At 45.1% G+C, this 72089-nt stretch overlaps 3 protein-coding genes and 2 long non-coding RNA genes across 5 annotated transcripts; 2 read left to right on the forward strand and 3 right to left on the reverse strand.

Annotated features, from left to right (window-relative positions):
• Positions 1–10322: 10322 nt before the first annotated feature.
• LOC120712301 (translation initiation factor IF-2-like) lies at positions 10323–12009 on the forward strand. Its single transcript, XM_039998061.1, has one exon. The coding sequence runs from the start codon at positions 10732–10734 to the stop codon at positions 11890–11892; it is 1161 nt and encodes a 386-aa protein (XP_039853995.1). The 5' UTR covers positions 10323–10731; the 3' UTR covers positions 11893–12009.
• Positions 12010–21843: 9834 nt separating this feature from the next.
• LOC120712302 lies at positions 21844–35124 on the forward strand. The gene is made up of 4 exons (XR_005690840.1): positions 21844–22195; positions 22435–22520; positions 22594–22616; positions 35114–35124. It is a non-coding gene; the product is annotated as an uncharacterized LOC120712302 (long non-coding RNA).
• Positions 25603–25854, reverse strand: LOC120712303. Its single transcript, XR_005690841.1, has 3 exons — positions 25815–25854; positions 25695–25742; positions 25603–25624 (listed from the first exon to the last, which is right to left on the reverse strand). It is a non-coding gene; the product is annotated as an uncharacterized LOC120712303 (long non-coding RNA).
• Positions 35125–45765: 10641 nt separating the features above from the next.
• On the reverse strand, positions 45766–56400 carry LOC120639177 (tryptophan--tRNA ligase, cytoplasmic-like). Its single transcript, XM_039915187.1, has 12 exons — positions 56331–56400; positions 49862–49997; positions 49465–49584; positions 48755–48943; positions 48566–48617; positions 48310–48462; positions 47096–47188; positions 46829–46909; positions 46602–46673; positions 46224–46292; positions 46035–46145; positions 45766–45868 (listed from the first exon to the last, which is right to left on the reverse strand). The coding sequence occupies exons 1-12, from the start codon at positions 56398–56400 to the stop codon at positions 45818–45820; spliced, it is 1197 nt and encodes a 398-aa protein (XP_039771121.1). The 3' UTR covers positions 45766–45817.
• A 2046-nt stretch (positions 56401–58446) lies between these two features.
• On the reverse strand, positions 58447–62375 carry LOC120712304 (probable L-gulonolactone oxidase 6). The gene is made up of 3 exons (XM_039998062.1): positions 61710–62375; positions 59611–59860; positions 58447–59525 (listed from the first exon to the last, which is right to left on the reverse strand). The coding sequence occupies exons 1-3, from the start codon at positions 62373–62375 to the stop codon at positions 58705–58707; spliced, it is 1737 nt and encodes a 578-aa protein (XP_039853996.1). The 3' UTR covers positions 58447–58704.
• Positions 62376–72089: the final 9714 nt, after the last annotated feature.

The following is a 72089-nucleotide window of genomic DNA, read 5'->3' on the forward strand; positions in this document are numbered from 1 at the left end:
CCTACATACATCGATCCAAATGTAGGCGGCGGCCTGGACCTTGTACTGCTTTTCGGCTGGAGCTGGACATCCATTCCATTCCCATCCAGGATGTCCCTGCTGGACCACCCCACATACATGCTAGCAGCAAGCAGCTACTGGTGTGCAATGTATGTTATCTGCTCAAAAGGCTCTCCTGCTTTCGTTCTTGGAAAAAAAAAGTCGCCTGCTTTCTTGTCAGCATTTGTTTTTCGTTTTTCAGAGCGCCTTGAGAGAGCACGATCGATCTGTCCGTTTGGCTAAGATATGATTCCTAAAAGGGTTATTCTAGAAACTAGGTCAAGGTAGGGCGTTAGCTAGCCAGAGGAGAACTCGACAGGTGATGCGCAAGTACGAAGGACCCCTCCAACTGATGACAAGCCACCTTTGCCCAACTACTCTTACTCGACGATATTGGTTGCATAATCCCTCCATCCAGATCGTGGTCATTACTGTATACTTAACGAAATTCTTAGCCAGATTTTGGTTCAATATATATGGTATATGCAGCGGCGGATCTAAAGGGGGGGCTGGGGGCTCCAGCCCAGCAGTTAATTACACTTAAATCAATGTAGCAAGAGCCTCAAATCACCATTAAATTTTCACACAAATCAACATCTCCATTGTTTCAGCCCCCTTATCTCCCATCCTGCATCCGCCATTGGGTATATGCAATCACGGTCGCATTCTAATGAACACCCCAATGTCATGGTTTTCTAGTTGCATGAAGTCTTAGGTCGAAGCAGAGCTTTTCTTTTTTAGATTAAGGAAAAAGAGTTCCAGCCTCAGCTAGGGGCATTTAGTTCCCAAACCAAAAATTTTTGGTTGTCAAATCAACGGTTTGACCAGATGTCGGGAGGATTTTTCGGACACTAATTAAAAAACTAATTTCAGAACTCACCTGGAAACCGCGAGACGAATCTTTTGAGGCCTTTGACCGCATCATTAGCACATGTGGGTTACTGTAGCACTTATGGCTAATCATGCACTAATTAGGCTCAAAAGATTCATCTCGCCGTGTACATCCAAACTGTGTAATTAGTTTTGTTGTTTAACTACATTTAATACTCCATACATGTGTCCAAAAAATACACAAATTTCGAGGTGAAAATTTGTGTGAACTAAACGCGCCCAAAAAGAATGAAAGCGTGCAGCCAACAAGTACACAGCATACAGAACTAGGTCGAAGCAGAGCTAGCGTTTTCTTTTGTGAAGTACGAGGGGTGGATGTTCTTCGCAACTGCATGCTGGTCTCACGTATCAGGCTACTTTTTTTCCCCCTTGTAGCGTATGACAAACAGACAACGAAGCCACCTAGTCGAGTGGCTAGCTAGCTGTTGCTACCATATAGGCCGTGCAGGACTTCGCTTCAACCGCTGCGGCTGTCATTCTCTGCAGGTCGATCTACTCGTCCTGGTCGACGCATCAAAGCCTTCTCTGTTATGATTGAAACGGACGCATAACAAGGCGAAAAAGAAAAACATACAGGACAATTGTCCCTGTCCGGGAGAAGGTCAATTTGGCCTTTTGTAATTCAACAAAAGCCAAAATATGCACATATAGTCAGACTCGACTTGAACAGTTTTCACGCTTCACCATGCAAATGCATCTTTAATAAATTTTTGCTAACACACACACACACAGTGACACAGTTCGATTGTTTTCTTGGCAGCCGACACTTCAATTTTCTAGCCCTCGGACGATCCCAATCGTGATTGGTGCACGTGTTGCTGCCGAAAATATTCAGATCTTTATTAGAACCTGTCGATTTTGTTTTCATTCATATTCGTTTTAGCCTCTCATCAGCAGTCATAATCAGTTGATAGTATTTGTAAAAGGCATTGTTTATTTTGTTTCATGTAACTTTCACGCTCTCTCTTTTAAAATCAACAGTGATCTGATGAACACCCCTGTTGTCTGTTTGATTCCACAAATCAGCAGATATATAGAGTACTATGTATGTACCATAAACGCATTGATAATAGTACATCATGTTTTAGTGAATAATGGCCAAATAATCGTCTTTTTGGTCCATAAATACTCCTCTCTTTACGGCTTCGACTTTTTCGAACCATAAATACCCTCTTAACCAGTCATCATCAATCCTTTTCAATTGGGAATTTGGGAGGAACATCCATCGAATTCGACAACAGATTAACTGCTATGACAGGAAAAGAAAAGAATCCAAAGCCACCACCTCACTTCAAACAAAAACTGAAGCCACAAGTACAGCTTTCCTAGCGCTTTCAAACAAGTCTCTCTCTCTCTCTCTCTCTCTCTCTCTCTCTCTCTCTCTCTCTCTCTCTCTCTCTCTCTCATTATTCGGCTCAACATCTGGACGAATGCGTGTGATTATCAGCTCATGCCTTCCTTCCTGTCCATGGATTTTCTTTCCCCGCTCTGAAGTCTGAATATATAACTGAACATCCATCCTCATTCAGTTCCGGCGAGGTATCATATCATTGGCCGGCGAGCACCTGGGGAATAACCGGTCGACAAATCACCCCCTCCTCCACCGTCACCTACTCACCTCTGCATCGTCACCGGCAGGACTCCGGCCGTAGTTTCTTTCTACACCGTCTCCCTTTCCATTGTCCTCTGACAGCGATGCGCCTGATTTCTTGGCGCCATCAAGCCCCGGTGCATGGATCGACCGGTGTAGGTGTAGCAGGATAAGAGTAGGATAAGCCCCGGTGACCGTCGTCGTACGACCATCCATGGATTGATCTGTCGCGAAAGACTAGTCGTACAAGCCAGCGCTTGTCGGCACCGATTCTGACGAAACGTTTCGGTTCTTGATGGCGCGGCTTGTTCCTGTCGTGGTGTCATCTCAAGACGCGGGGGGGGGGGGGGGGGGGGGGGGGGGAGGAGATCTGTCAGAAGCTTCAAACAGTCACTTCGATCCCTGCTGCACACTTGCATAGTGCTCGCCCACTATCTCACCGTGATTGTGGACCGAACCACCGAAGCTCTGATCAGCAGTTGAAACTGCAAATTGCTGAAGAATTGTTACTGTCTGTTGCCCGGCCGTCAGTTACAGAAACAGCTCAGGCGTGCGTGCACCCTATAGCGTCTCAAAGAGAAAGAGGCCAGTGGCACCACCCACCCAGCCACCCACAGATGAAGCAATCATTACCAGCAGCCCAAGGGTTTTCATCTGCTCCACCTTTTCTGATGGATCCATGGCATTACATATACTAGCTAGCTGGTGATCGCATTCAGGAAATGCACACGTGTAAATGCAGAGATATATCTCCTACTGGATTCACATCTGAAAGGAAATAAAGCTTGCAATCGACGGCGAAGCGATCCGATCCGGGATCACCATTGGCCACCCTGGATCACAGTCAGCCCCACATCGAAAGGCGCCAAGTGGAATCTGGGATAATGCCAATTATTTTAGCGCCCCCCCTGGCTCGGAGGACATCCTTTTCGGAGCCAATTAGCTAGCAGCGAGAGGGACGGCGAGGTGCCTCCACTAGGCAGCCATGCCGCTGCACGGAACGGGAGGAGTCAGGTGAGGAGTTGGATTCCACTTGGGTTGTTGTTGGGTTGGTGCCTTCGCAAAAGCACACACTCGGAGATGCACCCGGTGCCGAGGGCCAAGACGGAGGAGGAGAAGGAGAGGAAGAAGAAGAAGCAGCAAGCTAAGCTTCCAGTCACTTCTCTTTCACAAGTGTGTGGGGACAGATGGAGAGAGACGGGAGAGGGAAATGGGGGTAGTGCGTGATGATTGGTGGCCAAGCTACGAGTAGGAGGCATGCACACTTGATGTGCACATAACTGGCTGGTGGTGTGTGTTCATGTGTAGATCTTTCTCTGCCATTAGCCTAAATCTAGGGCATCTCTGTGCGTAGTTTAAGGATTGTTGGTTAGGATGAAGAACATTCCCATTGAGGTCGGGCAATCATTGTGAGCCTCTCCTCATGCGCGAATATTAGGCTTGGGTACGGTGAAAAGGACGCGCGCTTTATATTCGGTGACACTTTTGTTCGATCCAAAGTAGGTACAGCGAATGAGGCGCCTCACAGAAATGTCTGTCCATTGGGGTTCATTGCAGCGTGTAGTTAGGTTTCCTCTAGTTTCAAGTTTCATATCCATCCCAAAATATAAGGACTTCTGATGAGTTTACAACAAGTCAAAATATCCTAAATTTAATTTGATCAAGTTTATAGACACGACTATTAACATCTATCACATAAAAAAATAAGAATTAATTGGATATATGCAATTACAATTTATAGATTAAAATACTCTCGTCTTCTTCGCCCCTCTCATCCTCTCTCTCCTCTCTTTCATGGTGTATGGCTCCTCCTCTGCCATGCTCGCCACCTCCGCCCGCTGCTGCTACTCCCCACGCCGCCCTCCATCGCTACCTTCTCCCTCCACTCCCGACCGGCTCCTCTCCTCTCCCTTATGTGCTGTCCTACACCGCCGCCCTTGGGTGCGGTTGGCGCCACGCGGTACCCGCCCTCCGCCATCGCACAAGGTTGGGTCAGAGCGCCACACAGATGGCCTCCCAAGTTGCTGAGCTGGATAGCGTTGCGTGGGACTAGGCTAGAGCACTGCCCGCGCAGCGGGACTGGCGTCCGAGCCATATGACGACGACAATGGCGCGCGGACGCGAGCCGGGGTGGAGCGTAGTGTGGCAGGGAAGAAAGAGGGTGGACGTCGTGCTCGGCCAGCCAGGTGGCCGAGCTGGACTACGGTGCATGGATGTGTGGGGGAACGGCCAGAGCACCCCACCCACATGACAGGATGGGCGCCCTAACCGGACAGTAGGACCGTGGTGCCCGCAGACATGCTACGCTGGGCTGGGGAGGGACGGGCGTAGGGCTGGCCGGTGGAGGGCAGGGTAGAGGACTGGCGGGGGACATGGCAGCCGTGACATGTAGAGAGAGAGAGAGAGAGAGAGAGAGAGAGAGAGAGTGGAGGGGGGGGGGGGTCGGGAGAAATGAGATAGAGGATGAAAGGAAGAAGATGAGGGTAGTTTGGTCCATATTTTTTTAAAAAAATAAACATATCCATGAGGTACTTAGTGGTATATCACCAAGAATCAGGGACGGAGCTGTCGGACGGGCAAGCAGGACTCAAGCCCTGCCTACCGATGTCAGGGGTGTACAGCCCCACCTAAGCCCCACCTTCTTTTTTTAGGCATAATTACATATATTATGGGTTATACTAGAGTTAAATCGCCGTAGACTTTTGTTCAGCCCGACCTAAATTTTTTCCTGGCTTCGTCGCTGCCAAAAATGATGAAATTGTAATGGCATATTTACATATAGTATCACAAATGGTAATGATAGATCTCTCCAACAATTATAATGGCATATATCCAATTAACCCAAAAAAATAAATTACGAAAAGAACGTGTTTCATAATGGATAACTAATTAATTATCCTCATTTGATATCCTAATATTTTTTATAAAATTGAACACCTAATTACCTAATTAGATGGCCGGTTTGGTTTAAGCCAAGATATTTAGGAGGGGGGCGGGGTGGTGGGGGGGGGGCGTAGAGGAAGTATGAGACATGATTGTTGTAGAGGAAACGGAATAAATACACCATCCATGAATCCATCGGAAACTAAAAATTCAACTCTGAAGAAGGTACGATTCGGATCCGAGGCTTGCTAACCCGTCCCTTTCGTGCGCGCTTGCTTGCTTGTAGTGTGCTTGTTGGACGTCTTTGGATGGCACATCTCGGCATCATCAGTTCGTGGGTTTAGAAGCATGTACGCATGCTTTGTTCAAGGGGGCACTCCACGTGTTGATTGGCTGTAATGCAGTATCAAACATTTTGCTACTATTAATGAAAAAGGGCAGAGCACCTGCTATTTCTCTCAAAAAGTAGCAAACATTTTGCTTCGCGTATGCTTAGGCCAGTCTTAGTGGGAGTGTCATCGGCACAGTTATCTACACTGGAATCTTAAGAACCGTGCCAGTGGAGTATCATGGTGATGACACTCCTCTCGCATTTTATGACACTCCTCTTTTCTCTCTCCTCGTATTATTGGTACATATTATCAAATTTAATATTCATAACACTCTTATGACACTCCCACTGAAATTGGCCAAACAGCTATTACATGCATGGGAATCGGATGCGTCGAAGCCTTTTGATGAAGTTTGGTGAACTTGACTGAGTAAGCATTTCATTAAGCGGGAAATGAACTGATACGACCTACGGACCAAAACAAAAATCACAGGAACAAAAACGGTGGATATTTTTTTTTCTCGCCTGGATGGGTGGTTCGGCCCAGCCACGGCGCCTTCTTTTCGTAGCGGCCTAGCGGGATTGTCGGGCCGGCCATGCGCCTGGCCCGTCCAGTCGTCCACGGCAGATCGCGCGGCCTATATATCGGGTGGGCTTGGTACCGCATGGGCCGCGCTAGGACAACAGGCCCACGAGATCGCGCGATGAAGCCGTGCGTATTCGACGGAGCTGATCGATATTTAATATTTTTGAGGCGTACATCTATTCGACGATTAAATTTAAGATGAAATATGCCGGATGGGACGGGGGTGGTTATATATCAGTGAAGGCAATAATTTTACAGCTCATCATCCGAAGAGATTGCAGAATAAATTAGCACACAATCTTCATAAAGTCTATTAACTATTAGTTTTCTCTAGGCCCAATCAGTTATATATACAGAGGAGTCAGAGCATGCATCTAAAAGTGATAAGATTGATGATGTCAACACACATGTCTTCGTGGCTAACCGAACCACGGAATAAATTCTTGCCCCCTTCATTTCTTCTTTACGTTTTCGTATTTTATATTATAATCTTTGTGCTTTTACTTTTATAGAGTAGTATCTTAATAGAATTAGCTATTGGTTGCACATGTAGACATCATGTTTTAGATTAAATTTTTGTGCAAATTAGTTGGATTTATAGATTAAAAATTTTAAATTGTCTAATTCACTCTCGCTCTCTGTTAAGCTAGAGCAAGCCATGTTGAGAAGCCGTTCGTCAGTTGCGCCATGATTAGAAAGGGGATCAGCAGAACGAGGTACGCCGTGGCTATCACCTTACGGTGTGCCATTATGGCTCGTCGTCCTCATTGTCACTGGGCACCGCGCGCACCGCTGACGTAAGCTCCGTGTCTCTCTACCTGCACGTAGTACACTACACCCCTGATGAACACACCGACCAGTGCCATAGGACCGGATAGATGTATGTAGAAGCTAAAAATGTATTCTTTGTGATACAAAATTTGAACCTTAAAGTACACTTTTATTTTGACAGAGGAATGATGAGCAAATAGGTTAGTTTTGGATCAATGAGTGCCCAACCTGCCCAACCCAAATACCAAAAGCACAAGTAATGGATTGACCCAAAATTAAGTAGTTCCTCCATCCTGAAATGCAGGGCATTCTAGAGTTCAAATTTGTACTCAAATGTAAGACATTTTAGTTTGAGAGTAGATCAAACCATCTTAATTGTGTATTGTTTTCGGATCTTTTCCAATAGAAATACCTGCATGCAGCCATATAGGGGGAGCTGTATGTGGAAGAGGTGCATGAAAAAGAGCATGCTACTTTAATTAGCACATATTTAGTTACCTAAATAGTCTCAATGCTTAATAATTAGGGGTAGAAGAGTCTTTTCTCTATCTCCATAATCTGTTGGAAAAATCCTAGAATAACCTACATTTCAGGACAAAGGGAGTATAAGATTACTCGGAAGCTAGTGGGTTACCTAAAAACACTACTCCTTCCATATGTAGTATTACTGGCAGGTCAAAGTTGCTACTTGCAGCATTATAAAAAAAAATATAAAAATGACTCCGTCATCTGATTCTATGATAGAAAATTCCCGCCACAACAGGACACAATGTTTCATGCAACATCCAATAAAATGACAATATGCAGACATATAGTTTTATATTATCGACACCTACCTTTGCAACATTTAAAGATTATAATTGTGATATTTTTGAACTACAATTGCAACATTAAAAAAATATTGAAAAAATAATGGAACAAATAGAATTAGTTGATTATATTAAAAATGTGCAACCTGGCAAATCAACTATTGAGATATCTAGAATAAGTTTAGAAAACATCCTAAAAAAGTTGTTGCAACATCACCTCACATCTCAAACATATTGAAAATGGCCACCGCAACATCACGTATCGATCCATGGGATAACCTTAATACAACTAAAATGCTCACTGCGACATTATTAATCAACTCTTGTTGCAACATCATGGTATGTCTATCGCAACAAAAAAAAAACTCACGTGAGAAGTCCACTACAACATCCATCATTGAGGCTGGAGTGGCTTATCCGCTGCAACATCAACTCATACCTATTGTAACAAATACGTGCAAAAAATTCCCACCACAACATTGGTGTGGTGAGTGAAAGCATCAGACTTTTATCTTGGCATCAGATGTCCTAATTCTAGCATTACCGATAAAAAATTATTGAGCCGGCTCTATATGGTAAATACACCATTTTTCATTTTCTGGGCATTGGATAGTTGGGTCAACCCAAGAAAACCTGCGTCCTGAGTAGTAACACACATCATATATGAACGCTTTACAAAATGGAATGAATCAATTGCCCTATCTAAACACATCATGTCAATTTAGAGACGAAGGGAGTAAAGGTATAATAAGGTATGGTGGCATTTGAGTTTGAGAAGCCTGCGAAGTTAATAAGCAATTATCAGGAGGGGACAAGGAATTTGGTAGGGAGCCACTTCATTCTTGCTGCATGCACAAAAGTTCGGTGAGGGCCACTTGCATACATCGATCCATCATCCATCTGCTGCTACTGTTGCATTGTCAACGCACCATTATTATGCGGAGCTTGCAGCATCTACAAGTTATTCCATCCAAAAAAAAAGTCATCTGTTTTCTTATTGGCAGTTTGGCGCCTTGCCGTGATTCGCTGAAATACACTTTATCACCCTCTTTGAATCGGACCTCAGATATACCTTTCAAAGTAACGATGATGTGATGATGTAGTATAATTTGGGGAATAATGAGGAAAGTAAAATCCATTATTTAGCATGCTGAAAGTTTGGTGGAGTCTGGTTTCAGGTATATGGACGACTAGCAACAATCCTAAGTATTGGATCTCGAGCAGAAGTGTTAGGCATTGGAACCGACTGTATTTAGAGTTTTAGACAAAGTCTTCAGTTGCACAAGTGAAAGAATGGAGAAAAGGGCTGTGATACAACCATCAGGGAGTGCCGACCAGTTATAACATGAGAGGTATTGTTTTTTTGAAGGTCGCCGGAAGGGGAGAGAACCCCCACCTGAATATTCATTACTACGGCCCTGAATGGCCCATCAGGATAGTTAAACTCTTACACCATTTTGTTTTAGGTTACATTGCGGATTCGAAAACATTACACCAGGACAAACTAACAGCTAGATCACACCGCGGTAGGCGGTAGCCCCAAGTGCGTGCCTCTTCCCGAGCAGTTCGCAGCATAGTACCTAGGTGATCGAGACATGAGAGGTATATTAAACCTGAGGTACCATTTTTGGACTACAAAAATAAAACTAGGCAGATACTATAAAAACAATGTTTATGCTGAAAATTAGCATCGCCATGAGCAGACACTGATGGAATTAACTTCTCAAACGTACATGGCAATTAGAATTTCCACCTCATTCATGTACATATCTACTCGTAGCTAGTGACATGGAAGAAGCAACCCAGCAGAACCATATAAGCATGGACAATACTGATCAACCGCTAACCCACCAGAACTTTTTTTTTCTTTTGCATTGAGCCATCACTAGAGATGATGCAATCTTTTTTTTATGGTACTCCTCTCAGTCAATTATGGGCGGCCGTGTTTGGTTACTACAGGAATTTTTCCGCGAATCTCACGTGCATGGAGTACTAAATGAAGTCTATTTGCAAAACCTTTTTAAAGATGGATGTAACTTTTCGAAACGAATCTAATGGCAGTAATTAAGTAATCATTTGCTACAGTGATGCTACAGTGACCACCCTCTAATCACGCGATCAAAGGCCTCATTAGATTCGTCTCGCGATTTACACGTGGGATTGTGGAGGTGGTTTTGTAATTATACTTTATTTAATACTCTAAATTAGTGGTCAAATGGCCAAAAAGTTTTCGCGAAAACTTTTAAACCCCAAGGGCAGTGTAAATCGCGCAAACCCTTTCTACTGCCGATCAGATCAGACCCCAAGGAAAACTGGGCCGGCGGGGGCAGGCGCCACCGCGCCACGCCATGATTCCCACCCCTGCCGACGGCGACGCTTTCCCGAACCGAACGAGCGCGCAGGTATAGGCGCAGGCAGGCAGGCAGCGCCCACGATGCCCCCACCCCCGACCAGAATAAACCTCTGGATCGCTGCCCGCAAGCAACTTTCGGGCAGCCGCCTCATCATGCGCTCGCCAGGCCCGGTGTTGCCTGCTCGCCATCCGCCTCCATACAAAACCACCGCGCGCGCGCCGCCCGTCGCGCAGCGCAGAGCCCCGTGCACACGGACACACGCTCCGTCGCTCCCCGGCCGTCTCCTCCCTCTCGGTCTGTCGAGACCGTAGCTATTCAGCTCCCCCGTTCACTCGCTGCTCCAACTGCCTCCGCTGGTGCAACTAGTTAATGACCCCAAGGTCGTAGCTTTGGTGTGCGGCGGCTGCGCTCGCACCGCCACGGCTCAGCGCCCCCGCCGGCCGCGGGCGCGCGCGCACGTTTCGTGCGCGGGCGGGATGGACTCCGGCAACAGCGCCAGTCTGCAGTCGTCCAGCGGCGGCGGCGGCGACGAGTACGACGCGGCGTGCGGCGGGGGACCCGCAGCCGCCGACTCCTCCTCGCCGCTCTCCGCGCTGCTCCGCCACCACCACCCGGACTTCGGCGGCGGCACGGCGTCGCTGATCTACGGCCTCGAGGAGCTCGGCGCGCCGCCGCTGTCGCACTGGTGCCCGGCGACGGCGCCCCTCCCGCAAGCCGTCGCTGGCGCCCCGGCCTCGCCGCCGTGCCATGGCGGTCCGGCAGCCTCCGCGCCTGCGGCCGACCACGCGGCCGCGGCGACGGCGGCGGCCCAGCCGGCCCAGCAGGCGCGGGGGTCGAGGAAGCGAGCCCGCGCGTCGCGCCGCGCTCCGACGACGGTGCTCACCACCGACACCTCCAACTTCCGCGCCATGGTGCAGGAGTTCACCGGCATCCCCGCCCCGCCCTTCGCCGGCGCGTCGCCCGCCGCGCGCGCCCGCCTCGACCACCTCTTCCCCTCCCGCTCCTCCTCCGCGCTCCCGCAGTACCTCATCCGCCCCTTCGCACACGGCAAGCTACACGCCCAAACGCCCCCCGCGTCCTCGCCGGCGCCGGCCTGCGCCGCCATTGCGGCTTTCACCGCCGCCCATGCAGGCGCCACGGCCGTGGCGTCCGGCGACGACAGCTACAGCCAGCAGCTCACAGCAGCCGCGCCGCCCGCTCTTCTTGGGATGCAAGGTCACGGCATCTGCGGCAGCAACAGCTACCTCTCCTTCCAGGGCGCCGTCGGCGCGCAGCTCGACGACGGCGGCGGCGCCAACAAGTACCCCTTGTTCGACGACCGCGGCAGCGTAGCGCCGTCGTCCGCCCCGAGGCCGCAGGACCCGGCGGGCTTCCTGGGCCTCGCGCGCAGCAGCATCGCGAGCTCCGAGGGGGCGCGCCCGCACCTGCACCCGCGAAACGGTGGCCGCGGCGACGAGCTGTCCGGCCTGGTCGGCGGCTGCAAGGAGACCTACTCCTCGGCGCCGCCTCCGCCGCTGGAGCGCAATGGGCGGATCTCGCCGGCCAGCGGCGTCTCCACAGCAGCGACGACGACGCCGGTGGCGGCGGCCATGCGAACTCAAGGCGCGGACTCGTGGGTGTGCGGTACATCAGAGTAGCTAGCCTACTGATTCGCTTTCTCCTCTCCAAGAATCCAATCGAGTACATGACGAGAGATCAGTCAGATTTAATTTCGCGCCGTATTTAGTTCCAAAAATCAAAATTCCAATTTTTTTTCTGACACATGCATGGAGATTTAAATCTAGACGAAATAAATGTCTGTAAATCGCGAGACGAATTTAATGAATCTAATTAAGATGTAATTAGACGCTAAATTGCTACAGTAATGCTTTAATAAATAACCTCTAATGACGGATTAATTAGGCTCATTAGATTCGTCTCGCGATTTACAGACGAGTTCTGTAATTATTTTTATGATTAGTCTATGTTTAGTACTTTAAATGTAGAAAGATGTCCTTTCAAAATTTTTACGGAAGACAACTAAACACGGCCGATCTGTTCTTGCAGCTAGCATATTCGTTACTTCCTTGATTGAAATTGAATGGCTCGCTCGATCAATTACTTGTTTGCTGCTGTCGAATTTGCATTGCATCCATGTGCTGGTGAGGTGCAGATTAGACAAAGCAAAGATCACATTTTTGCTCTAAAATACAATCTGCTCGTTGATCTTTAGCTAGTTGATCATCATCATGAATTGGATGGCTACACATGATATGAGCAAAGGAGAGAAGGGACCGGGGGACAGCGCTCTTAATTGGCATGCGCTATCAGTGGTACTATGTATTAGCAGCAGCTTAATTATCTGCTCTTAGCTGCGGCCTGTGCTTGTCCTTGTACATGCTGTTGCCTTCTCTCTCTCTAGCTTTCATCACACGCAAGCCGCGGCTGGCCGGTTGCTCTGGTAGGTACAGATAGAGATAGGTTCATGAGAGGGATGGATGCCGCGTGTGCGTGCGGGTGTTAGATGTGTGTCCAGTGTCGGAGTGTCCTCAACTGCTGCTGCTCCTCCCGTTCCATCTGACGATGAACTCACCGGCAGCTACCGCCGGCGAGCCATTAGCGGCGAGGTTTTCGTGCATAGTTAACTGTGTGAGAGAGATCTAGAAAGAGATAGAGAGATCTTGCCCCGGTCCGGTCACATGAGCTGAACAGTGCACACGAACAAAAAGGAAGGAGCTTTTTGTCAGAAAGATTTCATTTGGCCAAAGAGGGAGGATTAGATCTTTCGTGTTTGGACGGCTACCGACCTCACGTGGAGGCGACAATAAACAATGGAGGATGATGGATCGAACGGACTGTCGGATCAACGGAGATCCATGGAGCTAGGCCAACAACCGTATCTCCTCGAGCCTGCCACTATGTTTGCATCCGCTTAATAAAATAGTAAAGCGGGGAATGCAAGATATAGGCAAATTGTTTACTAGCCGGTTCATCGCCGTGTCCCGTCTGCATGCGTTTCGCAACGGCGGCCGGGCCGGCCAGAGACGTGCCTACGTGTGATGATGAAACTGCCAGGTCGACGGGTTATGGTTTGGACTTGGGTTCAGGCTGTGTTTATTAGTTTGTGAAAAATTTGGATTATGGTATTGTAGCTTATTTCGTTGTTATTTGATAATTAATGTCTAATTATGTACTAATTAGGTCTAAGAAATTCATTTTGTATGAAATAGTTATACTGTATAATTAGTTATTTTTTCAACTGCATTTAATATTTTATGCATATGTCCAAAGATTCCATATGACGGGTACTATAGAAAATTTTTTGGGAATTAAACATGGCCTCACTGCTAGAAAACATGATATCGGCACCGGTTGGAAAGAGCTTTAGGTACCAGTTTTCGAACTGGTACTACGAAACTGAGACTAAAAGCCACAGTCTTTGTCATCGGGTAAAACACCCGGTACCTAAGGCTGTTTTCACCACTGGGTGAATGTTCCACCTTGGACTAATACAGTTTTGGCCAAAAAATATATTCGATCAACCTGGAAGAGTCACAAGTCATGTGATTTTCACGCAAAATAAGCGCATGTGGCGGATTCGAACTAGGGATCTCTTATCTCACATGTACCTTTCTTACCATCTCACCTACAATCACTTATGATGAGAAGACATATTTTTCTTTTGAAGTAACCCATCCCGGTACCTAAGGCTATCCATAGGCACTGGGGGTGTTACCACCTGGTACTAATGTGGAAGTACCGGATGCTAACACACCACCCGGTACCAAAGGCTCTCTGTAGGCTTCCAACCACCACCCCAAAAGTACCGGCATGAATAAGACTCGGTACCTATGCTAGCATAGGTACTTGGTCTTCTTCGTGTTGGTACTTTTTGGATGGACCTTTGGCGTGTTTTCTAGTAGTGGTTTTGTAGACATGCATGGAAAATCCGGTGCAGAGGGTCACTGCTAATGGGCAGAGCAGTGGAAGATCCAAGGGGGTGAGCTAGCATAGGTATTTGGTCTTCTTCGTGCCGGTACTTTTGGGGTAGATCTTTGGCATGTTTTCTAGTAGTGGTTAACATGCGTGGAAAAGCCGGCGGTGGAGGATCGCTGCTAATGGGCCGAGAAGTGGCAGATCCAAGGGGGTGTTTGCACCACCTCATGATAGGCCGATCTAGTGAGGGGGCAGGGGGCTGGAGCCTCTCTACCACAATACCATGGAACCCCTCTAAAGATCCCCAACAATTTTCAACCATGATTGAAGAAGAGGAAGAGGAAAAGGAGAAGAAGTGGAAGAGGAAAATGAGGAAGAAGAGAAAGGGAGGAGGAGGAAGAAGAGAAAAATAAGACCCCTAGATATGTACATACTTGATCCGCCACTGCCCCATTCATGAAAGTTCATGTAAAGTTAGTTCGTTGATCTTGAAAATTGTTGTTCTTGAAAACACGAGTAGTTGCGTTAGGAGAGGGTGTTGGAGGCTTACCGCCACAAACAGTGGGAATCTAAATCTAGAATTTCGGGTACTATAGAATATATTTTTAATATTTTAATGAATACATCAATCTATTCGTATAAAGTATTGCAAATTCTCACTTTTCATCTTTCCAATTCAATTATCAATTTTTGAACATAAAAAATAAGTAGCTACTATTTATTATTATTATTAATATATAAGAACGGATATGAGAAAACCAATAGATGAGAGTGAGACTTTAGGCCAAATCTTAGGGTGGGCCGGGGCCCACCCAGCCCACCTTGGATCTGCCCCTGGCCGCAAACATAGAAGAAGACGAATGAGATGTAATCTCAAAAAAAAAAAAGAAGAAGAGGAATGAGATCCTCTAACATACTATTACTTCCAGATTACCGATGTGGTCCCGAGCCCATAGTCAGTGACCTCTAACGTACTCTCTCCGAAGAAGACATGGAATGCTAATGACCTGAAGAAATGAAGAATGGTCATTGGCACCATGATGGAGGTTTACCTTTGTCAGTGGTGAGGCAGATCTAGCCAAAACTAGAGATGGAGGTGGCTAGAAATTTTATATCTCATAATAAGATGTTATAGTCAACTTTCATACGTATGATTTCGCATGTTGCAAGGGGTGATTCAATGTTACCTTAGTGAATTATCAATATATTGCGACGGGGCGTTTTCATCGGACGTTCCATCGCTAACAGCGCACCAATTTAATCTGATCTTCATATACGCTATGTTAGAAATAATAGAATAGAATCGCTGCGGAACCGGCCACCAGAAACACAGGACCCGTAAGGGACTGCAACGCTGACCATAAGATGAGATCGTACCCAACCCCCGGCCCTTCCCATCAGCCTGTAGGCTGTAGCTCCTTCGGTCCCTCCTTTTCCCTCTGAAAGGTGCACCTTTTTCTGAAAAACGATCTGGACATGATTATTATCCATTCGTCTCGGTGATCGATCGATGCTAGTGATCACCATATAATGCAGAATTGAAGAAAAGCCTAAAACTCGGATCTAAAAATGGCTCGATTAACGTGCTAGCTGCTGCTGCTGACTCCTTTTGTGATGATGTGCAAATCTCCATGGACACAGCAAAAGCATGTATCCAAAAACCCGTCCTTAGTTCGGATTGCAGGCTGCAACTCGCCTGCATGAAGCATGATTATTGAAATTCTATTAGGCCCCTCACTCTATCGCCTGTGAGCCATTGGGCTGGTGGCACCGGCAGCAGCAGCAGCAAGCAGGCATCATGCATGGGTGCCCATGGGCCATAGCGGCGAATAATCTGCTGCGTCGCAATGATGCCTCTACTTCTGTGCTCGATCGATCTCCATCATTTGTCTCCTGCCTCCTTTGCCATTTCCGATCTCCAGTCATGTGAGCGGTGATCTCTCCATGGATTGATTGCCCGGGCAGGGCGTGGCTGTCCGTGCCGCCTTCGAGTGTCAGTTGCATCGATCATCTCTTGCTCTCGTGCCCCATCCTGCAGAACCTCGATCCCAATACAAAAAGATATGGTCCATTCTCTGTTCCGACGACTTGGCCTTGGTTTTCAATCTTCTCTCGATCGGTTGGGTCGATGGTTTGGTTTGGTTTTCAGAGGATGCTAGCGCTACATGCATGTGCAACCGTGGGTACAACTTTAGTAGTGCAGCTCTGGAGTCTGGATTCATCAGTTAAAAGTTTAAAACCAGACCACACGGAAATGAACCGCAGTAATGCATTAGGATGTTGTTTATCTGATGTACTTGTACATGGGCTTGAGGCATTTTCACTTGTCTCTTTCGAGCCCCATCTCGGTGAAATTATATATGCTCGTATGAAAAAAGAATTGTCATTTATGGAACCAAGCAGCACTAGAGAAAAAGTACCATAGCGGAATTTAGATTTCAGAAAGAAAAACCAGAAGTGTACTTGTGCTCATATTGATTTAAAAAATACAATTGGGAAATATTAAGAAAGATATATATTTTTTTATTTCTGACGCTGCTAGCACAAAACTTGGCATACATATTTGCTGCCAACAAGTTTGAGAGCTGAGATTGTACACTCTCGGTCGTAAAATTTTTCTTTTGCTTTTTTTTTAACCACCATTTCTCACACGCAGGCTCGGCTCGATGCAGATACTCAGCACACTCTGGTAGTGGACTAGTGGTAAGGACACTGTTGTACACATGGGGGCACTATCCATGTAAGGCAAACAGAGCCGTCCCGTCCGTGTAGATCCATGGGGGCACTAGTGGTAAGCACATACTGCTTTCTGAAAGAAGGGCGAAAGGACATGGCAGTGGCATGAGCAAACAGGACAGACTACAGAGTACTAGAGTAGCTTTTTCAGGGGGGACACAGCGGATGGACGAAGGGGCGGCCTCGAACCAAATGCCAAGCTCGCAGAACTAGGTAGGGGTAGGGATGCACCTTGCTGAAACGGGTCTGGTCCCGGCCAGTCCTCAGTGCAATGTCCTCCTCATCTGCAGTCGACGCCCGTCGGCTTCTTGCGACGGCCCGTAAGCGCCCGGCAGCATCTGGCCGGCGTTGATCGACCAGCCGAGCTAGCAACGAAAAAGCACTAGCACCTCGTCGAGACGTACAGATGCGTGGCAGACGACGGGCACGGAGGCTGGTGGCCAACAAGAGTGGTAAAAGTGAGGTTTCCCCTACACGCAGGATGATGACGCTGCAGCGCGGTGCCAGTGGGTGTGCGCGCGCGCGCGCGCCACTGTCCACAACGACACTGGCTCTAAAAACGAAAATGGCCCAACAATGCAAGCCACAAAAGGGGGGTTGGGGGGGGGGGGGGTCTTCATCAGTGGTAATTCAAAGACAAAAAGGGTTTTTGTACCATGCAAACTAGGGCAACAAAAAGGAGCAGGCAGAGGATAGGAGTGCAGGGGGCGTAGGGCCCTTCTCCCTCACTGTTACTACCTTTGAGTGCCCAACCAAGCACACAGGCTGTATCTGCCAGTGCTCCTCTCTCTCTCTTTTGAAGGAAAGTGCTCCTCTTTTTCACAGCACGAAGCATCAGATGAGCTCGGCTGGCCGCGTGATCGAGTTCACGAGGATTTGTTTGTCTGGAACAGACAGACACGAATTGACACAACTGCTTATATCCGTTCAAGCTTTTACTTTCAGGCTGCAATAATGAAAGTGATGCACAATTGCTTAGCTTCAAATTTTGTTTTGCGTGAAACGCACTGGATTTGATCAGGTTCCCGTCCAGGTGAACACTACGCCACTCATCTCCTCCGCACCGTCTATATAATTGTTCTTGAGCAATTCATTATATATTAGCTAGAAGAAATGAAGAATTAAGAAAAGTTGTTTCATTTCATAATATAAAAAATAGAAAAACCAGATATCGGCGTCTATATCCGGAGATAGTAATGTATCATGGCCCTAATATTCTCCTCACAAAAACTCAGTCCTTAGCCATTCTTAGCTAAAAGATATATTTTAGATTAAGGAAGAATTCCGATCTTGAACATTCATAGGTGAATGTCCACAACCATAAAGGAATACATCTGGCCATGAAGCCAGAAATTTACATAGGTACTTAGACTCCAAACCTTCAACCGAGAAACACAAAAGACAAGAAAGGAAGACATAAGAAAGAAAATGAAAGACTAAGCTTTGAACTTCTTCTACATCCTTTCTTCAGCCTTGCTTTGGTCCTCAAGTAGAAACAAGAATCCCACATCAACTGTCTTCTTAGAAACTCTTGATGTAAGGATCATCGACACTCCTGTGCCTTCCGGTCACCCTATGATCTAGAAATTGTACTAGAAATCACACTGAGTTGATCTCTACCACACCAATAGATCAGACACTGCCATTGCTCGAAGTCGATCACGGTGTCGCGATCAAGGACTCCAAGACGATGACTCAAGAGGAAAGCAACATCAAGATGCTCACTACTACAGAACAGAGTTTTAGTAACACCAACTTGTGTTACTGTTGCTCACACTAGGTAAAAAATGACCTATAGTGACGTGCACAAAGGTGACATGTTGTTGTATGTCACCTTTGTTATCTGGGTGACGCGCGAAGATGATGCACGTCACCTTTTACCTCTTGATAACCTCTCTAAAACATTGCCCGTCACCTTTGTTATGACATAGATGGCCCGTCACCTATAAGTTTGATATAGGTGACGGGCAACATTAAAGCACGTCACCTATAAGGTTAGTATAGTGATGGACTTTGATAAGTAAAAGTTGACGGGCAACATCAAAGCGCGTCACCTTTGTGATGACATAAGTGACGTGCAACATCAAGGCACGTCACCTTTGTAACTTTATTAATATTTGAACATACAATTTTAGAAAAAATTCAAATTGTCTCAAATAAAAAATTGTTCTATGCAAAAGTTGTAGGCCTCAACCAAATCTACAACTTTATAGTTCAAACTTTTTTCATTTGAGGTTGTTTTGGCACTCAAATATATAGTTTAAAATTTGAATTTCAAATTTTCAAAATTTTCAAATGACTTCAGATGGAAAATAAAAGTATATACGAAAGTTGTAGATCGCGACCAAATCTACAACTTTGTAGTTGAAAAGTTTTTCATTTGAGATCGTTATAGCTGTGAAACAGGTTATATAAGACATTAGAAAGTGATGATAAAAGGAAAAATATCTCATTGTTGGTCACATGTGATGTGATGGTGTAGCCCAGTGGTAGGGAAGGGTACGCGCGAGGCTGAGGTTGTGGGTTCGAATTCTGGCAACACCGGAAAAAATCGCACGCGCGCATATTCGCGCAAAAAATCACGCGACTTGCGACATGAGCGCGGTGGGAAAAACAAAATTTTTTTTAAATTTTATTCCCACTGCAAATATTTATTTTAGCACGCAAAAGAATAATGCCCGTCACCTATGTGTTGACATAGGTGACGGACTAAGAATACCATAGGTGACGGCTCATACTGATGCCCGTCACCTTTTACGTACATATGTGATAGGCTTTTGCCCATCACTTTTCTGTTCTAATCAGTGACGATGTACATGTGACGGAAGCGAAGCCCGTCACCTTAGTGAGATGACGCCCGTCATTATAGGCTTCTTCTTATATAGTGTCAATTAATGTATTACTAGATCTCCTACTAACATATCCTATTAGTGTCACAATATCCAATGTTACTACTATATCACTACTACAGAATACATCATCGCCAACGCCCCATCACCGCCGGTTTGTTTCGAACCGGCGGTGATATACTATCACCGCCGGTTCCAAATGGACCCGGCGGTGATGCTTACGTATCACCGCCGGTTCGTAATACGACCCGGCGGTGATGCTGTCGAGAGAATCACTGCCGGGTCGTATTACGAACCGGCGGTGATATGTAAGCATCACCGCCGGATTGTAATATGACCCGGCGGTGATGTGTTCTCTACCTATTTTTTTTATTCTCCCCTCCCTCTCTCTCTCTCCGGTATTTTTTCCTCCTCCCCCTAGCGTCCGCCCACAGCCCTCCCTCCCTCGTGGTGCCGCCCTCCTCCCAATTCCCATTCCACCTCCCGTGCCCTCCCATGGCGGCGGCGGCGGCCCTCCGCCCCGTCCTCCTCCCTCGTCCCGGCTCGGCTGCGGCGCAGGTACGCGCGCCCACATGCACTCCCACCCTCCTCTGTTCCGCAACGCCGTCCCTTGGAATTCCGCCGATCTCTGACCGCTCCTGACCTCCCCGCGAGTCCCGCTCTAGTCGCCGACGTGCTGCTGTGGCGGCGGAGGAACGCCTCGGCTCTCCCTCCCTCTCTCTCTCTCTCTCTCTCTCTCTCTCTCTCTCTCTCTCTCTCTCTCTCTCCGGCTGCCGCCGCCCACCGATATTATCTCCTACGTGTGCGCTAGGGCGAGGGGGGCTCGCACTGTTCGTGGCCTCCTCCAGCGCCTCGCCGGGATCTGCCGTGCTGCTCTCGCGTGCGACGCCTCCGGGCAGCCTCGCCATGCCATGCCCGCGCACGCCGTTGGGGTCCTGCCTCGCATGCTTGCCGATGCGGAACTTGCTCCACTGCCAGCCATCCTCGCTGCTCAGGTCAAGCATGTCTCTCTCCCTCCCTCTCTCCCTCTCTCTGATTTCCTCCAATTGAGGTCCTGATCTAGGGTTTAGGCCATGGAAGCTGCGGCTGGACTATGGGGCCCCGTCAATCCATGGCACCAATGTTGGTCTCAAGTTCACAAAACTTAATCCCCCAATCCCCCTTTACTACTACTACCCTACGATTGCTGCTTGTTATTGCGGTTCAGAAAGTGATAGGTTACCACCAAGGTTGCAAATTATGTGCATAATTGGTCTGCAGGTTGTGGCTTTAATATGGTAGTCATATTTCACAATTTTGTACAACTATGCAACAGTTTGATGTATTTTAGATTTGGTCGATTAATACTGGATATAGTTTTCAAGTTGTTTAGTTAAATGTTCTATCGATAACAATGGTCTGCTATTGCTTGCTTCTAGCAGCTGACATCATACATCAAGGCTTGTGCTGTTGTGTATGCCAAATCTACTTTTACATTGCCTGCTTTTGACTCATTTTAAGTTGTTGCCTTTTTGTTCTGCCATCTTCTTTTCCGTGTGAGAGTTTTGTTCCAGATCCTTATCCATCCTATGGTACAAACTGATGATGAAGATGTTGTGAGGTACTGGGCGCCGATTATTATAACTTTTTCACTCTCTTTGTGCCCTTAGGCTCCAACATCATGATCAAATGATGATAATATTTTTCTGAGACCCCTAAGACCTGCTCTTTGTCTTGTTATGTTAACAAGTCATGGTGGATATGCTCTGATGATCAAATATCTTGTGAGGTACTAGGCATGGTCCCTTTTTCCTCTTTACTAGACTTGCTACCATGCCGTGATGCTCCAAGTTTACGATCATATGATGACTCATAAAATTTCTGAAACATGATGTTCTACCTGTTGACTTAATTTCGAGCTTCCCCTGGTTATAGTATTAAAATTGAGCTTGGGCTCATGTTTGTCACTACATTATAATCTTTCTCAAGTGTCTTGCTGAGAATGAGGTAATACACACCCTTGGCGGGTGAGTTGTGAACGCAGTCGATTGTAGACAATTGGTTTCAATTTCTGTTTCTAAGCGTGTGCTATTATTGTTTTAGCATCTGATGAAAATGCAGATCAAGATAGTAGTCCTATCTTCCATGTGATGAAGCTTTCAAGCTCATTTTGATTATCAGTTGTGCTAGCACTTATGTGTACTATGTGAGTATGGCTAATTTCATTTAGCTGTTAATTGGCTATATGAATTATAACTGCCACTTCAAGATATGTCAAATAAAATAAACACAATCTATATTGATGTAGGTGATTAGAGGATGGAAGGATGCAGTTCCTTGATAAACTGAACTTGTGGAGCAACAACTGGTAGAAAGAAAAGGGCGAGAGAGTGCGTTACTGGAATTGTGTGGACATGGGTTAGGCTGCTGTCAGCCTGTCATACAAAAATAGAAGACATGGGTTAGGAACTGAAATGCTTCTGTAGAATATTTTTGTTCTAAGCTTTCTGAAATAGAAGACAGCTTGGACTTTGAAAATGTTGAGCTAAATGCCGTTGATCAAAGTAGAAAACTGGATTACTATCTTTGAAATTTTTTAACTCCAGTTGGCCTGTGGGAATTAGGAAGAACTATTGTTTTATGTGAATAAATATTATTGTTTTAACTCCCAGCTTGAACTATTGTTTTTTTTTCTTTCAGTTTATCTCACCACTTTGTGCCGAATTATGGAAGGAAGAAAGGACAAAAGAATGGCATTCAGAGCAACAATTGAGCAAGCACAACTGGTGAGCCAGATACCATTTTGAGTATAATTATGTGATGCTGCACTTAAATATGTTTAATTTTTTTAACCCGTAGCGTTAGCACGGGCCAACTTACTAGTTAGGTTGTAATGGATTATCACAAAATTGGACAATTCTCTGTAATTTGGATGTAGTACATTACTTTCTTCGCGTAGGTCACTGCCAACCAAAATAGTGTATGGGCATATGGCTTAGTGATTTCAATGATTTCAGTGTATGCTGCATTTTTAAGACTTACTCTGGAGCTAATCCTTAAGCTCAGTTCAATTGTAATTAAGGCTTGATCTATCTTCTAAGTAGGTAGGGGATTTTATTGCGCCTTTATCACATTAGTAATCATGTGTATCAATTAGTACATCATCCCTTCTCTGCAAAGGAACGACTTGGCTTTACTTCACAAGGTAACATAATCATGTTTATTCCGCTAGCATGTGATATTTTTATCCATAGCCTGTAGTTATGTTGTAAGCCTAGATGTTTCCGTCACCACTCTATACTGGGTGCTCTGTGCCTCTATTTGTATGTGGTTCATATTCTGCTTCAGGAACTCATAGCACTAAGTCATTGCACATTATCTGTTAACTTGATAAAGTTGGTTGCATTTTAAATTTTTATTAAGCAATTTAACAATTTCCTTATTGCCAGGAATCGAGTTATACTTCTTTTTTGCAATGTCCCTACTAGTACTTGATATTTAGATTTGTGTGACTTCACGTGATGTGTTGGGATAAGCAATGCACATTGTATTTCCATTGTAATTGCACTATTAATGTTGTTCGTTCATAGTGATACACTAAACAAGTTCTTTTGGCTTCTTTGCAGGCCTCTTCGACCTCTTCCTAATCTAGAGGTTTCAGATGTGGTTGTTGAGAAAGCTGCAGATCGTGCTTTTGTATGGATCAATAGAGTGCTTGCTGTATATGAAAATATATTATATATGTTGTACAAATGATGCAATATTATTATATGAAAATATTTTTTTGATGGGAAAAAGGTCTTCACCGCCGGTTCGTGTCTTCAACCGGCGGTGTTGATGTCTCCATCACCAACGGTTCTGGAACCGGCGGTGATGGCCCCGCTATCACCAACGACTTAAATCCAACGGTACCCAAAACCGTTGGTGATGCCCTTTTAGAACCGGCGGTGATAGGGGTGGCTGTAGTAGTGTATGATCTATTGGAACACAAGACATGTGTTCTTTTATATCTAAACAAGTGTTACTACTCTGTAACATGATTTTTTATCTAGTGGAACACTTGTTAGTGTTACAATAATTATGTACTGTAATATTTTTCTTTACCTCTAGTAACACTTTTCTTGTGCTAGTAGCACTTTGAGAGGATATAGTTTGGAATTTTAGGAACACATGGTTTGTAACACATGATTTACCTACTGTAACACATTTAAAATTTCAAGTAAGTAGCAATTATTAACATGGGAAACAACTATAGCCTAAATGCATATTTTGGAGGAAACATAACACATTGCACAATCACTCAAATCATGGATTTCAGTAGTCATAGAAAGTTGCATTGATTTCAGTAGTTTTTGTTCAAATAATGTAAAGTATATTTACACAATGATATATATGATTAAGAAGAGCAAATGTTTACAAATCTGCGCTACATGAAATGAAATTCAATAAAAATAAGCAGTATTCTTGAAATCTTGTCTTCATATATTCATCCATTGATCATTTCAACCTGCATAGAGAATGACTGTTGTATAAATGATCATTACAAGTTTTCTACAGAAATTATATATGTAGAAAGCTAGTTGTAACATACAAAAATCAAAGGCCAAGCAATCGGTGCTCTTTTGTCATGGGCATCACCAATATTCTTGTATCCGCTTGTGGGTGGGCCTTACTAATGGCTCATCTTGTATAACAAGATGATTGATACACACTTTATAGAATTGTTTTCCTATCTCGACTCCACCAACATTTGCTTTTGGATTAGAGCTCAAAATGTTTGCATAGGCCACAATTTCCTTATTTGGATAACTTGCAGACTTAAGTACCAATGTGGTTCCATCCTACATTGAATTAACAAAGTCACCAATAAACATTAGTTGAGTAAAGATAATCCAATCAGAATGGACGTTATGTATGTTCACCTTAATTCGCTGAGGTCGTGTAAATTTGGAACACTTTTGCCCTATAGAATTATCTTGGAGTGCTCCTTGCTGGTTCTTTATCATTTGATATTAGGTATGGAATCATGCCAAGTTTTGGATACAAATTTTGCATGGATAACTCATAAAGAAGTGTAATTCTTACATACCTTTCTTTTCCTATTTATTCTACCATCACTTGATGGATGTGTACGCACACCAACCTGAAATCAAGTGAACATTTCTGTATTTACATTGAGTTATGGAGTGCAATAATATTATTAAGCGGACGTAACATTATGTGGCAAATATAACACTTATAACTGATTTGGCCATAATAGTGTACTATACCTCTTTTTGTCTAAAATCATTAGTAGAGCATTGTGGGGATGATTGTTGTGCTTCCTAATCTGGGAACTCTATGTGATTTGCATCACCTTGACACTGAATTCAACAAAAACTCATATGATTTTAAGACACTAGATAAAAATTTCAAAATGTAATCAGCTAATTGTAGGGTGTGAAAGCCAAGAAGGCTCACATGTAGCACATAGAAGCTCACACATAAAGAACACACACGTACACACTGGTTTTGGTGCTGCAAATGCTTGCTGCCTTTTCTGACCTTTTTTTTCCTCCTATTTGATCCCAGCTGTACACTTCAATTATCCTAGGCCAATCAGCTAATAACTACAGCAATTACTACTTTGATTTGGCTATTATTGAAACTAACTAGCACCTGGAAAGCTACTAAAGACTTAGCACTTAGACTCTACAAACCTGGACAGATTCATGAACGCACAGAATTATTGCTAACAAGGTGTTGTTAAGTGACAAGCAACAACTTGATAACCATTTTGTTTTGCAGAACTGGATCACTAATTCATGTATGTACATTAGAACTGGATCACTAATTCATCCCTCCGTTGACAGGGAATATCTACATAGTTTGGTTCAGCACATTGAACTCTCTGTAGTTTGAAAAGAACAATTTAGCCCAGAGATACATTTATGTTCAAGCATGAAAATAAAAAAAAATACCTTTCTGTTGGAAGACACTACATGATTCTGAATTTTGTCATGGTCAATCTGAAGATGACCAGCCAATTCACAGAGTAAATTTGAGAGAAATTTTGAAGCATAGATTTAGTAAAAGACAACCTTTGTTCGTTCTTCACTCTCATGGTGCATTTTCTTGTTTATATGTTCATCAATAATTTTTTCTTGTCTTCTTGAATGCTCCTTGAGTTGCTTTATGTCCTCCAACATATGAGTCTCTAGATGTGTAAATGTTGCTCAAGCAAAAATTACAGGCCTAAAAAGTCATGATTGTCACATATTAATGCAGCAGCTTCTGCCTGTTGCTTTGCGAGGTCTTCTCCAGATGACGTTACATCTGTCTTATTTGATATATGCGGGTATTTTAGAGAACTAAATGCTAAAGTTCTCTACAAAGATGAACTTGAGAAGTTAGAAGATAGAATTATAATGACATTATGTAGAATGGAGATGATATTTCCACCTGGATTTTTTACTATTATGGTTCATCTTGTCCTTCACTTAGCATTAGAGGCAAAAATTGGTGGTCCTGTCTGCTATCGATCAATGTATTTTGTGGAGAGGTATTCTTTTCTTTAGAGTTATAGTGGACCATTTTTTTTAGCCTTCGTTGTGCATCATTATTTAACATTTTCTTTATAAAATGTTGGCCTATGCAGGTATCTTGGTGAGTTGAAGTCAAATGTGAGGAATAAAGCTCGTCCAGAGGGATGCATTGCTGAATCAGTTTTAGCAAAAGAGGCTATGACACTTTGTTCAGGATTTATTGATGGTTTTCAAAGCTTGCTTAATAAGGTCTCAAGGAACGATGATAATGATAAAACACTTGGATGTAATACTGGGCAAGCATCAGCTTTTTTTCCTTGTGCTGGAACGACACTTGGAAATCCACGTAGCTATGTCATAAGAGGTTTGGCAAAATTACAGGCACATAGATATGTGCTATTCAATTGTTCTGATGTCAATCCATACCTTAGGTATAATCTCAGACTCATAAATATAAATTCAATTTTTTCATGACACATGTTTCCTTACAAGGTACATTGTAGGGCTCATGTTGAACAAATCAAGGTTAACCATAATGGACGTCGAGCGAGCCATAGAGATGTCGAGAAATGCAAAATGAGAAGTTCCATCAATGGTTTAGAGGCCACATAAGTGTCATATCTCACACCCTTTACATCTAGCGCTAAAGTACATAACTAAACTTTTATGGCTGTTCAGATTATGTAGATTGAGAGGGAAAATGGCATTCATGGTATAAAAGATGACATCAGATGGCTAGCCCATGGCCCTGTTGAAGCAGCAAAAAGGTACCGCGCTTTCAATAGTCGAGGTTTTCGATTCAGGCCCAAACGGTTGGATGGGGTCACACAAAATAGTGGAGTCGTGCTGACTGCGAAAACTTCCAGTTATTCTAGTGCAAGTGATGACATACCAGTTTTAGGCGATGTGACATACTATGGGAGGATAATTGATATTATTGAGTTGAACTACTCTGGAAATATTTCGGTGGTTCTTTTCAAATATGAATGGGTTGATGTTCTATGTGGAAGAGGAATACAAAGGGATAAATATGGCTACACACTTTTCAACTTTTCACACCTAATACATACTGGAGAAAAGATTGGGCATGAACCTTTCATTTGCCCTAACCAAGCTGACCAGGTGTTTTATGTTGATGATAAATTAACCCTGGGTTGTCCGTGGTCATGAAGATGAAACCATATTTATGATGCTAGTTGTGATGAATGGGAAGATGATACCGAAACTGAGCCATTCCATGTCACACACCTTGGAGAGATGTTTAATAATGCAAAGATCAGACAACAATGGGTTAGAAGAGACATTGAGAGAACAACGGTGGATGCTAGCACTAGTGGATTGAATGACCAATCATAGTTTATTTCTTCAATGGTTTGTGATTCAAAAATTTATCCTCTTTATTCAATTATAGAAGTTATTCGCATTTTAGTGATGCCATAAAAATATACTAAGATCTGAATATAGCTGCATTATTTTAAAAATATTAGTATCTCTAGAATTTAGTTTGGTATATAAAACATATGGTAGTATCAATTCAAACATAAGAAGTTATTTGTATAAAAGAAATGTGAGATTCCTCTATAACTTTTTATGAGCTAGTTATCTCTGCCAAAATATAGAGTTTTTAAGCTAATGTCCAACCTTTACAAATTTTCCAAATTCTATAGTTCATCGGCTACAATTCATATTCCTCCATCACCAAGTTTCCTTTGTGTGTGACTCTTGGAGTTATTAATATTTATTTTTTTATTGCAGAACTATCAAACTTGGAGACAGCCATGAATTGCAGATATATCATAGTTTGTTTTGATGACAGTGCAAAAGCTACATTTGTAATAAAAACTAGTATAATACAATTTATTTATTGTTATATTTTCAATAAGTTTTGTTTGTACACATACTTGTTGCCTTATTATCATATATTGAGCTGACCCCACATTGAACATTATGTATCCTGCGGCCAATAAATGAGTCCTTTTCATCACTAATACTTCTTTTTTTATAATTTCTTGGATATTCCCAATTGTCTACTCACGATGCTATCTATGTCATCACATTCATGGCACTTAGTTAAAAGAAAAAATTGTACGGGCTTCTTTGTAACACTTAAATTGTAACATTTTTTATATGTGTTACAAAATACTACTATCTTTGTAACATTTTAGTGTAACATTAAGTTTGTGTTACAATTTTTTTCTGTAACACAATTTTACATAACAAGTGTTATGTGTTACAACACTCACCTGTAACACATATCTATGTGTTCCTGTTAAACTTCTCTGTAACACAATGATAAATGTGTTACAAGAATGTGTTACAATATCTTTGTTATGTAGTAGTGGCTCCCGCCGTCCAAACTAGTGAGTTGGTTCTTCGATTTTCACGTGGATATGTCCCGGCATGTTGAGGTCCTGACGGCAACGCCTTCAGGAAGGAAAATGATCTCAACGACACCATCATCACTGGCACAAGATAGACTTCCGCCTGAAAACCTGCACACCATGAAGCAATGTACAATGACAAGCGACCCTGACAGCTCCACCAAACTTGAGGGCGAAGTTGCCGCCCTTGATCCACCAACGCGAGGAGGCCTGTAGGGAGGCGGAGGAGCACTGCACTAGCCGGGCGAATGCCCCCACAGACCGCGCCAGTGCGAGGACTGCACGAAGGAGCTTGTCTTCTTCCTCCCTGAGCCCCAGCCAACCATTTGAGCTCGGGCTTTCTTTCCATTGCGAGTTAGAGAGGAGGTGCTGCCCCAATTTCTCATGTTCTGTGGAGATTTCACTCATCCAAGTGCAGTAAAGGTTTGCAACTTCTTTCTCTCTTGTTTGATGGTATTTATTATTTGTTTCGTGCTCTGTAGTTTGAGATATTTGTGATTTTTAGAAATATATAGAATGAGCATGTTTTCTATGATTTATGGATGGATTTGAGATATATAGAACCCATTACTTGAATTTGGAGAAGGTGTATTGGATAGTTTCAATGTGGATAATTTATAGGGATTTTTTTCATTTTTTTTCAAGTGGCATGGTTAATTAGTTTGGTATTTGTTATGCATTTAGTTGCATTATTTTGACACTCTAATGATGTATTTATTCGGGCTCATATGGAAACCATCGAGAAGTTTAAAAATATATGTTTCGGATCATGAATATATCATTAACCTTGATCCTTCGATATCCACGATGCGGTGCGGTATATATGAGGATGCGATGAAGAAGCACGATCTTGGTCCCAATAATGAAATCCACACCTTTGAGCGAGTTGAGAATGAAATTATCCGGACCAAGGCCGTACTCCTTCATTAGGTCCTATTGTACCGCACTATGTCGTGGATGTCAATACTAGCTCCGAATGTCAGTGTTATCACCGCAGGGTCAAGGTTAATGACATAGACATGTTTCAAAACAAACATTTTTTCTTCTCGATGGTTTTAGAGAAAGTGAGCCTGAAACAAAGCCGCAACATTGATTGCGCATCCCTTATGGCGTGGAACGATGTGTTCGTGTTGAACTGAAGAGTGTCAAAAAAATTATGGTTTACAATTTATATTTTCATTTTTATTCTATTAATTTGTTTAGGTTTTTACATTTATTTGATTAGTGTACTCAAATTAGTTTTGTTTCTTAGTGAGACATATAATTGACATGTTATTAATATTACTTATTAGAAATGCCGTAAATTTTATCGTGAATTTAATGTCGAGTTGCATGGTACTGATGATGATCGTGAGTTGATGGCTCAATATAATGCAAGATGTGAAGAGTCGGAGCTAGCGGAATATGACCGTTCCGTGACAAGACTTCGCGAGGCAGTTCATGAGGCATTGGTCCAAAGATCTCATGATGAGTACTTTGTATTAGGTAGCTAGCATGTTGTGTAATGTACATATTAATTTGGACTTCTATTTATCATATTGTGTAATTTAAGCATGTAATGTAATCTATATATTAATTTGGACTTATATTAATTCTGTATTTCAATATTAAATTCACAGAAATGGCTTTTGTATTTCATTATGTTATGTGCCAAATTAAATGATATGAATACAAGTAAAATAATATTGTTACTTAATAAAAAATTGTAGATCGATGGACCGACAATGGATGTACTGCGACCGGTGCACCATGACGTGGATTAATAGTCTAAAGTCTTTTCTCGATGCGGCGGAGGCCCACAAGTCATCGAAAGATTTCATGTGTTGTCCGTGCCGCGTTTGCCAAAATAAAAAGGAATACTCTAAGATAAGCACTATACACGCCCACATTTATGAAAAGGGTTTCATGGATAATTATACTCTTTGGACCAAGCACGGTGAACCTGGAGTTGTGATGCAAGATGGTGAAGAAGATGATGATCATAATATTGCAGACTGGACTCATCTATATAAAAGGGAGCTTTTGAAGATGAACCCATAGATGATGCTGAAGAAATGGATGAGGCTGGAGAAAATGCAGCAGAAGACCAACTACCTGATGAATTAGGTCAGGTTCTAGTGGATTCACAAAGAGACTGTGAAACTTTGAAAGAGTCAAAAAAGTTTGAGAAGATGTTGGAGGATCACAAAAAATTATTGTATCCAGATTGCAAGCAGGGGCTTAAAAAATTGGGTACCACACTTGAAATGCTGCAGTGGATGGCAGCTAATGGTGTCACCGATAAGGGATTTGAGGAGCTACTTGGAATCGTAAGGAACATGCTTCCAGAGGGGAAATAACTGCCCTCTACAACATACGAAGGAAAGAAGGTTGCTTGCCCTCTTGGATTGGAGGTACAGAAAATTCACGCATGTCCTAACGATTGTATTCTCTATCAAGGCGAAGAATATGAGAAACTGGATGATTGTCCTGTTTGTGATGCAAAATGGTACAAGATCAGGCAAAATGATCCTGGTGAGGTCGACGGGGAGCCCGTCAAGAAAAAAGTTTCTGCTAAGGTGATGTGGTATTTCCCCAGTAATACCACGTTTGAAGCGCTTTTTCAGAAATAAGTCCAATGCTAAATTGATGCGGTGGCACAAAGAAGAGCGTAAGCAAGATCAGATGCTGAGACACCCTGCGGGTGGGTCCCAGTGGAGAAATGTGGATAGAGAATTCTCAGATTTTGATAACGACCCAAGGAACATAAGATTCGGTTTAAGTACGGATGGAATGAATCCATTCGGCGAGTGAGCCAGCACTCACAGTATATGGCATGTGACCCTCTGTATGTTCAACCTTCCTTCTTGGCTATGCATGAAGCGGAAGTACATGACGATGCCGGTGCTTATCCAAGGCCCAAAACAACCGGGCAATGATATTGACGTGTACCTAAGACCGTTGGTTGATGAACTTTTGCTGCTGTGAAAAGAGGAAGGTGTACGTGTTTGGGCGAGTACAAACATGAGAATTTTGACCTGCGAGTATTGCTTTTCGTTGCCATCAACGATTGGCCTGCACTTAGCAATCTATCCGGACAGTCGAATAAGGGATACCAGGCATGCACTCATTGTCTAGAAAAAACTGATAGCTTGTATCTAAAAAATTATAGGAAGGTCGTGTACATGGGTCATCGTCGATTCCTTCCCCTCAACCACCCCTTAAGAAGAAAAGGAAAACATTTCAAAAGGGAACCAGAAACTCGTGCTAAGCCTATGTTCCGAAACGGGAAGCGTGTTTTCTCGATGGTGAAGGATGTCCATGTTGTGTTTGGAAAGGGCCGTGGAAGCCAACAAGTTCCGAATGATGAAAACGTCCACGCCCCAATGTGGAAGAAGAAGTCCATCCTATGGGAGCTCCCATATTGAGAAGTCCTGGAGCAGGGGCGGAGCTAGGATGGTGATTTTTTCATTGTTAGGGGGGGCCAACCATACAAATTTATATAAAAATTTAATCAAAATTTAAATTTGTAGTGTAAATTTGGGGATCATGGGGGCAGGCCCCTGCCCCCTTGTCTCCGCCCCTGTCCTGGAGGTCCGCGACGCAATCGATGTGATGCACTTGACGAAGAATCTTTGCGTGAACCTGCTAGGATTCCTTGGTACGTATGGGCAGTCAAAAGATACACTGGAAGGAAGACGTGATTTGAAAGAAACAAAACAACGAGAAGACCTACGTCCTGAGAAGAGTGAAAATGGACAGCACTACTTACGTCCTGCTAGCTACACTCGCAGCAAAGAGGAGAAGGAAAGCATGTTTGATTGCTTGAACAATATGAAGGTACCGTCCGATTACTCCTCGAATATGTAGGGAAGAATTAATATAAAAGAGAAAAAGTTCACAAACTTAAAGTCTCGTGATTGCTACGTTCTGATGACCCAATTAAGTGCTCAATCGATTTTTATGCATTTTTATAATACTTTACACACAAAAACACATTTGACACACTAACAAAACAAATTTTGAACTCAATATGATAAATTAAGTGCTCAAATAGTAAATATATACATTTTAATGTATTTGTATATTACTTTACACACAAAAATACATTTGACACACTAATAAAACAAATTTTGAACCCAATTTGATAAATTATGTGTTTCAGTTAGAAATTTATCTATTTTCTAGCCTTTTATTGAATTTTATTGTACATAAAACATATTTAAACAAATTGAAATTTAAAATTTAGTGTCAATACTTTGAACTTAGTGCAAAGACTAATACTTATTTAGATTAAAGTATGTTTAACCAAAGTAATATAATTTTGCATGGTGAAAATAATACATATATCTATTTTTTAATTGTTTATTGAATTTTATTGCACATTAAACATATTTTAGACAAATTACAATACAATTACAAAACTGAAAAAAGCAGAATAATTTTGGGCAGTTTAGTACCGGGCCATGGTTGTGGCCGATACTAAATTGCCTCCCAAAATTTTCCCACGTGTTGGGGCAGTTTAGTACCGGCTGGAGCCACGGCCCGGTACTAAACTGCATCGTTTAGTACCGGGCCATGGCTCCAGCCGGTACTAAACTGTGTGGGCGACAGTTTAGTACCGGGTGAGGAGAAGGCCCGGTACTAAACTGTCTGCAATAAAGGGGGGATCGGGGACTTAGCCGTTTTTTATCCCCCCATTCATCAGCGCCCGCTCGTCGTCGTCGTCGTCACCGCCGCGCCGTACCGCCCGTCGCGCCGCCGCCCCCGTGTGCCGCCGCTCCGGGCCGCCTCCGTCCTCTACGCCGCCGCTCCAACCCGCGCCGTCCCTCTGCGGCACTCGATCCGGGCTGCCTCTCCCGCGTCGCCGCCCCCGTGCGCCGTCCCCGCCGTCCCCCAGCTCGTCATCGATTGTCCGCGCTGCCACTGCACCGTCGCCCCCTCCACGCACCGTCATCCTCCTCGCCGTCGTTCCGCCGCGGCCGCGCGACACCACTAGCCTCCTGTGCGCCTGCCGCCGCTCCACGCCGCCGTGCGCCTCCTCCTCGCCGCCACGCCGCCGCGCGACTCCTCCTCGCCGCTCCCGGGCCCAATCGCCGTCCGCCGCTGCCGCCGGTAACAAACCCGCCGGCCACCCCCCTCCCCATACCCCAGACGCCCCCGCCGTGCGCCGGCCCGGCGTGCCCGTCGGCAGCAGGATGGCTGGTGTCAGCCCTCTTGGGGGGGTCGGCAGCAGGATGCTGGTGTCAGCCCTCTTGGGGCCTGACGTCGGCATTTTTTTCAGGCTAAATGATGGAAAATTATGGAAAATGTAGAGAAATTATGAAAAATTAGGAAAATGTAGAGAAATTATGGAAAATGTATATGAAAATTATGGAAAATGTAGAAAATTATGAAAATAGTTGAAAATAGTATTATGGTTGTAGAAAAATTATAGAAAATAGAAAATTATTGCTTAGGTATATTGTACATAAGTATGTCTTTATATCTTATAGTAATTATGGATATTGTACAAAAATCTTGTATATTGTAGAAAACTTCATGTCTTTACGGGCTTCACACATTTATTGTTTTATTTGGTATTGTTAAATTGTGTATGTTATGAAATATATATGATGTAAATTTTGTCTTGTACAACTTTATCTATTGAATTTGTAATTTTCTTTGTAAATTTTAGTTTGCTATACTATAAACAGGTGTAATTAGTAGAAAATCTTAGAAAATTCAGGGCACATTGTATATAAGATGTATATGATGTATATTTTAGAAAATTTGTCCCTATATGCGTTGAACGGCTTTATCGAAGGTGCACTTGTAATTTTTTTTATACATTATTAATTAGTACAAAATTGCATATCAAACATATGTTGATTCACATAGGAAACGAAATGGAACCCTTTCGTCGTGATGAAGACGAGGCCTTTCTTGAGGACATAATTGGTACGGACACGCACCACTACGAAGAGCTTGCTGCCCAGTACGATGGCAGCCAATACCTTAACGATACTGGCGATGGCGATGATAATCAGGCAGAAGAAACGACTGTGCAAGATGATAGCATAGAGGTATATACAATTCGTGCTTATATATATAAACATACGCATTAATTCTATATATAAGTACAATACATACTAAATACATATTTTTCTAAGCATCCGAATCGACTAGGAAACCAAAACGGAAACGAGGGTCGAAGAAAAATATGGAGGGGCACACTATTATCAGTTCATTGCATCTTGACGGCGAACCAAAGTCTCCGAAGGGTGTGAAGACGATAGTGGTGAATCAATGTGGATGTTATGTCAGGGACCACATTCCCATTAGCTTCAAGCTAAGGAAGAAAAGTAAATCCACAGATATCGATGCTGACAGCATCCCCGAGACCAAGAAAGAAATGTTATGAGCAGATGTGAAATGACACTTCAGCTTTCCGGAGGACAAAGAACAACTGTTTAAGGATTGGGTCATGAAGAAGATGGCTATTGCCTTTCAGAGGTTCAAGAAAAATTTGAACAAATATTATGTTAAAAAGGGACTCACGCCGGACTTCGAGAAAAACTTCAAGAATCAACATCCTTATTGGGAGACATTCGTGCAGTACAAGTTGTCCGAGGATAGCGAGAAGAAGACAGCCCAAACCAAATAGAATGCGAGCAAAAAGAAGCACTTCCATCGTCTTGGGCAAGGAGGATATGCGTCCGCGATTCCGAAATGGTAGAAGATGGAAGATGATCTCGTTGCTAGAGGAATCTTACTGGCGACTTTCAACTGGCCGTTGCGAGCAAAACATTACTTCTACGTTCATGGAGGCTCATTGAATATGGAAGATGGGTCATTCGTCACTAGCGATGCCATAAGGGAAGCGGCCGACAGGCTCGATGTGGCACTAAAGGTCGTGTCCGAAGGCAGCTTCAAGTCAGACAGAGAGAAAGACGAGCCGACGTACGCTCTTGGCACACCAAAACACACAGGATGTGTGCGAGGCATGAGCGTAGTTCCATGGAAGCATGTCTTCAGTGGCGACAAAGAGACGTATCAAAGCCGACAGAGAAGAAAGGCTGAAGTAGCAGAGAAGATGCGTGCCCTAGAAGAACGGGTTGCTTCGATCGAAGGTGCACTTGCAACTAGCCAGCAGCAGCCACCAGAAGCCAGATCAACAGCTCAGTTGGAGACTAGCCCCGTCGGTTCGCAGCGTCGTAGCAGCATCGCTTCAATGGAACACCCAGCCGCAGATCGAGAGGAAACGGTTGCGGAACATTACCCCGTGGACGACATCGCCGTCAGGACCCCCTGTGAGCTTCTATGTCCGCTAAGGAAAAAACTGAAGGTAGTCACTCACGGGGTTGCTGAAGTCCCTGTTCAAGGCGGGATAATCCATGGCATGATGATTCCTGAAGGATATGCTAGAGTCATGGTTGACCGTGTCGAGAAAGGATGGGAAGACCTCGACCTCGAGATCCCTGGAGGCGATGGAGAAGAGGAACTAGGACAGGCCCTCCATACTTGGATCTGTTGGAAAAAATAGTACATAAAAATTGCAGGAAGGGATCCTAGCCCGTCTCCGAGGTCACCAGCTGCTCAAGGGTACCCCAGCATGGATCCACCATCACCGGCCGCTGCCCGGGACCCAGCGTTAGTCCATCGCCGTCACCGGCCGCTTCCCGGGACCCTAGTGTTAGTCCGCCTCCGCCACCTCCTCCCCCCGCAAAGAAGAAGCAATCTGCTTGGGTGCCTTCACCGCCACCTCCAAGGCCGAAGAAGACCCAAGAATGAAAGAAGAAAGAGAAGCCCCCACCAGAGAAGTCAGGTTACGAAATGACTGATGAGGAATTGACTACTTGGGTGCAAGAAGACGTGCGCAAGTAGTTGAAGCCAAAGAAGCCTCCGCCAAAGGAACCAGTGGATCCAGCAGCAAAGAAATTCTTTCTATCCATGATGTGCCAACCAAAGACTCCACTGATGTCGGACTGTGACCGCTCGATCACAAAGTCATAGGAGAAGAAGAGTAACCGGCGAGAGAACCAGAGAGTTTCCCAGCTTGAAGAACAACCTAAAACAATGGTACCCCCTCTAGTAGTGCTTTCAAAAGAGGATGAAGCTACTGCTGAGTTTGTCAAGGAAACGAACCTCACAAAAGCTCAGCTCCTAGGTCATGAAAAATTCCCGATTCACCAAGGGGCAGGAAGAAAACCATTTGTAATGGGGGAACCTCTGATGTGGCCAGAGTTGATTGACACCCTACCAACAAGAATGCGTGAGTTCCATAAGTGGTACTTGAAAACATGTGCAGAGGGGTATATAATGCTAGCCGCTCGAATTAAACATACCCATTTCTATCGGGGGATGGATGACATTTGGATCAATTTTGATCATTTTTTGTTTCTACTCCATCAAGACACCCTTAACAAGTCCCTCCTCAGTGTATGGGCTATGTAAGTGTTTGCTATCAATTTTATACTCGAGCTCTACTAAGTCGTTTAGATTTCTCATTCTCTCCTTTTATTTGTAATCGTGCATGATGAAAATGCAAGAATGACGGAAGAGCGGGATTTACAACGTTGGCTTCTTGGATCCGAATGTTATTCATGAGGAGAGTGTGCGCCAATATTCTAATCGGATCGAGAATAATATACTCATGTCCTTGGAAGGGCAGCATGATTGCACATTCATTCTGTTTCCTTACAACTTCGAGTGAGTCCTTTGACTTTTTGAGTCACTTCAACTAGCCAATAAGTGTAAATATCTAATATTTTTTGTATCCATATTTATGTATCAACAGTTTCCACTGGATCCTACTTATGATCGAAATCAATCGGTTCCGAGTTACTGTGTGGGACTCCTTGAAGAAGCCACCAAAATTATATCAAAATCTCGTAGACATCATGGAAAGGTCATGGTCTCGGTTCCTCAAAACACAATTAGGAGTCACTTCAACACCGACTGAACTTGAATTCAACCATAACAAGCCGGTATGAATATCGCACATCTATTTTCATTTATTCAAACAACATAAATATTTTATAACATGTATATATGTATATAGTGTTTGAGACAGAACCAAGAAACCAACCTCTGCGGATACTACGTATGTGAGCACATGCAGTTTTTTTTGCAGAGATACCAAGAGGGTGACACAAGAAAACTTCGAAGTACGTATAACATTAGTAACAATTTCTTGTATCTAATTCCATGCAGGTACTAAATTAAAATATTGGTGTTTATTTGTTGTTGATAGATTTGGAATATGAAAGAGAACCTCATCGAATCAGAAAGAATCAGGGCAATTCAAGAAGCACTCTGTGGATTCCTGTTGGATGAGGTGATAAATCCAAAAGGTGAATTTTATTCCGATCCAAGGATAAGTGTGGCTAGAGCTGAACTCAAGAAACGCCGCAAGAAGGATGCTGGTGCCAATGACGATGAAGATGATTAGAATTATTGAAGAATTTGTCGGAAAAAACTTATGAGCATTCATACATGTAAATATTATTGTCTTTTATCCATGTATGTATATAATTTTTAACATTTCTTTTATCCATATATGTATATAATTTCTTTTATTTGCTTTGCTCCATATACAAATACGAATTTTAGATACGAGTACGAATACACAAACTGTTGCGAGTACGACTACTAATACTAATTAATTGAAATTAAAAGGAAAAGAGAACAAATATAAAGGATCAAAAAGAAAAAAACTTCTTTTAGTACTGGTTGGTATTACCAACCGAGACTAAACTACTCGGCCCAGCTGCTGGCGTGGCCAGCAGTTTAGTACCGGTTGGTGTTACCAACCGGTACTAAACAGACCATTTAGTACCAGGCGAGCTAACCGGTACTAAGTGCACGCGCACTTAGTACAGTGCACTTAGTACCGGAGGAGTGGTACCGGGCGGGAAACCAGTACTAACCGGGGGTTCCCGCCCAGTACTAATGAGAGTTTTTCTAACAGTGTGAACTCTTCCACATGTCACACACACACTGAGGAAATATTGAAGGCAATGGCCCCGTTTCGAAATCTTGTGATAAAGGTCTCCTTTTCATCAATCGAAATGGATATATATATTTCTCAAAATTGCACCTTTTGTTCGAAATGACCAAAATTGCTCATCACGGAGAAAAAACAAGAAACTCATTGTAGTTTTTGGTTCTGACGAAAATTATGGTTGCTTTTGTTTCGTTCTGTAGACAACAACGAATTGTCTCCAACTTTAGGACGGAATTTTGTCAAAGGTACTCTTTCAGAAACTACAAGAACCGGCAACAAACACGACACCAAACTTCAATTCGGTGCTCGTAACCAAGGCCTCGTTTTTGCCTGTACTGTCATGGATGTAAACTTCAGTACACTTTAAATAAAGATTTAGTAGTTTTCAGAGTTAGAGATTAGTTTGTTGTAAATGAATATGGAAGCACGACAAGAAAACGAAAATGACTATGGAAGAAAATGATATTGGAGAAGCAAATAAGAAAAACACAGAGTACAAGAGGTAAAATATAAAAACACCCACCGTGGGGCTCGAACCCACGACCACAAGGTAAAGATGTAACAAACATGGCACCATTTATGCCATTTCGAGTGATTTTGGTGATCGTATGACAACGCAATTAATGGGACTAATGGTTTTATTAAGTGAACATTTTTAGATCCCAGAGATGAAGTAAAAAGGCCATACAAAGAAAAACACGAAGAAAGAACTCAAAGAAACGCTAAATTGGACGAGTTCTACTAAAATCAGTAGCACCGGAAGAACCGATGTCCATAGCAACGGTGCATCCGATGGTTGTTGGAAGATCCGACGGCCTGGCTTTGGCACAAGCCTGTGCGCCTCTGGAGATCAAGTGAAGAAAGAAGTGAAGCACCGGATGAACCGACGGTGTCAAGAGAGGCATCGGTGCATTCAACGTACTATGTTCCAGAGACGATGTCAAGCGTGCAGCAGCCAAGCCTTCAGCACTGGTTGAATCGGTGGTGCGTTGGAGCAATGACGTCAGCAAAAGGCAACGGCTACATGGAGATCAAGAGGCACCAGTTGAACCGACACTAAGTCATCGGTTAAACCGGTGGTTGCCAACTCAGCTGCAGAAGCGTCAGAGAAGCCAACAGCTAGTTTCAGCTTGTGAGTGACCGGAAGAACCGATGCAGAAGTACCGGAAGTTCCGCTGCCCACGCAGAAAAGGTGTTAACGGCTAGTTTGAGTTGGTGGCTGTAAGGATCACCGGGGTGTCCAACCCTAGAGGGGGAGGGGGTGAATAGGGTCGCTAATCGCTTTTTAACCTAGGGCTCAATCTAATTACATAAGATAAACCTAACACGTCCTACACATGCTAGTTATGACTAAGGTTTATCTATGCTACCCTCTACTTACCCCAAAAGACTTGCAACCTATAGCCAATCCTAATCAAACTAACTAGGAAAGTAAATGTAAGTAAGAAATAGTAAATGTGGAAACGTAATGCGGTAAGTAAAGCGGTAAGGGAGAGGATATGCAAACTCCCGTGAAGACACCAAGACACACGATTTAACGTGGTTCGGGTAGGACACCAAAGTCCCTCCCTACGTCCACGGCCACTTGTCCAACACGAACAAGTGTGATGCTGAGTCTCTTCGCTTGATCACCGTCTTGCGTTGGCCACCAAGGCACCCGGCAAGCAAAGGCTAAGTGCCACCAAGTCACCAAGACGAGGTCACCGCCACCGTCTATCTCGAAGCGTCACCACGGCACCGTCTTCACTATCAGAGCTTCTCACCAAGAGGGGTCTCCTTCCCCGCACAAAGTGTCGTTGCCTCTCCACACCAAGTCGGAGGGTCACACGACGAGTACACAAGTTGCTTGCCGCAGCAAGACTTTCTCTCAAGCTAGTTCTCTCAAGAACTAAGCTTAAATAAGCACTAAGCACTCTCACAAGTGTGCTTAAGCCTATATGATGTACAATGAAGCTCTAAGATGGTTGGAGATGATCTTTGACTCTTGTATACTTGAATGGTCTCCAGCACCTTCAAATGACCCGGCCTTGGGGGTATATATAGGCAGCATAAACAAATATAGCCGTTGGAGAAAAGCTGCCAGAAAACTGCGTAACGCCGGTTAATCCGACGTACCCCAAAAGCCATCATCGGTTAAACCGACGTAGGGCAAAATGAACTCACCTAGGGGCGGCCTTTCGGGCCTTGCTACGCCTCTCTTCTCTTTGTCATCACTTGAACCTAAAAGCCTGAGAATGGTCATCTTAACAATCACATTAGTCCAAGTGTTGTGTGTGTCATCAATCGCCAAAACATTATATTGAAATATGGCATGAGAGGCCATTTTCGCTACAGTGGCCTATATATACGCCTCACCCCGGCCATTTGAAGTTGGTTGGAGTTGCTAGAAGTCATACACACACCCAAGAACACCTCCAAGCCATCCAACAAAGGTAGCTCAAGTGATGAGGAAGAAGAGGATGCAAGAAGCTCCTCAAGTGATGATAAAGAGCCAATGCACCCAACCTCTACAAGCAAGTAAAGAAGATGAACAAATGCTTGAAGGAAATCAATTCAATAGGGTATATGGTCTTCCTCAAAGATGGGCCTCACCATCGACTCATGAAGGTTGAGAAGAAGTTCAAGAAGAACAAGCAAAAGAAAGAGAAGAAGCCCAAGCATGAATCCTTTGCCATATTTGATGAATGAGTTAGCGGTGGTGAAGAATCAAGTGCAAGTTCAAGTGATGAATCAAACACGAAATTCACCACCCGCATGGAATCATCATCCAACACTTGCTTTATGGCCAAAGGTATGGATAGCGATGTAAGTGATGATGACTCCGATTCTCCTTCAATTGATGAACTTCTTGACCTTGTTCATGAGCACCAAAAAGTCATTAAGAAGCAATCAAAAGAAATTAAAAACCTTAATGCTTTCAATGATCTAAATGCTTCTCTTGCTACAAATTTTGAAGATTAGATGTGCAAATTCAAATTGCTTAGCAAGGAGCATGAAGAGCTCAAATTAAAATTTGAGAGCATTAATGATACTAATGACTCTTTGGAAATGAAGCAAACTATCCCTTGTGCAATTCCAATCTCTAGGATAGATGCTTCAATTTCTTGCATTGAGTTAATTGATGAATCTTGCTCTAACCCTTGCAATGAGAAATGCAATGAGAATGTTGTTGTAGAATTATGTGATGATCTCATTACCAAGGAGAATGATGAGCTCAAGAAAGAAGTGGAAAGGCTCATAAATGACTTGTATAGATTGAAGGGTAAAAGCATAGAGAGCAATGTCCAACCTTCTTAAGATAAACGTGAAGACATGGTGAAGAAGTTTGAGAAGGAGTTCACCGTGACTTGCTCAAAGTGCCACAAAGAAGGCCACAAGTCCAACAAGTGTCCTCAACCAAGGAAGAAGATTCCGGATGAGAAGAACAAGAAGAATCTCACAATCAAGAGTTCTCTCATCTACACCAAGTCCAACTGGAGGAACAAAAGCAATAGCACCTCCTATGTAATAAAAAAGAAGACAAATGGTAAGGTGGTTGCTCACAAGGTTGGGATGAAGGAAAGGAGTTGGAACCATTCCATATGGGTGCCCAAGGATATCATCACCAACTTGAAGGGGCCTCAAATGGTGTGGGTTCCAAAGGAGACTTAAAGCCAACAACGATTTCGGGAGATTTGGAGGTTTAGCTTACAAGTTAAAGTGAAGATTCAAGTCAAAACAAGCTAAGCTCACAACTTGGACATTTATTGCCCAAGTCCCCCATAAGGTAATGATAGCTAGATTTCAATTCAAACATCATGTAGCTCCATTGCTCTTGTTAGGATATTTGCATGTCTTGCATCTCCTAGTGTGATATATGGTGGGTTGCTTGTGTCATGATTCTAACTCATGAGCAACCTACATGGTTTGACAAGTGTGTAGAAAGCTACACAAAGTCACCCTTTATGGTACATGGATCTCATGAGGTATGTATTTCATATGTGTACCATGAACAGAAGGTATAGAGTAAATTTCCCAAATTGTTTCAAAATCAATGTGCATACATTTGACTGGTGATTCAAACACTAAATGTACACATTTAGGGGGAGTTCATCCTATGTCTTGTGATTTTGAAACTAACATGTTTACAAGTTTATCTTTTGTAGTCTCACGTGGAGTTAACACTCTAAGAGAATGTTTCTCACGATCAATGTGAACAAACAACTCTATAAGAGTGATTAGATAAATTGTGCTTTCATGCATATTGAGCCATGCTCTATTGAATTTAAATGCTCATATCTAAGTTCATAGGCTATGTGCTCATACATTTGCTTACCCATGGTGTACCTAGTGCTCACCTTCTAAAGACTTCATTTGTTGCAAGTCACTTTCAAATTGGTACATGCAAGGTAAACAAAGAACCCCCGGAGGTATGCAAGGTTCTAAACTCATTCAATTGGTATAATTGTCAATTTCTTATCTTTCTAGAGCTACCTCCGTGCATGATATGATCTAAGCTTTCTTGTTGAATCGTTTAGTTGTACACTTGATTTTCACATTATCATATTGTGTACACGCTTGTGGAAAGCTTAGCTCATGTCATGCTAGTTTCGTGATTTTGTGGTCCACCGTAGTGAAATTTTCAATTGGTATCTTCATTGATATCATATAATTGGATCATGAGTCATGGAACTAACTCCCTAGGCTACTAATCTTCTCTTGAGCTATATTGTTTTGCAAGACCTTTAAGGTGCAAGACCTTTTAGGTGATTTGATTCTAAAGGGGGAGAAATGTAGATAAGCAAGGCATGTTCCCAACAAAGGGGGAGAGATGTTCCCAAGAAGGAAAAGTATATTCAAATAGGGGGAGGAACAAAGGGAGATCATAGTTTTAGGGGGAGGCCAAGCCGTCATTGGATGATGGTAAGCATCCAAGCAAGTGTAAGTGGTTAAATTTGTCAATTCTTTCAAATTTTATGCTTTCTTTGATTGTGTTGTCATCAATCACCAAAAAGGGGGAGATTGTAACGAACATGGCACCATTTATGCCATTTCGAGTGATTTTGGTGATCGTATGACAACGCAATCAATTGGATTAATGGTTTTGTTAAATGAATATTTCTAGATCCCAGGGATGATGTAAAAAGGACATACAAAACAAAACACGAAGAAAGAACTCAAAGAAACGCTAAATTGGATGAGTTCTACTGAAATCAGTAGCACCGGAAGAACCGATGCCCATAGCATTGGTGCATCCGATGGTTGTCGAAAGATCTGACGGCCTGGCTTTGGCACAAGCCTATGCGCCTCTGGAGATCAAGTGAAGAAAGAAGTGAAGCACCGGATGAACCGACGGTGTCAAGAGAGGCATCGGTGCATTCAACGTACTATGTTCCAGAGACGATGTCAAGCGTGCAGCAGCCAAGCCTTCAGCACCGGTTGAACAGGTGGTGCGTCGGAGCAATGATGTCAGCAAAGGCAACGGCTACATGGAGATCAAGAGGCACCAGTTGAACCAACACTAAGTCATCGATTAAACCGGTGGTTGCCAACTTAGCTGCAGAAGCGTCAGAGAAGTCAACGGCTAGTTTCAGCTTGTGAGTGACCGGAAGAACCGATGCAGAAGTACCGGAAGTTCCGATGCCCACGCAGAAAAGCTGCTAACGGTTACAAACGGCTAGTTTGAGTTGGTGGCCTATATATACGTCTCACCGCGGCCATTTGAAGTTGGCTGGAGTTGTTAGAAACCATACACACACCCAAGAACACCTCCAAGCTATCCAAGAACATAAAGATCAAATCCTTAGTCCTTAGCACAAGCTTTGTGAGTGTTAGTGCAATGTTAGCTCTTTAGTGAATGATCAAGCAAGATTTGGATCCTTGTGCTGTGGCTCTATAGTGAACCATCCTTGTATCTTGGTGCGCCGGCCATCCTTGGAGCTTTGGTGGCTCGCCGGCAAGTCAACGACCCTCCGGCTTGGTGTGGAGCGGCGTCGACGACATTGTGCGGGGGACGGAGACCCTCCTTCGTGGGCAATCTCCCTTAGTGAAGATCGGGATCAAGGTGACCGTGATTGTGTTCACGGAAGAGACTTGATTGCCGGGAAGCGATACTCTTTGTGAGTGCTTCAACAACGTGAACGTAGGGGCGCCTTTGTGGCAATACGAACCACGGGATAAATCCCCGTGTCGAGAGTTTGTTTTCTCTCATCCCTCTTTTTTAGTTTCCGCATTTCATATTGTAACTTGTGTGCCTTTATTTTCTTAGTCTAGTATCTTGTTAGGATTGGTTATAGGTTGCAAGATTCTTTTGGGATGAGGGTTTTACACTAAGGTGAACCGTAGTTGCACATCTAGATAGCTTGTTTTAGTTTAAATTTTGTGCAAACTAGTTGGAGCCGTACGTTAAGATTTTAATAGTGCCTAATTCACCCCCTCCAATTAGACTAGAGCACCCGATCCTTTTATAAGAGCCTTGAGCTCTACCGACTGAGCTAGACGGGCTTTCAGATTAATCGTTACACCTTTATAAGATACCTATGAGCATGAACGGCACCCCATCCACAAACGATGCCCGGGTCACCGCCAACGCGGCGTGGCCGGCGAGCGCCAGAACGCCTCGCCGTCGCCCCCGTCGTCTTACATATATACCAGCCTGCACCTGCAGGGCTACAGCCCGAGCCCAACCACACTTTGTACACCACGGCCAGGCATGGCGGAGAGGGTGTTCCGCGCGCGTCGTGTGAGTCGTTCAGCAGGTGCTTCTTCGCCTCGACGGCCGACGGCATTGCCAGCGCACACCACATGCAAACAGGCCACTCGGCACGGTAGGGCTTGGGAGGATGGACACGCCAGCCGCTCTTGGATGCGAGAAGACCGCACGCCGCCACCGCCAGCTGGGCACGCAGCGGAGGGCGGAGGAGATGGCCATCGCCGGGGTTCTGCAGGGGTTCCTTCTTGGGCCGTCTGTTCTACTCCGGCAGCCCGGAACATACACTTCGTGTAGCCTCTCCATGGGGTCGGAGATGCCCGTCATGCTAGATTGCTAGGCGCGCGGAAACCTATCGGATATGTGATACTTTTCCACAATGCTAATTCATTTTGCAATACATAAATCCAAATATTCTTGAATACAAAATGACGGCTCATTATGATCACAAAGATGCAGCAAATAAGGATGTCATAGCACTTCTATTGCCGACTAACGAAAATGTCCAACCCTGTTTTGTTGTTCAGCCAAACATGTTAGGAAGAGGCCTTACTGCCATGAATGCATCAACCATCTGCAAAAGCAAGAAATTGTTGAAGTCACAATTTGTATATTGATAAAAAGACATTTTGTCCCATCGAGAATACTTGGTAGTATGTGTGCACAACAGGAACACCAGTTATAATATGAAAAAAAAATTGATTGCGCGACAGGATAGATCCGATGAAAAAATTCATTACCTCCTCAGTCACTTGAGCTCTAGCTCTCTGATGTCTAGCAACCAGCTCCGATAGAACCTCAATGAGTCGCCGCTTTACTTCGCCAGTTAGCATCCTTCCTTCCTTATACTCCTGGGTTTTGAGTAAAGAGTTTCAGCATGGAGTTTCATAATGGATTTGCAACTTAGCTTCCCAGCATGAAAAATGTACCTTCTTTATGTGGTCAAGCTCGTCATCATCTTCTAGGAAGAACTCTAGGTATTTAATTGGGACATCCACCTGAACACAAGAATTCAACAATCTTTTGTGTCTCTTAAGGCATACGGAAATAACTAGAATATTGTAGGCAAATTATAGAAATAAAGATCAAAATCTCATGTTAGCAATGAAATGTGACATAAATGGCTTCATAAAGAATTTCTAACTATATGCAATACAGTAGCAGGTAGCTTCTGCTGATTAGTCAATTTCAAGTGTCATCATGTATCTAAACCTAGACTACTTCCAAGCAAAAGTTAAAATGCACATCATAATTCTAGCTACTAGTTTGGTGTTCAATAGTGCTCATGTATAGTAAAACGTACTTACATCAAGGTTAGCACCAAGTTTCCTGTGAAGCTCCACAGAGTCCTGGCCACCCGAGAAAGCATATTTATTCACCTGGGAAATGTTTAAAATAAATTTTATAAGCCTATGAAGAATACAAAAACAAGGTACCCTTCAATCCAGTAACATTTCAGCAAAAGGTCCAATTGACTTAAATAAATTGTGATTGTTGGGTAATGTTTCTAGATTTAAACATAGCTAGGACACACCTTTGCCTTTATTTGTTCAGAACTATCTGTCACGTATATTTCGGATTTTGGGTCACTGGCCGACATTTTAGTGTTCTCTCCCTGTAAAATGAAAATAAAGGAGCCGGAAAGGTAATGAATGCCTTGAAATTTTGACATTTATAATAAAATCGAAACTGTTGATCAGGTTAATTAAAACTTAAAAGTGATCAAATTGCACCAGGTCTTACGAGTCCATATAAATATGCATGCTCTTAAAGGAAATACCTGAAGTGCAGGGAAAAATACCTGAAGTGCAGGGAAAAATCTTGATTCAATCAGTGAAGGTTTCTGAAAACCAATTTTAGGAGCAACATCACGAATGGTCCTAGAATAAGTATCCTGCAAAAATATATAATATAAAAGTTAGCGACTCAAATTTGCCAAACTAAACACAGATGTGCCAATGCAACATGCAAGTATACCATTAATGAAACTAAACACAGATCGTTAGTAAATCAAATTGTCCATAATATGAATGTGGCGGGACCCACCAAATTACACCAAGAAGCATTAATTACAAATTTACAGATGGAAGCATTAATTTTTTTCTTAGATAGCTCAAAATGATCATATTGGGAACTTGATGAAATGTACAGACAAGCAAGAAGAAAAAACACTGCTCTGCTCCTCCCCAAGCACACAAGCAGTACCTCCTGCAACCCTGGCTGGCTCCATTACAACCTACTCTGCTTGCTATTGCTGAATGGAGAAAAAAAGAAGCATGTTGTCCGATTTGAGCCAAACATAAGTACATAGATGGGGAGCCCGGATGGTGCTGCTGGGAACTGAAGGATATATGGTGTGGCGCATATGGTTCTTGAAACCTTTGGAGGGATGGAGATCTACAAACTGATTGGTGGTGAAGAACCATAGAATGTGCTTTAGATTTAATTTGGAGCAAGAAATCTTAAGTGCCAAGGCGATGGTGGTTTAATGGTTCTAATGAGAGATTGAAAAATAATGGCCCAAGGGAGGTGAGGAAATTAAATTCATCACAGTGAGTAAGGCAACTGCATGCTATATATGTAAATTAGCAAAACCAAACACAAATTTTTTTGAAAGACAAACCAAACACAATTTTCAAAACACAAAAAATCTATGCAGGAAAACCAAACACCACATAATTGCATTGTGCATGCCGCATATATAGGTTATCTATCCTGGCGGCTAGCCTTGCTTGAGGTAACACACATTCTAGCAGTATCCTAGCAAGTAGATACAACCCTAATTATGCTGAGCTGTCGAGTGTCAAGGAGATCAGACAAGATACTGTACACAGAAAATCTACGCAGGCAAACACCACGCAATTGCATTTTGCATGCTCGCATAGGTTATCTTGGCTTTGTTACAAAGCCAGGCTAGCTTTGCTTGGTAATTAATGCATCCTACCCGTATGATAGCAAGTAGATACAACCCCCAATTATGCTGTACTGTCAAGAAGATCACAAGATATATTGTACCTGGTCTACTGCACATATGATAAGGCACCGCAGTTGGTCATTGCCACGAAACAGTTGGGGAAACGAAGAAGCGAACGCTGGAGGAGCCTGCACAGGAGGATAGCTGACCTTACCAATGTGATCCTCCAGAGTAATTCCATATGTCGCTCTAAGCTGTCATACAATAGTAAGAGTGTTAGAACACAACAACGTTCGAAGACAAGCGAGCAAGCTCTGTAAAGTTCACAAATATTGATCTTAATTGAACAATTCTCACGTTGTTATATGTCACATGTTTGGCAACTTCAAGCGTATTTTTATAAAATTCCCTGCAAGATAAGGATGGAGGGTTGGATTACCATAGAACAAAGAGCAAAGAATGAAAGCACGCATTTCAATTATTTAGGGACAACCAAAAAGACCAAGTCAAACGTTTATACTTTAATAACTAAGATAAGTTAGTTACCGTCCAACATAATTGAGATTTGAAAAAATGAAAGTTCTTTCAACATCAAATCCACAGGCTATAATGTCTTTCGCATTTTCACGGGCAAGCCTTTCACATTCGGCAATAGTCAAGTTCTTCTTCCACGAAAACTTTTCATCGTCAGATAGCTGTATCACCAGGGGCACCTTGAAGACATCCTGCAAATACCTGAAAAAATGATCTTGATTGTTAAAAAGCGCTATCCATGGTATCAACACAATAATACCTCATACTACAATGCAAGATTTGTCAAAGAAGCCACTTTCAGTGTAGATGACATAAATATATATAGCACCCTATGGAATACGACTTATTTATGCCTGGGAAACTGACAGTTTCTGAAGCACAGGATGTAAAGAATATTCTTAAATCTATTTTCTTTTGAGGAGCCATGAAATAAATCAGGAAAGCTTTCACTGGACAAGACTTTGCAGCATGTCCACCTTTCATTCCCATTGCGCGCTGGGCCTGTTGAACATGCAAACTAACATAGAAAACATTTCACCAAAAACCACAAGAAATACAATAATCTTCGCTAGGGTCAATGGATAACAACAGCATCAAAACATGCACCATCTTCCAGCAATAATCAACAGATCCAACAAATAAATACCACACACCACTACCTTGAAGCCACAGCATGGAAAGAACAAATCAGAGGAGCAGTAGCCACAGTTTGGGATGCTTACTTTGTGAACATGAAGGGAATGAGGTGGCCAAGGTGCAGGGACTCTGATGAGGGTCCCCTCCCTGTGTACATGTAGAACTTCTCCCCTGCCTCGTAGAGGTCAAGTATCATGTTCAAATCCCTATCCGAGAAGGGAAAAACTCATAAGCATTTCAGTCCACGCTCCAGGGGAGCAAAAGAGAGATTCTATACTTCAAGCGCCTAAAAATATGATTTTCTTTACTCCTTTAAACATAGGGCCTTGCTAAGGTGATCTGTAGTAAAACTCTACGTTTTTATTTACTCTTTTAAACATTGGAATTGGTATAGTGATGGGTAGATGGTACGTTTGTTAAACTATAGCTGATCGACTGTAAAAATTATTTACATGGAGAAAAAAAAGGTTTTGAGGGCGTCACCAGTGAGCGAAGAAGATCCCGCGCCTGAGGAAACGATGCTGTGGGCGGCGCGTGAGGCGCGCGATGCGGTTGACGATTGCCGCGTCGATGCGCTGGCAGCCGAACCGGTCGATCAGCATGTCGTAGTGTAACGAACATGGCACCATTTATGCCATTTCGAGTGATTTTGGTGATCGTATGACAACGCAATCAATGGAACTAATGGTTTTGTTAAGTGAATATTTCTAGATCCCAGAGATGAAGTAAAAAGGCCATGCAAAACAAAACACGAAGAAAGAACACAAAGAAACGCTGAATTGGATGAGTTCTACTGAAATCAGTAGCACCGGAAGAACCGATGCCTATAGCATCGGTGCATCCGATGGTTGTTGTAAGATCCGACGCCCTGGTTTTGGCACAAGTCTGTGCGCCTCTGGAGATTAAGTGAAGAAAGAAGTGAAGCACCGGATGAACCGACGGTGTCAAGAGAGGCATCGGTGCATCCAATGTACTATGTTCCAGAGATGATGTCAAGCGCACAAGAGCCACGCCTTCAGCACCGGTTGAACCGGTGGGGCATCGGAGCATAGCACCGGTGTAATGACGTCAGCAGGAGAGAAGGATGTCCAATGGCTAGTTGAGTGCTGCGAGTGATCGGTTTAACCGACACCAAGTCATCGGTTAAACCGATGGTGCTGCAGACAGTGCGTCAGAAGCTCAACGGCTACTTCAGGTATGAGAGTGACCGGATGAACCGACGCCACCCCATGCAAAGGCATCGGTTCATCCGATGGTATGCTGATTTCTGCTGACCGTTGGAGCAACGGCTACAAGACTTGGTGGCCTATATATACACCTCACCCAGGCCATTTTGAGTTTGCTGGAGTCCTAAGACATCACACACACACCCAAGAACACCTCCAAGCCATCCAAGAGCATAGAGTTCAAATCCTTAGTCCTTAGCACAAACTTTGTGAGTGTTAGTGCTAGGTTAGCTCTTGAGTGAGTGATCAAGCAAGATTTAGATCCTTGTGCTGTGGTTCTAAAGTGAACCAAAGTTGTATCACGGTGCGCCGGCCTCCTTGGAGCTTTGGTGGCTCGCCAGCACGTCAACGACCCTCCGGCTTGGTGTGGAGTGGCGTCGACAACATTGTGCAGGGGACGAAGACCCCTCCTTCGTGGGTAATCCCCCTTAATGAAGATCGGGATCAAGGTGACCGTGATTATGTTCACGGAAGAGACTTGATTGCCGGGAAGCGATACTCTTCGTGAGTGCTTCAACAACGTGGACGTAGGGGCGCCTTTGTGGCAATCCGAACCACGGGATAAATCATCGTGTCGAGAGTTCGCTTCCTCTCATCCCTCTCCTTAAGCTTTCGCATTTCATATTGCAACTTGTGTGCCTTTACTTTCTTAGTATAGTATCTTGCTAGGATTGGCTATAGGTTGCAAAACTCTTTTGGGATGAGGGTTTCACACTAAGGTGAACTGTAGTTGCACATCTAGATAGCTTGATTTTGTTTAAGTTTTGTGCAAACTAGTTGGAGCCATAGGTTAAGGCTTTAAGAGTGCCTAATTCACCCCCTCCCCCTCTTAGGCTAGAGCACCCGATCGCTTTCAATTGGTATCAGAGCCGGGACTCACTTCTCTCACAAAGAAAGCCAATTCCATTGGCAAATTTGTGTTTACCGGCTCATTAGATCGGTAGGCTTTACCGCCTAGTGAGTTAGCTCTTAGGGGGAAAGGATGGATCCTTTTAGACCCGCTCCACAGTTCGACGGTACGGGCTTCCAACGATGGAAGATTTTAATGTAAGACCATCTCCAAGTAAACGGGTTAAATGTTTGGAGAGTGGTGAGTGAAGGTGTAAAAAATAATGGTCAACAAGAGAAGTAATATGGTGTCACCGCTAAATGCATAATTTTGTCTTCTCTTAGTGACAATGTGTTTAATCGTGTTTATTCTTGTGAAACTGCTAAAGAGCTATGGAAGACTATCATTCAGAACCATGAGGGCACGGAGGATATTGCCAACGAAAGATATCATGTTCTCATTGATAAGCTTAATACCTTTAAACAACTTGATGATGAGAATGCTGAATCTATGTACTCACGATTGAATACTCTTGTGAATGAGATTAATTTCTTAGGTGTGAAGCAAATTGAAGATTTGGAACTCATTCGCAAGATCCTTCACTCACTCTGAAGGCCGGACTATGATTTGGTGACCACAATTCTATATGAGAAAGAGCTCGATATGATGACACCAAATCAAGTCCTCAACAAGGTGATTGCCCATGAGCTACGCAATGACATCAAGGCAAAAACATCATCTTCTTCACCAACACATAGCGCATTTGCATGCAAACACCTCAAGAAGTTGAAGAAGATGGCCATCAAAGGTAGCTCAATTGTTGAGGAAGAAGAGGATGCAAGAAACTCCTCAAGTGATGATAAAGTGCCAATGCACACCAACCTCTAAAAGCAAGTAAAGAAGATGAACAAATGCTTGAAGAAAATCAACTCAATGGGGTATATGGTCTTCCTCAAAGATGGGCCTCACCATCAACTTATGAAGGTTGAGAAGAAGTTCAAGAAGAACAAGCAAAAGAAGGAGAAGAAGCCCAAGCATGAATCATATGCCGTATTTGGTGAATGGATAAGCGGTGGTGAAGAATCAAGTGCAAGTTCAAGTGATGAATCAAATAAGAAATTCACCACCCGCATGGGATCATCATCCAACACTTGCTTCATGGCCAAAGATATGGATAGCAATGTAAGTGATGATGACTCCGACTCTCCTTCAATTGATGAACTTCTCGACTTAGTTCATGAGCACTAAAAAGTCATTAAGAAGCAATCAAAAGAAATTAAAAACCTTAATGCCCTCAATGATCTAAATGCTTCTCTTGCCATAAATTTTGAAGATTTGATGTGCAAATTTAAATTGCTTAGCAAGGAGCATGAAGAGCTCAAATTAAAATTAGAGAGCATTAATGATACTAATGACTCTTTGGAATTGAAGCAAACTATCCATTGTGCAATTCCAATCTCTAGGATAGATGCTTCAACTTCTTGCATTGATTTAATTGATGAATCTTGCTCTAACACTTGCAACGAGAAATACAATGAGAATGTTGTTGTAGAATCATGTGATGATCTCATTGCCAAGGAGAATGATGAGCTCAAGCAAGAAGTAGAAAGACTCATGAAGGACTTGTATATATTGAAGGGCAAAAGCATAGAAAGCAATATTCAACCTTCTCAAGATAATCGTGAAGACATGGTGAAGAAGGTTGAGAAGGGGTCCACCGTGACTTGCTCAAAGTGCCACAAAGAAGGCCACAAGTCCAACAAGTGTCCTCCACCAAGGAAGAAGCTTCCGGATGAGAAGAACAAAAAGAAGCTCACAATCAAGAGTTCTCTCATCTACACCAAGTCCAACCAGAGGAACAAAAGCAATAGCACCTCCTATGTAATCAAAAAGAAGACAAATGGAAAGGTGGTTGCTCACAAGGATGGGAAAAATGAAAGGAGTTGGAACCACTCCATTTGGGTGCCCAAGGATATCATCACCAACTTGAAGGGGCCTCAAATGGTGTGGGTTCCAAAGGAGACTTAAAGCCAACAACGGCTACGGGGGATTTGGAGGCTTAGCTTACAAGTTGAAGTGAAGATTCAAGACAAGCTAAGCTCACAACTTGGACATTTATTGCCCAAGTCCCCCATAAGGTAATGGTAGCTAGATTTCAATTCAAGCATCATGTAGCTCCATTGCTTTTGTTAGGTTGTTTTCATACATTGCATCTCCTAGTGTTATATATGGTAGGTTGCTTGTGTCATGATTCTAACCCATGAGCAACCTACATGGTTTGATAAGTGTGTAGAAAGCTACACAAGGTTATCCTTCATGGTACATGGATCTCATGAGGTATGTATTTCATATGTGTATCATGAACACAAGTTATAGGGTAAACTTTCCAATTGTGTCAAAATCAATGTGCATACATTTGCTTGGTGATTCAAACACTAAATGCACACATTTAGGGGGAGTTCATCCTATGGCTTGTGATTTTGAGACTAACATGTTTGCAAGTTTATTTTTTGTAGTCTCACGTGGAGTTGACACTCTAAGAGAATGTTTCTCACGATCAATGTGAACAAACAACTCTATAAGAGTGATTAGATAAATTGTGCTTTCATGCATATTGAGCCATGCTCTATTGAACTTAAATGCTCATATCTAAGTTCATAGGCTATGTGCTCATACATTTGCTTAACCTTGGTGTACCTAGTGCTCATCTTCTAAAGACTTCAATTGTTGCAAGTCACTTTCAAATTGGTACATGCAAGTTAAACAAAGAACTCCCGGAGGTATGCAAGTTTCTAAACTCATTCAATTGATATCATTGACAATTCCTTATTATTTTAGAGCTACCTCCGTGCATGATATGGCCTAAGCTTTCTAGTTAAAACTTCTAGTTGTGTACTTGATTTTCACATTATCATTTTGTGCACATACTTATGGAAATCTTAGCTCATGTCATGCTAGTTTCGTGATTTTGTGATCCACCGTAGTGAAATTTTCAATTGGTATCTTCATTGATATCATACAATTGGATCTTGAGTTATGGAACTAACTCCCTAGGCTACTAACCTTCTCTTGAGCTATATTGTTTTGCAAGACCTTTTTAGGAGCAAGACTTTTTAGGTGATTTGATTCCAAAGGGGGAGAAATGTGGATCAAAGCAAGATATTTTCTCAAGGAGGAGAAGCATATCCCAAAGATGGAGAAATGCCTAAGTGAATCAAGTCAACTTATGAGGAAAGAGTAGCAAGGTAGGGGGAGGATCAAAGGGGGAATCATGATTTTAGAGGGAGGCCAAACCGTCATTAGATGGTGGTAATCATCCAAGCGAGTGTAAGTAGTTAAATTTGTCAAATTCTTGCAAATTTTATGCTTGCTTTGATTGTGTTGTCATCAATCACCAAAAAGGGGGAGATTGTAACGAACATGACATCATTTATGCCATTTCAAGTGATTTTGGTGATCGTATGACAACGCAATCAATGGGACTAATGGTTTTGTTAAGTGAATATTTCTAGATCCCAGGGATGAAGTAAAAAGGCCATGCAAAGCAAAACACGAAGAAAGAACTCAAAGAAACGCTGAATTGGACGAGTTCAACTGAAATCAGTAGCACCGAAAGAACCGATGCCTATAGCATCGGTGCATCCGATGGTTGTCGGAAGATCCGACGCCCTGTTTTTGGCACAAGTCTGTGCGCCTCTGGAGATCAAGTGAAGAAAGAAGTGAAGCACCGGATGAACCAACGGTGTCAAGAGAGGCATAGGTGAATCCAATGTACTATGTTCCAAAGACGATGTTAAGCGCACAGGAGCCACGCCTTCAGCACCGGTTGAACCGGTGGGGTATCGGAGCATAGCACCGGTGTAATGATGTCAGCAGGAGAGAAAGAGGTCCAATGGCTAGTTGAGTGCTGTGAGTGACCGGTTTAACCGACACCCAGTCATCGGTTAAACTGATGGTGCTGCAGACAGTGCGTCAGAAGCTCAACGGCTACTTCAGGTCTGAGAGTGACCGAATGAACCGACACCACCCCATGCAGAGGCATCGGTTCATCTGATGGTATGCTAATTTCTGCTGACTGTTGGAGCAATGGCTACAAGACTTGGTGGCCTATATATACGCCTCACCTAGGCCATTTTGAGTTTGTTGGAGTCCCAAGACATCACACACACACACCCAAGAACACCTCCAAGCCATCCAAGAGCATAGATTTCAAATCCTTAGTCCTTAGCACAAGCTTTGTAAGTGTTAGTGCTAGGTTAGCTCTTGAGTGAGTGATCAAGCAAGGTTTAGATCCTTGTGTTGTGGTTCTAAAGTGAACCAAAGTTGTATCACGGTGCGCCAATCTCCTTGGAGCTTTGGTGGTTCGCCGGCACGTCAACGACCCTCTGGCTTGGTGTGGAGCGGCGTCGACAACATTGTGCGGGGGACGGAGACCCCTCCTTCATGGGTAATCTCTCTTAGTGAAGATCGGGATCAAGGTGACCGTGATTGTGTACACAGAAGAGGCTTGATTGTTGGGAAGTGATAATCTTCGTGAGTGCTTCAACAACGTGGACGTAGGGGCGCCTTTGTGGCAATCCGAACCACGAGATAAATCCTCGTGTCGAGAGTTCGCTTCCTCTCATCCCTCTCCTTAAGCTTCCGCATTTCATATTGCAACTTGTGTGCCTTTACTTTCTTAGTATAGTATCTTGCTAGGATTGGCTATAAGTTGTAAAAAAATTTTAGGATGAGGGTTTCACAATAAGGTGAACCGTAGTTGCACATCTAGATAGCTTGATTTAATTTAAGTTTTGTGCAAACTAGTTGGAGCCATAGGTTAAGGCTTTAAGAGTGCCTAATTCACCCCCTCCCCCTCTTAGGCTAGAGAATCCGATTGCTTTCACGTAGTCAATGACCCCAGCCGGAGCTGACACCTCCCACGGTGTCACTACCTGCTCCGCTGCTGCCGATTCCTCAATTTCCATAGTAATTGCTGGCGCCTCTGCCGTCTCCTCTTCTATACACGCGGCCGGAATAACGCCGACCACCGGCGTCTCCTCCTGCACGATGAGCACCGGCTGCTGCGCCGCTTCACGTTGAGCACCTGCAGCTCCCATGGACGTAGGCTGATCTATCTCAGAAAAGCCTCATCTTTGTGTCTGTGAATCTCCCAGGCGCTCGTTCGTATCGGTAGGGCTCTAGATCAAGAGAATGTGCTATGCTACCTCTGGAATCAAGATGGTGGAGGCCGAGGGATCGAGTTGAGGTTCCCCTGCCGTGCTTGTGGGAGAAGACCAAAAGGGGGAACAAGAGAGGCGGCTGTTCAGCGGAAGGGTTGATGGCCGGGCGAGGTGCGTGGAGGACACAAATTAGGGCGATGCGCCGCGCGATGGGAGTAGATATGGAGGGCGAGGCAGACTAGGGCGTAAAGCTTTTCCCGACGCCCATCGTGCTGCAGAAAATTACCATCCTTTCGTCCAGCCGATATTATTCTCCCGATACCATACAATTCATCGACGCTTGTTTCGTACGAAAGACAGCCCTTCACCGCAAGATACACCGTTTCGATGAGGAACCGCCCTTCACAGCCCCATTGCATCCCAGACTGCCTTGGGGCTTGGGAGTTGGCCAGGGCATCGATGCCAATAATAACCCTGGCCACCGACGTAACACTACTTTCCATCCAATTTCCAAACTTGGTGGCTGAGTTCGGCAGGTTGGAACGTGGTAGGTCACCTGTCCAAGTGATCTTTTTGTTCATATTGTCGTTATGTCTTAATGCACCATGAATCCACTCAATTGGCGGCCTGAATATGTTGCCGCAACCCCGCCATTGAAGAGACAGAGGGAGAGATCTAGAGCTCATTATCTTCAGCTGCATTATATTAACTGACTAGTAAACGTGCCCGCAAACGTGCCCGCACGACATGCGCGTGCTATGTGTTGATATGATAATAATAACTAAAACTTTGATATAATAGAACAATGTTTATTCTATACTCATAACAAATATATACAAAAACTCAATCATCAATCAATCATCATCATTTCACTAAATCACCAATTCAAATTTCGCTATGACCACCCTCAAAATTGCACCCTGCTGAGACAACTAGAGTTTGTGTACCCAGCAATAGGTACCCAGAAAAACCAACTATGTTGAAATCAACATCTAGCAAACATCCAACAAATGATATGATGGCTACGGATCGGAGGAGCCTTCAATGCGTGCCCTCAGTTAGGCTTCAATGCGCGCTCGCACCGCCCTCGGCACCCCGCGATTGTCGCCGATGGCCACGGCTCGATTCCCAGCTGCGTCGTTTTTTCTCTTTTTTTTGTCTATTCCTCCTGACGGCGCCTAGGGTTCCCTCTTGATCCAATCGAGATCCAGCCAAGGAAGTTGGTGGATAATTATGCCCTTATGTGGTGACAGCTTGCGGGAGGAAAAAGTCAAACAATAATTACATGTCGTCGTCGATTAAGATTCTTGGTAAGTATTGCAAGAGTCGTTGCAACAGTTATTAGGAGGGAGGAGCTTCAAGTAATATATAGCACATACTCCCTCCGTTTCAAAATGTAGGTCGTTTTGGCTTTTCTAGATTCATAGTGTTTGTTATGTACCTAGATATAACATATGTTTAGCTACATAGCAAAATATATTAATCTAGAAAAGTCAAAACGACCTACATTTTGGAACGGATGGATTAGTAATTATTTGAGTTTAAAATTTTGAAACATCTTAGACATTAACGTGCACCTCGTGTGACCTCGACATTAACGCGCACCAAACTCTTTTTGTTCTGCATTTGCAAGCAATAAGTGCCCCCTTATTATTTCACTAGACAACCTACTTTAATTTTTGACCATTTTTTGATAAAACCTCCTTTTTGAGTCGAGTAGTTATGGTCCAATCCATAGATGACAAGGTCACATCAAAACACGATGAGAGGATGCTAATACGTTCGTTTGCTTCACTTTTCCAACTGATGAGATGATTTTTCAATGTTCTGCTATCAAGGGCAAATAAAGACTTTGTTTATGGAGTTACAGGAATGATGTTCCCTGTCCGCATGCTTTATTGCAACCGGACCAACCGGTTCCACAATGTAAACATTAGGTTCATCAGCAGGGAGTATCGCTCCTGCCCAAATACATACAGGTTCGTTCAGACCATAAGCCATCTTCTACTATAGAGAACCAAATTAAAGAGTAATCATAAATGCAGGCTATATATTCTCCCTGCTTCCAAAGAATCACTAAAACAATGCAGCGTTGGCTGGGACGACGTTTCAGAGAACGTCAACGAAACCCTCGCCGACGAACGCACAAACCCTCGCTTCGGGGTACACCTTCCCCGGCCGGCAGAGGTAGCCTTTCTCTGGCGCGCAGTGCGAGTCATCGGAGCAGACACAGAGCCCTTCAATGGCGCAGCCTTTCCCCACTATGCTCGGGCTTCCTTTGATGCCCAGCACCTGATCGCTCCACTCGCTCGAAAATATACCCTCTGGATCGTACCTGTCCCTCACCTTGCGGAACTCGCTGGCCCTGGGGAACTTGGCGATGGCGCCGTCGAAGGCGTAGTTGCGGCTCTTGCCCCAGTGCGGGACGCCCCCGTACTTGAGTAGCGCCATCTGCTCCAACTCGTCGATCACATCGGCGTGCGCCCGTGGCGTGCCGCTCTCGTAGCTCCGGTAGTAAAGGAGGTCGACGTCGATGCAGTCCTCCGGCTTTCCGAGGTAGGCGGTGGAGGCCTTGACGTAGCGCATGAACACGCCCAAGGTTCCGAGCACACAGAACGCCTGCGGGTTGAGGTCCCGGAGCCTCTGCACGTCGGCGACAAACTCGGGCACCCGGGAGAGCGGGACGCTGAAGCCGGAGTCGTAGTAGAAGGGCCCCCGGATGCGCGGGTCCCAGGGGCACACGTCGTCCCCGGCGCCATCGAGGCATCTCCCGCTCGCCTGGATCCGGTGCTGGTACCCTACCACCGGGTACCCCGTGAAGGAGACGCCGTCGTTGGTCAGGCCGTAGCCCAAGGCCTCCATCTGCGCCGCCGCCATCCGCACCGCCGAGCACCGGGCGGCGTCTGAGCCGTTCGCCTCCAGGCGCTCATCTGCACGCAGGCACCGCAATACCTCACTGTTATTAGTAAACGTGTGTGCACGGTGCGCGTGAGCAGTTACGTCGACGTCACGCACCTTGGACCCTTTCGGCAATGAGTTCGGCAGCTGGGTAGGGCCGCAAGCCGTCGTCGAGGCCGTTGCCCGGCACCGAAACGTCGACACGGTCGTCCTGGCGGTAGACCACCTTGCCATCGTACAGCAGCCACGAAATGTTGGCGAACTCGTGGAGGTGGCCCCACGCGGCCACTTGCTCCGCCAGGTCGGATTCATCGCAGTTCACCATCGAGACCGACCGCTTGAACAGTGGCTGCAGAGCCAGAGTAACCTGCACATGCAGAGCAGTCTTTTCGCAGCACATTTCGAAATTCATCGACACGACCTACTACAAAATTTTGAGATTTACCATTCTGCGGCTAAATAATCTATACTCAATCATCGAGCTTGGCAAAAATATTGAACTAAAAATACCTGCCAATTTTGTCCGTCAATAACCCAATATTACTGGTTGTGAGGAAATTGATCCATCTATGAAGTCTTCAAGACTCTTTGGATCGGATTGAGATTATTTTGTTAACTTAATATTTTAAAGCAGGTTGATGCAAGCTAGGGAGTTGTTTGATCCATGGATTATTTATGGAGGCACCGCACCTGTTGGGAGGAAATACAGCGATCCTAACCTAGCTAGCATTATTACCAGGGAATAGTTGGATGCAGGTAGCTTGTGGGTTATTAGTTAATAAAAAAAGTCCAAATTACTCCCGGTGGCATGGCCAAAGTCCGGATAACCACTTACCTATTTGTTGGTTCAATTTTACTTCAAAACTATGTCATTTGGTTCAATTTGCCTGCTAATACTATTTATTTTTCTTTTATTTCTCTACATACAAGTAGAACCTTGATTCAAGATTTTGTAGGGTTGTAGTGGACATCACAATATATGTTCAAAAATATATTATGAATTTTGTATTACAAGAGTTAATTTTAGACATCATGCTCTGTCAAAATAATTATGAAAAATTCTTAACATATTCTTATACATGTGTTATGATCTCCTCTATCATCTTGCAAAATTTTAACTCAAGACTTAGCTTAGCTTGCGCATGGATAAATTAAAAAATTAACCCTATGATAAGATAAATTGGACCAAATAATATACTTTAGGGGGTCAATTATTGAAGAAATAAATAGTCACTACCGGAAACCAAGAGTTTGTCATGTGCCCGGTAGTTTGCCGTGTGCTTTCTATCGGGCACACGGTAAACTACTTTTTTGCCGCATGTACACACGACAAAGATATAATACACGGCTAAGTCATACTTTCCTGTGTGCTTTATTTTGGCACATGACAAAAGCCTGGCTTTGTTGTGGGCTTTTTTTTGCACACGGCAAAGTAATAAATTGTGAAATAAATTGAATAGTACAAAATTGAAGGTAAAAAAAATTGATAAAGAAGGCTTTGCCCTGTGACAAACCAAGGCACACGGCAAATAACCAGACTTTCCCGTGTGCCCTATATTTGACACACAACAAAGTGAAATTCAAATTTTATAAATGACCTCGATGGAAAAACAGTTAAAATGAAAGTTGTAGATCTCAAAAGGTTAAGAAACTTTATAGTTGATAATTTTTTAATTTGAATTTTTTTAGACCTTAAACAAGCAATTTACACTTGGTTTAGTATAATATGTGGGGAAAGAAAACTGAGTATAGACACAAGTGAGATTGTAGTGTAGTGGTGGAAGAGGTTATACGCGAGAGGGAGGTTGCGTGTTCGAATCTCACTGCGCAAAAAATATCATAACTTGTGACTTGATGAGACGGAGACTGGAGGTCGATGACTAGTGGGCCTCCCCCCATTAAAAAAACTATTTGCTATTTTATTCGAGGTGTTTTTGCTGTTTATATAGCCTTTGTCATGGGCCAAAGCAGCACATGGCAAACAACATAGACTTTGCATGTGCCCAATAAAAACCCCACGTTTGCCGTGTGTCACACACGGCGAAGCCTTTGCTGTGTGTGAAAGGGGCTTTGAAGCAGCTGTATCCCGTAGCGAGTTTATAGGGTTATACGGACTTTGACCATACTTTGACGAAAAGCTTTCCAATATATAGTTGTTCTATTTGGATCAGCTAAAGCAAATAAACGAGATGTTGAAGAACCTATACAATTCGTACCTGAGAGATGACGCCGAGAACTCCGATCGATACCTTGGCCGCGTTGAGGTCCGGGTCGTCTATGCCGAGATCCCTCACCGTGGCGAAGCCCTGGCTCGCCGGTGCTGGCGTCACAATCCTCAGCCCCATGACGTACTCGTGCACGGCGCCCCCTTTGCCCCACAACGAGCTGCCGTGCGCGCCGGTGCCCAGGAGGCCGCCGATGGTGAGGCCGTACCAGTAGGGCGAGTGAGGCAGCGCGAGCCCTGCCCCGGCGGCGGCGTAGATGAGGTCCCTGAGCACCATGCCGCCCTCTACCGTCATGAGCTGCTTCTCGGCGTCGATCCGCACGGTCCGGTTGAGCCACTGCGTGCTGATGATGGTGCCGTCGCTGCCGCCGGGGCAGGCCAGCTTGGGGAAGCTGTGGGAGTACCTCGTGGCGACCTTCACCTTGCGCTTGGCCGCCACCGCGGCCGCCACGGCCGCCACGAGCTCCTGCTCGCTGCGGGGGTAGGCGACGCTCGCCGCGCGGCAGATGCTGCGGTCCGGGAAGGAGCCATATGCGTTGCTGATGGTGCAGTTGGAGGTGCCGTCGATGCAGGCTACCGGATCCCGCGGAGGGCTGCAGCCGGTGAGGCTTATCTGGGTAAGGACGAGGAGCACAAGAAGGATCTGCGGTCCTTCCATTGTAGCCATATGAGCTAGCTCGTGAGGGCAGGAGACGGAGAGATGTAGCGTATATATACATACAGGTCACAGGATCGGAGGCGGGAACTTTGGAGCATTTTCGTAACCCGTTTGGCTACTTGCCCACGCGGTTCACGAACGAGACCGACCGCTTCAACAGTGGATGCAGAGCAGTAACATGCACAAGTAGGGCAACCACGTGTTCCGTGAGTGAAAGCTGCGTAGTTTTTTTTTTTTAAAAAAAAGAGCTGCGTAGTTGGTTATCTGTGTGCGTAGCCTTTTCGCAGCACGTTTCGAATTCATCCACACGACCTACTACGGAATTTTGAGCTCTACCATTCTGCCGCTAAATCTACTCGATCGTCTAGCTCACCAAAAACATTGAACTAAAAATACCTGCCAATTTTGGCCGCCAATATTACAATATGGCTAGTGAGGAACATTATAAAGAACTATTCATAGAGACGTACGCTCCGTTTTTTATAGGGGTGGCCCAAAGAGCAGAATTACTGTAGTATCTAATCCATCTCTGGACATGCACAGGTAAGGTAATATCTAATCCTTTTTTATAGGGGCGGCCCAAAGAGCAGAATTACTGTAATATCTAATCCGTTTTTTTTATAATGGCTACAATCAAGAAGAATAAGGTAACAGAGGCACGGGTAAGGAAGGAAAAAGGCTGCATAGAAGCAGCTCTTGAACAAGTTGGGAAGGTTGAGGCTGTACAGAATAGGGTAACAGTTTTTGAGGCAAAAGGATTGCAGCTGAAGGGAGAAGCATTAACGATTGCAAAATAAGAAGAAAAAGCAGATGCCGACGCTCATGCAAGGAAGAAAGACAAGCAGCCAAGAAAGCAAAGGAAAACTAATCTGCTTGTCTTTCGAAATTTTTTTCAAAATAATATTGTTATTCACAATTGAACTTTGATTGATGTAAAAATGATACATATTGATACATTTAGTCGGACTGGAGCTCTAATTGTTAAGTAGAGGTTAAACCTGCTAATTCTGACTGCCAAGGGATGCAGAGTTGAGCAATTCATCGTCGAGCTACATTTAAATCAATATTTCTGGAAACAATAAGATTCAGAGCTTTATGAAACAATATGTTCGTACGTGCAAAAATCAAGCTTGTGTATGCATAAATTATTGAAGTGCTCTCAAATCAAACTCAGCACCCCACGAAATTGGAGCATTGCAGCGGCAACAGCAGCAGCGCAGGTCAGTACTTGATTTTGGATATAGCAAGGTCTATTCTCAGGATGACATTTAGATGCTTTTTGGTTCGGCTTAGGTGCCTCAAATAACTCAAATGAGAGGGGGCAATTTGTAAAAAAAAAGAACTCCATGTTGGACGCCACATGATCCAAATACATATCGTTGTAGAGCTAGCGACTGTGTTGATAGAGTCAAACGACTTTAGTGGCCGCGATTTGCACTTTTCGAAGTACGATGGCCAATTTGAAACACGCTAACAAGTATAATGGCTATTTATGCATTTTACTCTTTTAAAATCTTGAAGTTTTGTTTTTTTTTTCAAACAACATCGGATCTAGAGTAGCTCCATATCAAAGTAGTTGTGGTGGTAAGATCTAAGGTTGCATTTGGATGTTTGCATTGAAGCTTTGGAATTAGAATTGGCATTGGATTGCACCAAATGCTGCAGTTTGGATGGCCAGACTTTAGAATTGGAAATCATCCACAATGCCAAAGCGGTATTCACTACACCTACAACCCCTCGCCCTCAATACAGAGCCATGACCCTCTATTGGGCGGAACTGGAGATGAGGCAGGCGACAATGCGAGACGAGTGTTGGCGGCCATTATACGCCCATTTTGGCCACCAACCATTGCCATTAATGAGGGAACTTGAAGTAGTTTGGACATAAAGTTTTATTTAAACTAATGAGTTCCACGAGTTTTGTATCCCAACATGTTTTCCAAGGAATACAGGTAATATGGAACATAAATACCATTATTTGGTGAAGTAGCAATTGAGGTCATACAAATGAAGGTTCATTCAGACGTCTCGGTACAAATGACACCTGGGCATGGTACAAAAGTTACTCAAATCACATATCTGACTGCACCATGTTGAAGAGCTCTCCGAGATGATCAAAATGGACACTTGAATGACCCAATTTGGAGTCCGAACGGAAAAGTTATGCCTCCGAAAAGATCACTGGCACGGCCCTGTCAGGCCGGCCGCCCTGGCACCTCCCTCAAAACACTCTCCACTCAGTGTCATGGCCTTGGGGACTCACCAATAGTCCCCTAACACATGGGAGGCAAGCCAGAAGTGAAACTAAGACCGAAAGGCCTCATATGTCCCTCCAATGGGCTTCCAAAGTGACCAAACTAAGTATCAAGACCCAAACCAACTGGAGAAGGAACATACAACCATCAATAGACATGTCGGTGCAACGGAGGCCTGAGAGGAGCCAACTGTAGGCCGGCCAGCCTAGGAGAGGCCGGCCGGCCTACTAACTGCCATGCTTCAAACCGACGCAACCACTACCGACCTCCAGGAGTGATCAGGAGCGTCCACGAAAAGGCGGTGCAGATTTGGTGGAGATCCCAGGCCGGCCAGCCTAAGGGAGGCCGGCCGGCCTCACTTTGTCACGCCATGTGCCCATCTTTCGCGTGAGAGCTAAGCAGCCGACCTACTTGCGTAAAGTGCACGCGCTAGCTTCAGCACCGCCTTGGAAGAGCTATAAAAGGACACCCTCACCTCACTTCCAAAGCAGGAGAATTGGAGTAAGTCCAAGGCGAAGCATAGGGCTCCACATATCTTAGAAAATAGGGAGAGAGGCGAGGTGAGAGTCCAGAGAGGATTCGGAGTGTCGGCCCCTCTCCAACTTTGTGCCTCCGAGGAATGAAGCTCTGGTTCGAGTAATTTCCTCCTCTTTCGTTGGTAATATTGTTTTCTCTCCTTTACTTGAATACTTAGTCTCTCTAGTTGTAGGATCCCTTGTCTGTGTGAGTAGCAAGTTCTATCCATTTGGGGTTTCTTCTTGCCTTAACATGAGGCAGAAGTCAGTGACTTGATAGTGTTGGCGCGGTGCCTAGGCTTAATAGTTACTTTGGGTTGTGTTCCACCCCACGGAACCGTTGTGGTAGGCGGCAGGTGGTGACACCCCTGTCCATCCCTTGTAGTCCACCACGTTCGGGTGCTTTCATAGCAGTAGTTGCCGACTGCCATTGGACTCCCTTCTCATCCCTTTCTGAGTCCTTCCCTGAGGCCGCCGAAGCAACTAGAGTCAAGTATTCTTGTTAGGAGTAGTTAGCAAGATGACATTAGAACACCTCTACCTATCTTATCTGGACCTCTTCACTCCTGTCATATCCCCTAGATAAACAAGAGTCACTATTAGTACACTTCTCGTTCCTCCAGGATTCGATACCCTGGAATACTCCAAGATAAAAGCTACATCGGTATCCGTACGCTTGCGGATTTATCTGTAAGGCTAAGGACTGCCAACAACGAGCGCCTCTTTTCCGTGTCCGGTGGATCGGCATCCCCTTCCCCTTCCCCGTGTCCGGTGGCTCGGCGACCCCTTCTTCACCATCGTTGAGCTAATCCTCCTATGACCGGTGCCACCGGCTCCCCTTTCTCCTTCTCTTCACGGATGCGAGTCCCATTGGGATTCCTCCGTCTTCCTCCCCAGCAGGCAGCAGCCCTCCGACGCGTCGGAATGGGAGGAGGCAAAGGCCGTGGGGCGAGAGAGGACTCGCACTGCTCCTCCCCTTCCTCCCTCCGTGGCGATCCCCGCGTGCGCCCCTCCGCCGACTCCTCCCCTGCCTCCCTCGGCGAGTGAGTACTGTGGATTAGGGAGGGGCGCGTGCCTCCCCTTGCTCCTCAGGCGGCAGCACTCTCCTCTCCATCGGCGCTGCTTCACGAGCTGGAGGTGGGCAGCTCCTTTCTCAATGCCGGCGGCCTTCTTCAATGAGGTGTCGCAGCACCGTGGGTCCGCCCTGGAAGCAGCCCTCTCCGATGAGGTGTCAGTGGCCCTGGCGTGGGCAAGCGCTTCCACCAGCGTGGTTGAGGTGGAGGCGAAGAAGATGGCTAGAATCAAATGCCACGGTGTGGACATCCAAATATTAATCGGTATTGGCCAGCTTCTTTGATTTCATCTAGCAATTTTATCTTACATCCAAACAATGGCTTTGGTATTGTAGCCTAATATCAATACTAGGCTGATTTGTCATTGAATCCCAATTCAATATCAATGCTTCCAATATCGACATCCAAACGGACCCTAAAGTTTTATAGTTTATACATTATTTATTTAAAACCTTTGGAATTATAAGATCATTTAATAGTCGTGCCCTACACATGACTGACTATATAGTATCTCATATAACTCAATTTATACTTTGAGGTTTCCACAATCTTTACCTTTATACACTAAAATATATATACTTGGCATATTTTTCTGAATCAATAGTGCACAATCACCATAGTGTAGGAGTCCCACTTTTTATTTGATTTAATATATTTAAAAATTTAAATGAACTTAATAAAAGAGAAAAATGATGGCATCACCCGCTTCTGAAAATGGATTCCTAGGGGTGGGTGATAGCGTCAACTGCTTCTACAAATCAATTTCAGAGTTAATATAAAAAATAGCATAATCCATAAAGTCACAAATGATTGTGTAGTGTGGTGGAGAGAAGGGAACAAACGAGACTTGAGGTAAGTGGTTCAGACAACACTTGCTGCAAGTGTAGTTGGTTGGGGTATTTTATTTTATTTTTATTTTTCTATTTTCGATTTTGTTCCAATTATTTTATTTTCTAGAAATGCATGGGGTGTGAATGTTGCTTGATATATCGTAAGTAGACATGCAACATTGCATTCGCTCCATGTACCATTGTGTAATATTGTTTCAATGACGGTGAATTATTCATGACACATTGCTTTTTAAGCATTTCCAGCGGACTACTTATCTCTCATATCCAATATATTTTCTCTCCCTATTACTAATAATATTTTTTATATTTTTGGTAGCAACTGCTATAACAGATTACTCAAAGGATAGGGTGAAGTGAGAAACCCTCTACATTTGAGGGAGAGGGAGGTGTGTTTTGGCAATTGCCAAAAAAAATTTGGTATTGACGATGAGATTGGTAGTCTTCTGGAGCACCTCTCATTACGTAAAGGAAAAGTTTTTGGTATTGGAGAGAGGAATATGTATTCTGCTGAAGATGTTTTCATATTTTTCAGCTATAAGCAATTCACCGAATCCTTGAATAGAAAGTTGTGAATGAACACTGTCGTGGCTCTAGGAGGAGGGCCACAGCCGGGTGGCGTAGAGCACCCGCTTAATCCCTGAGGGTGGTTACTCAGGGAGTGCAAGCGATATCTCAGATCTATGCATGAAGTAGGCACACAAGAACACTCGAGGATTTAGAGTGGTTCGGGCCGCCGGAGCATAATACCCTACGTCCACTGAGAGTTGTATAGCTCTTGTGTTTGTGGATGAGTCTACCCTCTGCCTTCAAGTCCCTTGTTTCGACTTGAGTACTTCTCTAACGGGCATCTCCCTTTTATAGCGCAAGGGAGGCGCGTACACAGGTGTTGAACCCCGACAGGTGGGCCCAACGAGGATGTATGGTATACCACAAAATAGATATTAATGATGCTACAGTGGTTGAGGATCTCTTCGTTGGATATGCTTCATCACACTGTATACTCTCTCACCAAGGGGGGTCTTCACCTGTCCCATCAGCGAGGCGCCCGTTGAGGCAGTGTAGGTTGCGGCATAGACTGTTGGATCTACCGCGTAGGCATCATGATAGGTAAAGCCGAGCTGTCGTGTCTAACTGGCGTAGCTGATTGACGTGCGTGGTGTGGGCGGCGCCAGCGGCTGCACTGTGTGCCTTGGTAACGCGCGAACAACAATACATCCTGGCAAAAAGTCACCTCGGGCTATGCTGTGGCAGAGCGTACTTACGACTCCCGCATTGAATGCGGTAGGTGGGCGAGTCTTCCCGGGGAAGCTTCGCGGCCGCGCCACGCACCTGCGCCTGCGAACACGTGGCGGCTGGCGGGGCGTCTGTTTCCTCCCCGCTGAGGGGTCCGGATAGCATATGGGGTCCGGGACCCCGCGGTGGGTCCAGGGCCCCCGGTTGTTTTGGTTGAGCGCTCCCTTCTCCAGGACACATGGTGTCACCGGATCCTTCCCTAGCAAGAGACGGGTCCGGGGCCGCTAACCGGGTGAGAAGGACCTCGGACCCCAGGGGTCCGGCTGCTCAGCCCCTTAGGGCGTAGTTACAGACAACTACGCGAGTCTTGACACAGCAAGAGGGGGTACCCTATTCAAGAGGTACCGACAGTGACCCCCGGGCCCAACCTCGGGAGAGGTACGAACCCGCAGGTGGCGCCATTAACGCGATGTGTTCTGGCGCAACTTGGTTGTGTTGGCGTGCTCATGTCGCGAACGGGTGCTCCGGACCCCCTAAAGGCCGTAGCACATGTTGCCAGGTTCAGGTACTAGAGCGCTCTCCGCAGGACGGCGAAGGTGTAGGCTTAGGGTTCGGAACCAAGCAAAGCGGCTGCACGGATCTCGAACCACCCAAGGAGCAAGCACCACTTCCCCGGACCCGGCTCCAGATGACCGTGGCGAGCGGTCTCCGCCGGAGCACGACCGTGGCGAGCGGTCTCCGCCGGAGCACGACCATGGCGAGCGGTCTCCGCCGGAGCGGGCCACCGGAGTGGACTTGAGCGACCGTGGCGAGCGGTCTCCGCCGGAGCGGGCCACCGGAGTGGACTTGGGCGACCGTGGCGAGCGGTCTCCGCCGGAGCGGGCCACCGGAGTGGACTTGGGCGACCGTGGCGAGCGGTCTCCGCCGGAGTGGGCCACCGGAGTGGACTTTGAGCGACCGTGGCGAGCGGTCTCCGCCGGAGCGGAACACCGGAGTGGACTTGGGCGACCGTGGCGAGCGGTCTCCGCCGGAGCGGGCCACCGGAGTGGACTTGGGCGACCGTGGCGAGCGGTCTGCGCCGGAGCGGGCCACCGGAGTGGACTTAGGCGACCGTGGCGAGCGGTCTCCGCCGGAGAGGGCCACCGGAGTGGACTTTGAGCGACCGTGGTGAGCGCTCTCCGCCGGAGCGGGCCACCGGAGTGGACTTGGGCGACCGTGGTGAGCGGTCTCTGCCGGAGCGGGCCACCAGAGTGGACTTGGGCGACCGTGGCGAGCGGTCTCCGCCGGAGCGGGCCACCGGAGTGGACTTTGAGCTGTTGCCATTGATCCACCGAGATACGTTACCGGATCTCGCGGAGGGGCATAGGAAACCATGCCTTATACTAGAAAGGAGTCCGGACCTCTAGACACGGCAGCCTCAGATACTAGGGTACTCGTAACAGGGCAGTGAAGTGCGTAGGCTTAGGGTACATTACCAGGCTAAGCGGCTATACAGAACTCCTCCACCCCAGGATATAAGCACCACTTCTCCGGGACAGGTCCCTAGGAGTTCGGACCACCTTCCAGCTAGAAGGGGTGTCCTAACCTGACCACAAGCCAGCAACTCAATTTGGATCATTAGCAACAAAAGAAAAACTCCGTACAGGAGGAAGAAAACATGCAAGCTGAACGGACAAGTGCTATTAAGTTAATGTAAAGATAGGACTAAGAAAGCAAATTTCCTTCATTACTTGATTCATGGTGTACATCAGAGGTCGGGATTACGAGGGCGGACCTATACCGCTCTGGACCACTTGCTGGTGTCGCCTGTTTGTGTGATGAAGCCAGAGGTCGGGTTTACAAGGGCGGACCTTTACCGCTCTGGACCACACGTAGGCACCATATCAATACAAAGGAGAAACACCTTCAAGCCTATTTAGTGGTAACCTACAGCCGTCGTCCCGTACGGCATGCTCACTCCTAGCAGGAGTGGAATTGCCACCTTGGAGGTTCCTCTCCGCTGTTGGGGGCGAAGGAGCTCTGGACGTGCCTATACAGCAACATCCAGCATCACCTCGGGAGCTTGCAGGGCCCTCCTCCGCACAAGATCTATTTCATGCTCATATAGCATGAGAACATCTTCTTTGGCTTCGAATGGGAGTGGCCCTGCCATCGCCAGCTACCGCCGGAAGCCAGCCCGATGGCCGCTCATAGTGAGCCGAAGCCAGCTTGACATCCTGGCGCAGCGGAAGGACGGGTGCTCGTTTGGAAGAGCACGAAGCGTGGAGAAGGGCGGTCGTTCATCGGCTCCTCCTTGGTGCTGGCACTGGACCCCCGCGCCTTGCGGCGGAGGTCGAGGCCTGTCTGCTGCAGCACCGAGAGAGGCCTGAGCCAGACGGGGGAGATGGCGACCGTCAACCTCCTCCGAGCCATGGCCATCGGCTCCAGGCTCCATCTTGAGAGGAAGCCTTGAACCGACGCTATGCCGCTGCCGGGGAACCCTGGCGGTTGCTTGAGAGGAAACCTTGAGCCGACACTGGGGTGCCGCAGGGTGACGCCCAGCAGGCGTCGCCCCTGCACGCTATCATGCCGGCTCTGAGGTGTCGTAGTGGCGACGCACAGCAGGTGCCGCTGCCATGTGCCACCGCACCTAGGACACTGCTGCTTCGGTGTCGGGGCATGCGGCGTAGGTGACGACGTGCCTCTCTTCATCTTCTCGTCGACGTTGAAGAGGATGAGCTCAACCTCAGAAGCCAGGAGGCGAGCGAAGATCTGGCCAACGCTTGCGCACTCCCCACGGACGGCGCCAGATGTCGTGGCTCTAGGAGGAGGGCCACAGCCGGGTGGCGTAGAGCACCCGCCTAATCCCTGAGGGTGGTTCCTCGGGGAGTGCAAGCGATATCTCAGATCTACGCATGAAGTAGGCACACAAGAACACTCGAGGATTTAGAGTGGTTCGGGCCGCCGGAGCGTAATACCCTACGTCCACTGAGAGTTGTATAGCTCTTGTGTTTGTGGATGAGTCTACCCTCTGCCTTCAAGTCCCTTGTTTCGACTTGAGTTCTTCTCTAACGGGCGTCTCCATTTTATAGCGTAAGGGAGGCGCGTACACAGGTGTTGGACCCCGACAGGTGGGCCCAACGAGGATGTATGGTATATCACAAAATAGATATTAATGGTGCTACAGTGGTTGAGGATCTCTTCGTCGGATATGCTTCATCACACTGTAGACTCTCTCACCGAGGGGGGTCTTCACCTGTCCCATTGGCGAGGCGCCCGTTGATGCAGTGTACGTTACGGCGTAGACTGTTGGATCTACCGCGTAGGCGTCATGATAGGTAAAGCCGAGCTGTCGTGTCTAACTAGCGTAGCAGACTGACGTGCGTGGCGTGGGCGGCGCCATCGGCTGCACTGTGCGCCTTGGTAACGCGCGAACAACAGTACAGCCTGGCAAAAAGTCGCCTCGGGCTCTGTTGTGGCAGAGCGTACTTACGTCTCCCGCATTGAATGCGGTAGGTGGGCGAGTCTTTCCGGGGAAGCTTCGCGGTCGCGCCACGCACCTGCGCCTGCGGACACGTGGTGGCTCCGGACCCCCCCCCCCCAGGCGGGGCGTCTGTTTCCTCCCCGCTGAGGGTTCCAGATAGCATATGGGGTCCGGGACCCCGCGGGGGGTCCAGGGCCCCCGGTTGTTTTGGTTGAACGCTCCCTTCTCCGGGACACGTGGTGTCACCGGACCCTTCCCTAGCAAGGGACGGGTCCGGGGCCGCTGACCGGGTGAGAAGGACCTCGGACCCCAGGGGTCCGGCTG

Source organism: Panicum virgatum, chromosome 6K, assembly GCF_016808335.1.
Source record: "Panicum virgatum strain AP13 chromosome 6K, P.virgatum_v5, whole genome shotgun sequence".
Taxonomy (NCBI): Eukaryota; Viridiplantae; Streptophyta; class Magnoliopsida; order Poales; family Poaceae; genus Panicum; species Panicum virgatum.

Coding starts and splice junctions, on each gene's coding strand:
- LOC120712301 (XM_039998061.1), top strand. CDS start 10,732: ATGGACTCCGGCAACAGCGCCAGTCTGCAGTCGTCCAGCGGCGGCGGC.
- LOC120639177 (XM_039915187.1), bottom strand. CDS start 56,400: ATGGAAATTGAGGAATCGGCAGCAGCGGAGCAGGTAGTGACACCGTGG. Junction 49,585..49,861: donor GGGATCTTCTTCGCTCACTG/GTGACGCCCTCA, acceptor CTTCTCGGATAG/GGATTTGAACATGATACTTG. Junction 48,618..48,754: donor AATCTCAATTATGTTGGACG/GTAACTAACTTA, acceptor CTTATCTTGCAG/GGAATTTTATAAAAATACGC.
- LOC120712304 (XM_039998062.1), bottom strand. CDS start 62,375: ATGGAAGGACCGCAGATCCTTCTTGTGCTCCTCGTCCTTACCCAGATA. Junction 59,861..61,709: donor TTCTCGGCGTCATCTCTCAG/GTACGAATTGTA, acceptor CTGCATGTGCAG/GTTACTCTGGCTCTGCAGCC. Junction 59,526..59,610: donor CATTGCCGAAAGGGTCCAAG/GTGCGTGACGTC, acceptor GCCTGCGTGCAG/ATGAGCGCCTGGAGGCGAAC.